Genomic DNA, 57,314 nt, shown 5'->3' with positions numbered 1-57,314 from the left:
AAAAGAAAAAACACGCATGCACAATAGTTTTAGTAATGACTATTGTAATGAACTATAATTTTATATTACTTATTACTAAGTTTTAACATAATAGAATCATATTAAAAATTAAATTTAAAATTTTAAGTATATTTACAAATTTATAAAAATTAAAATATACATTTAGATCGGATCGAATATCCATAATATTTCAATTCATTGTCAGATTCTCACCGTAATTATCAATTTTACTTATTCAATATTATCCACTTATCTAATCCAACTTAATCCTATGTTCAAAATTTACTTCTAATTAGATCACATTCGGTCGGATATGCATTTTTTTTTCCTCAACCTCAACTCACCTAATTTCTTTTTTACTTATTTTCTGTCACCATGCAATAATAATGAAGATAAATATAACACTTGCAATCACATTTCTTTAATCGCACTAAAAGCATCTCTGTTAACCAAAACAGTTTTTTTTCCACCATTAACAATAAATAAGGGAGTAGAGTAGTATATAAATATAAAAATTCATAAATTTATTATTTTAAAATTTTAAATTAAAATAATATCAATGTCTTATGTGATTGGATTCAGATTTTATTGATGTTTGTTCTTTTCAATGGAAAAACTCTCTGAACCTTCTCCTTCAAGAATATTTCTTCCGAACAAAATAAAACATCACAGTTTGAATAGAAAAGTACGAAGAAAAAATTTACTGAGGTTGAAAGCGAAAGTCTTACTTTTAACAACCTAATCATGATTTAATTTACTAATTTTGAGACCCAGAAGGCCCTAGGCCATAGCTGACTAATATACGACCACGGTGATGATAAGGTAGTTGGTGTTTCTAAACTTATACCACAATTGCACCAATCACAGAATAGAGCCACAAAACTAATAACACCTCCTCCAAAAGTTAATTTTTTATTTCAATCTCATTCCCACAGTGAAATATTCTAAGAAAAATTAAACAAGTCACAGGGCAATGTAGAAGGGGACCTAAAAATTTTCACAAGATTGGAGTGGTTGTATCATGAAGAAAATGAAATATATTAACATTAATGTATTTATTTGGCATGAGAGTGAGTGAGAGAAAAAGTATAAAAAAGACAAATTGCAGTGTTTTCATGGAGTTAAGGATGAAGACGTGCAGGACTCAAAGTGGTGGACTTTTTTTTGAGGGGATTTATCATGTGACATAAATGTAAACACCACATGGTACAAATGAGATGGTGTATTGTATTTTTGGACAAAATAAGAAAAAGAAGATCAATGCTCTCATGTCATGCCATTACAGCTTAACAACGGAATTCATATCATGGAATCAGGAATGGATCAATTCATAAATTCAAATGAATGAAACAATAAATGATCACAGATACAGACAAGCCTTCATGTTTCACTAAGGATAAGATTTTCACCATTTTTTAACCAATTAAAATACATTCAATTTATTATATTTTCTATTTTTATTTAAATAAGACAATTTAAATTTACTAAATTTTATTTTTTATTTAAATAAAATACATCAATTATTTTCAAGTACACAAGTTTATTTTGATAGTAAACTTCGAAAGTTTTAGTCAATGATATTTTTTTTATCAAGTACAAAATCTTTTGCAACATTTCTCAAGATTTTTTCATTTTTTTTTTTGCAAAAAAAAATTATTAATTTACATTGGTTGAGGTTACTTTTAAGTAATATTTTACAAAATTATTTTTATAATTGTTGATTAGAGTTTTTTTTTTGCCAATTTCTCAATTAATATCAATTAAAAAAATTCAGTTAACAGAACTCAAGGTTGGTGGAAAAATCTCTATTATACAATATAAAAATTAATCTTAAACCATTCTTTACAAAAAATAAAATAACATAGAAATGTTCTCAAAAACAGTCTTAATAAACATTAACCTAAATATCTATATAGATTACCACAAAAAAATGACTAATATTCTCCGAAAAGTAGTCTTGTCAATATTAGTTGAGAAAATTTAACTAATATCAACTAAAAAATAATTCTAACCTGTATCAACAAAAATAATTTATAATAATATCAATTTTAAAATATTTCTTATCGATACCAACTGAAAGATCTTAATTTACAAGAAAATATTTTCACTAATGTTGATTAAAACACCTTGTTGCCATTGATTGGAAAATAATTTTGTCAATAATATTAACTGACAAATAACACCACAACTTGTATAGATGACAACATAACTTTTAATCAATATCAGCTAAAAAAAATGCAATGGCTGCAAGGAAACCTAATTAATGGCAACAAAAGAAAACTATATTATAATTAACGGTAAAATCATTACTAATTTTAACTAAGAAAATTTTAATTAAAACTTTGGTTGCAAAAATAAAATTAACATTCATTAGAAAAAAAGAAAATGATTACGAAAAAATCCTTATCAACTTTAGCATAAAAGAATCTTAATTAATATAATAAGTCAAAATAATGATAAGGTCTCGATTATCTGAAGTTAAGATGACGAAGGAAATCACACCCGAAAGAGGTTTATTTTTCTTTTTCTCATAGCATACAAAAATATGTGTCCAAGAATCAAAGTTATATAAATATAGCTTAGTGGAATACAATTTGATTGAAAAAATTAGAACAATAACCAAAATTATATATATTAGCCCATATGACATTTTCTTCTTAACTTTATACTTTGATTTTTTTATTGCAGTCGCCATGCCATTGGTCATGCATGGATTATGTTACGTGTTGGAGGATGCACTGGCACAAAGAATTTGTTCTCAACTTACTTGTTCATTCTCTACAAACTAAACCCATCAAATTTACTATTCTGAAACGCTTTCTTAGGAATTAAACTTAATTTTTGAGAAACTGTGCAGGATGAATATCAGTTGTTTGTTCTCGTCCTTCTTATTAACAATATAGAAAAAGACGGGAACGATTTTGGTGAATCGTGAACACCGCCACTAAAGTGATGTGCTAAGATGTTTAGGTAAAACGTTTGAATTTTTGCATTTGACAATGAATCATGGTGTCTTGTCATTAACACACACGCACGTAAACAGAAAGAGAAAGAGGAGTTGAGAGTCATGATTTGCACAGTGAGGTTTGGAGTAGGTAAATGCAGATAAGTTTGTTAACATTTGTCTATGTCAAAGTATGCTCGTGCACGTGTGTCCAAATAGAGAGATAGAGAATTCAGGATTTTCTTTGGTAACCGTACATCCCCACATTTTAAAACTAAACTATATATTATTATTGAATTCAAACATTAACCGAACGAAGCTCTTGGTCTTGGTCCTGGTCTCAGTATTAGCTGGACTATACCGATCCAAACCAGAAAGGCAAGATCAACAAGATACGCCACACAATCATTATTTTTAGATCTTAATCCAACAGTCTCATTCCATCATCATTTTCAATCCATGCTAATGCAAATGCTGATACCAGCCAGCCACAAAGCCTTAAGTGTCTAAATACAAAACCACCCTAAATAATTTCACAACATTTCTTACACTTATCATATACGTTTCAATACATGTTTTTCGATAAAATCTATACAGAGTAACAACAGCATCAACCCCATCCCAGCCTCTTCTTGTTCCTATTCCTTTTAGATCAAAAGTAGGGTTAATTTCACTTTTCCTTCTATTTGATGATAACTTTTAGTAATTCCACAAACCATCGAGATCCACCGGGGCAACAGAAACAGATGGATGATTGTGATTGTCGAAGTGCCTCCTACCCATATCAAAATTTGAAGAGGTTTCAGGGTTGATATCAGTGGTAAGACCCGTTTCCTGTGAGACACTGATCATGTCCCTCTCTGCCTTGTAACCATTACCATTGTTTTCACACATGGCTCTCAGAATGGTGTGGTCCTGCAGAGAGTAAACAGAACCGGGAAACGTCAAATTAGGCACAGCCTGAACACCTTGAGATGAGTAGAAGGAGGCAGAAGGTGGCATTCTGGGGAGAAAGTCCAAGGGATTTGAAGAAACCCCGTAAATAGAGTTATTGAGGGAATCAAAGACCCCTTCTTGGTTTCTTTGAACATTAATTGGATTGGAGAAGCAGGGCACGTAAGCCGATTCATTCAGCGGTTTAGTGTTGCCAATAGAAGGTGAAGAATCCGAAAGGGGTGGCAGAGCGGAAGAACCCAATTCATTGGCAAAAGAGTCCAACCTCATTATCCCCGAAATATGAGTTTTCTTCCCGGCTGAACTTTTCTGAAACACCCTGCAGATCACCCACTCGTTCTGCCACAAAAAAACAACAACCTCAATCACAGAGAAACCAAAACAAATCCAACCAGAAAAACAAAGGATGGGAAAAAGAAGATACCTTTGCGGTTTTGGGAAGGTTGTGAACAGAGAATTTCCCCTCGAGTCTGTACTCGTGCATGACCCAGTTGCTTTTCTCTCCTTTGGGTGCTCGACCTCGGTAGAAAACAAGAGTCTTTTTCATTCCGACCAAAGATTTTCCTCTGAAAATCTCTTTGTCTTTCCCCGTGGCTTTCCAGTAACCGGCTTCGGTGGCCCTGTTGGTTCTCAATCCAGTGGGGTACTTTCTGTCTCTGACACAGAAAAAGTACCACTCCTTCTCCCCCATTTTGGCTTTCCCTGCAAAAGCTGGAAGGTTTAATTTTACAGAAAAGTGAAGATGAAGATAAAAAGGGATTGATTTGTTTGTTTAGACTGACATGGCAAATCCCAAGGCTCAGACTTGTTGAGGTCGACTTCTCCAATGGCCCGAGCGCAGAAGTTGGTGTGAATGACCTTGTTGTAGAGGTAATGGGTTATAAGCTCTTCATCTGTGGGGTGGAAGCGAAATCCCGGAGGCAAATCCATGTGATCGTCTTGTTTAGAAAGCAGCGAAAGGTTTTCCATGTGAAGAAAAAGGATTTAGAAGAAGATGATAAAGGGAAGGTGTGAGGGGAAAGGAAAGATAGGAAAAGAGGGTCATAAATACTGGTGTTTGGGAAGGGAGGAAGAAACGTGGAATGTAAGGTAACCTCCTTTGGTTGTTTATAGCCTAAGCCCACTTCTCTCTTCCAACTTTTCTCACATAACATTTTCTTCTCACTCATCACCCTCCTTCCTTAAATTCCATACATCATCATGCTAAGGTAGTTACTACTTACCTACTTTTTCTTATCTTTACTCTCTCTACTTTATCTACATCTCCACTGCATATTCACCAAACACTCAAATCTCACTCCCATTAACCCTCTTCCAATAATTAAATGCTTTTCATAAACTACAAAACTATACTTTTATTTAACCCTAAATTTAATTACACACCTACTCTACTCTTATCTAATGCACATAAATCTCCTTCTAAACCATATATATATTTTAGGAATTAGGATAAAGATACCATCACTCTCATTTTTTTACTCCCATCGTCTGTTCTCTAACGTGATTTAATATATATCATTGATTAATTACCATCATTATTATTTTTTTGAATGAATCAATGATTCATACTAAATCACGTCAGGAAGTAAAAAATGAAAGTTAACAAATAAGAATTATAATATAATTTTTCTATATTTTATCATGATAATTTTGGTTAAAATAAATGGTTCAATTTAAACGTTTTACGTGTGTTTAGGTAATTAATGGGGAGATTTAAGTGGTAAAGGGGCCAAAAAGAAATGTTTTATGCAAATGGTGAATATTATATTAAGTTTTTCCTTTCACAATCAGAAGAGGAAAGAACGATTAGAATGAAGCGAGTAGATAATGTATGTTTTTCCACCGAGAACTTTGAGACTTTCACATAGTTCTTTTTAAAAAAAGATTCTGTACTTTTTTTTTGAAAAAAAGAAAAAACTCGTTTTATATACACATACATGCCATAAAATAAAAGGAAGAGTATCTGCGAAGCTATAATATTCCCAGCTGTATTAATGCAATCAATAATAGATCATACCAGCTCGCGTTCTGCATCTTTCTTTTGAAAATCAGTTATCACTTTTTTTTCTAATGAAATTACAAATATGGTCTTCAAGATTTATTGTGGACAGACAAGAAACAATAAGATAAATAGTTTCCGAGGTAGATATGATTTTTAAGAATTAAAAAAAGAAATCCACAATTGCAAAACCACTTTATTTTTTTAAAGTTGAATCTTAGGTTATGCGTTCAATGTTGAATTTGAAAATTAGTAATACACAACCTTGAATTAAGAGACATACAAACTGTGGGAAAGACAAACGAAAAAGCTGTACTTGAATCTTGGATCATCAAAAAACTAGTGTCGTTATAACGCCGTCTTTGGCCAAATCAGAAACAGTGATGCATGGAACTCAACTCCAACAAACATTATTCTTTTCGAATTGATTTTATGATGCTTATGATAATATTACATCTTCAGATGAGAGAAAAATATATATTCATTGTTAACTTTACTGTATATTTCAATTTTAATAATTTATCATACATGAATAATAAAGAATAAATACTTGGTAATTTAAGTGTTATTATCAACAATTCTGTCTTAACGAAAGTATCAAAGGTAACGTATTATCAACATAATAGATAAAGTTCGAACATGTATTATAAATACTAGTGTAAAGGTGCTGTGTGTAAACATTTTTTAAATATGTGTGTTATTAAGTTGATATATAAAATAAAGTTATATTTATTAAAAATTAAAAATAAAGTGAAATATATCAGAAAAGATAAGAGAATAACTGTTCATACATAGGAAAAGAAAAAGAAGCAGATATAAACGGTTTTATAAAAAAGTTTGTAAAAGTAACAGACAATTTTCAAAAATTTAATAAATAATTATATTTTAAAGGATAAAATTGAAATTTTGAAATATAGACACAAGGGAATCCTCGTATAAAATTAAAATTTTAATTACAATGTCTTAAAGTCTATATATATATATATATATATATATATATATATAATTAGAATGTCGTGTACAATAATAATGTTTATTTTTACAATAAATGTTTAGATTAAGATTTATTTAAAGCATTATTTATGTAATTTTTACATTAACGGGGCATGAAAACCAAACCTTATAAATGAAAAGAAAATGTTAGTGAAAGAGTCTATTTGCATTAGGGTTGGAATATGGTATGAGAGGAGAATAAATTAAAACATTTCCTAATTACGAGTGTGTTTGTTTTACAAACTAAAAATATATTTTTGTATATGTAAATTTAGAAATGTAATATTTTAATTTTTCTATGCTGTTATAAGCTTTGGAAAATCATTTTAATATTATTTTTCAATTTTAGGAAAGCGGGCATAACGTGATTGTTTTACTTACTTTTTGCCGAAATGATGGATGAGGAAATTATATTCTAAAATTATTTTCTAAACACATAATTTTTCACTATAATTCTTATTGATTATCTTATACTAATTAACTTTAATAATTAAAACTTACTTTTTTATGAATGTCAGTTTAGAGTTTTTGAGCTCACATGAAGAACGAACCAAAATGTGTTGTTTGTTATTTGAGAAGGTGTTATTTCCGCAATTAATAGTGTGCAAATGTTTTAAGAAAAAAAAAATAGAGAGAGGAAGAGATGAAAGTAACAGATAATATAATGAAAGAAAAAAAAGATATAAAACGACAATCACCATTATAATCACAAAAGGACACGAATAAATTAGTATTTTACGTTTTATTATACAGGACAAATATATATATTTATATATCGTTATGATTTATAATAAGTGAATATTTTCAAATATAAAAAATATATTTTAAATATATAATAAACAGTTATAATTATCATGTTATTATTTTTATATTAAATAGACATTTATAATCTCTTTTTTGTTAGACATGGTCACATGATAATACAAAAAAGAATGTTCTTAGTTGAAAATCTTAAAAATTAGATTAATTCTCTAAATTGGAGATTTTGGTTTGTAGCATAGAAGTAAATAAGGAGAATAAGAAGACGTTTTTATTTTAATAGTTTATTCATCACCACACCAACTATAATAAAAGAAATATTAATTTGAATCTGATTCTCAGCATCATTAAGTATCATTTATTAGAAATCGAAATATTTTAACTACAAATCTTTTTTATTGTCAATAATTGGAAAGAACATTTTAATTAATAAAGTATTTTGATTACATATTTACATAAATTCAATATGTAAATGATGATATAGGGAATCAATGTGTGAGATATTATTGACAAGGGTGGTTGCAGAATGACAGGTGAATTCATTGGTCTTTCATAAGCAAATTTGTCTAATATATAATGCATAACCACTTGACCAACTTTTCATATTAAAAAGTTACCATTTCATTGTTTCCATATTGTAATAAAGTCAAAATTAGGTTCTATGTCGTGAGATGGAAAATGAAAATTACTATTTTAATTCGTTAACAATGTAAAATGTATTAAAAGTTTCCGTTTTTTGATACGTTTAAATTCATCTTATATATTTTATAATATATTACCTCAAATAAGATTATAAACAATTATGAGTATTTTAATAATTTAAATGGAGATATGATATGGAGGGAAGGGGACGAGTATGAGACAGATATGTACATTTTCATCTTCATTCTTATACTTGAAAAAGTCTCCATACTCATGCTAGAGTCATCAAAGTGGGTCAGAACTCATGGACCAACCCGGCATACTCATACTCAGGTTGGATTGATTTTTTTTTTTTTTACAAATGTCAACTTTTGACCTGGCCCACCAAGAACCTAGCTCATCCAGATTGAACCCGTGGTGAGCCGGGTTGGCCCACCAACCTGTATGGTCACATACATTATGTTGGACTTTGCAATGTTGGGTTGTTTTTTTAACCAAACACATTAGTGGATTGACAAATGGAAACCTAGCTTCAACTCCAAATACGTAGGGATAAAGAAGATGCTTCAAGAGATAAAAATGGTGTGGGATTTATCCATTCAAGACTCTAATATTAGAGTTGGATAAGTGACAAGAATGCTTTGATCTTAAATAGTAATTTATTTATTTTTAGTTTTGGTTTGTATTGGAGTTTAACATCATTTTGGATTATATTTAAATTGTATTGAAGTTTATTTAAATTTTAATACAAATTATAATTTATGACTTAAGAAAAAAATTATATTTTATTTTAATTAAGTGGACTAGTGAGCAAATCCGTTTAACCCACCAACCCGTGGTGGGTCGGGTCGGGTTCGAAATTTTGTTGGCTCGCTTATAAGTGAGTCGGGTTGGGTTGACCCACTAAATGACCAACTCGTTGTGGATTGGATCGGGTCAGGCCGGACGACCCATTTAACAGCTCTAACTCATACCCATATCAGTCAATGCGGAGATTTTTCGTCAAAACAGGAACGAGTTCTGCAATATCTACGGGGTTAAATTTATTTGTCATCTCTTATTGCATTTAGTTAAATAAGAGATGCAATTAGATAAAAGTTAGAAAAACAAAATAGAATGTAAGCGAGAGGGAAAAATAAAGAAAAGGAAAATTAAGAGTTAAAGATAAGGGATAATTATATTATGCAAATTTTATTATTCAGTTTTAAATTCTATAATCTTTATTCTATGAATTTTAAAACCATACAATTATATTTTTTTTTCATTAATTGACTACCAAATTGATAATTGTGTACTATAATTGTAACTAAGGTGACTTTCACCTCTTAGTGAGACATTGTTTTTTAGATAACTAGTTTATTATTGTAAATAGTTAAATAAACAGTTTTACGATAAAAAATGATTTGAAAAGATATAATTAAATTATTTTAATCTAAAACAACGTTTGTTAAAAAAATAATAATAATGATCATGTTTATTTTGTAAAAAAATATTTATTATTTGGTAATTATTAGCTAATGGTAGTATTCAATCTACTCATTTAGATATTCGAGTCACAGTCACAAGAGTTTAATTCCTAATAAAATATCATCAAAGGCTACTGAATTAATTACCAAAGAAAATAGGGTTGCATATTACATCAATTTGATAAACACTCAAAACTCTAACCCAGAAATTATGGAGTGAATTGGGTTGCTTAAAAATAATGACTATGACTAGTGCAATTTATTGTTTTAGATATTTTAATAAATTAGTTACTTAAATGTTTTTTTATTAAATATTAGAAAATGAACTTTGAACATAATTTAATATTAAAATTAAAATTTTAATATAATATTTACACTCGTTTATATATTATAATTTAGTATTTTTTAATAATATAAAATATCTACGTGTGTTTCATATATTTTTTATCTTTTGTGCATTAAGTTAAAATCATTATATATCAATCGATCTCTGTGATGAATTAACGTAAGCTAAGTTAGTAAATTATTGTTATTATTATTTATGACATTATATATATTATTATATTATTTAGTTTTTCATTTAATAGGTGAAGTTGTTAGTAATATATAGTTTTTATATTTTCAAATTTTTGAGAAGTCAACACAACTTAATCTGCAGAGTTTTATTGCCTTACTACAAAAACTCAGAAAAGTCTAAACAATGGAAATCTATGACTCAGAATTACTACTAAATGTCAACATGTTACTTATTAAATATCTCAGAATTAAGTGTGTGATGCTTACCACTTTGTCACTAGGTAACTAAAAGAATGATGAATATACAGTTAACATATTTGAGTTGAAAAAATTATCATTTGAGAAGGTTTAACCACCATGTTTATTTATTATTAAGACAGCCACTGATTTATTCCAAGCTACTAAAAACTAGTGAATCGTAAAGCAACCAAGATTGTTAACATTAATTAATAATTACTGAGTTTAGTTACTAACATAAAATCATAGTGAAGATTGATATCCAAAAGTAAAAGAGAAGAATAGAGAATAAGTTTTGTAAATAATAAAGAGTGAAATGATTTATATGTAAATTTGAAAAAAGAAATAAGATAAAATGATTGAGTGGGTGATGTTTCTCCTGTTCCGACATGAGGATGTGGAAGAAAGGCATTGCTCCAAAATGTGAATCAGAAATGATGATTAAATTTATAAATAGATTGTTAAGTTAGGCAAATGTCATTCAGATTTGATTGATGACTGTGTTATGTGGAAACCCTTCCTTGCCTCCTTCTTCTTTCAAACCATTCAACTAATTATTTGACTCTTTCATTGCCCTGCCTAACTTTTTCAGCTTTTATCTATGGCTTTATCCCAATTTCATTATATAAATCTTAATATGTAATCACACCTATTTACTACTCTATTCAATAAATATTCATTTTTTCGGCTGTTGACTTTCTATAAGGCTGCTTAAGGACAAGATGTGTGTTACGTGTTACAAAATATGTTTTTAGATTTTATATAATTTAATTTTTAAATTTTATAAATTAATAGATATATTTCTTTTAATTTAATTATGTTAAATTTTTTTTAACAAGTTGTAAACTCCTTTAATAAGGTTTGAGTCCGGTCTTCTTAGAGGGTCCAGGGTCAGCCCACTTAGTACCCCAAGACTCCTTCCAGCTACTTACCTTTTCATTCTGCTTACTTTTTCGCAAGACAGCTCTCCTTCCTTACTTTCTTTTTTTTTCTCCAACAGAAGTTCTGCTAGGGCTTGAACAAGTTTCATTCCCAAGCTAGCATAATGTCATTCCTCCATGGAAGTTGCATAAAACCTCTATCTCCTTTCCATTTGTTTTTGTTCCTAAACTCTAATCTCACATAATTAACCATTGTCAAGGTCTTATTTTTTGTACTCGTGCGTTTGTTTTTAGCTTTTTAGGCTGTTGTTGTACTGTGGTGAACTTCTGTTAGAGCTCTCCTCCACTGTGGTTCTCTTTTTCAGGTAAGGGAAGCTAGAGTTTGCATGTTCTTTTTTTTTATCTTGCTTGTTTTAGTTTGGTTTCGTGTTTGTGATGCTTGGATGATGCGTGTGCTTGTTTGAGAATATGTTGTATGTGTTTCTGGATGGATTCCTATTGTTGCATGCAGGAGTAGGAGAGAATATGTTATTCTCACCCAGGCAAGAACCCTCTAACCTAAGCGAGAATAGTAGAGAACTTCCCTTGGCCCCTGCACGAGTTATCGCTTAAGCGAGGCATTTCGCCCAAGCGATAACAAGCGAGATGGTCTAGCTTAAGCGAGAACTCGTGATGTTGTCATATGTTTTCTGTACGAGTTCTCGCCCAGGCGAGGAGTGTCTAGCTTAAGCGAGGGGATCCTATCGCTTGGGCGAGACCTCTTAGCTTGAGCGAGTATGAGACAGATTGGTTTCATACTCTGTGACTTCAATTGTGGATTTATTTAATTACTTTTAAAAGCATGATTTCATGATTATGCATGTTTCATGTGATATTAGCATGCTTGGAATGAAATGAAATACGAATTGGTTGGTTGGTTTGACATTGGTATGAGATATAATGTTTGAGATGACATGTGGAATGTTGTGCATCAAAGAGTTTCAAGGGAAACTCTTAGTGATGGTGTGGCTAGTGTATACCTTGATATAGGAGATGTCTGAACTCTAATAATTATTCACACTCATATAGAGTAGAATGATTTAAGTGGTGAGAGTGGTAGGAGGTTCTAATCTTTGGCAGGATAATGGCCTTAGATGATCACAGGATTAACCCTGGGGTGTGGTTGGGTGATAACCCCTTATGTCTAGACTCTGTAGAGTTTAGAAACCAGTACAGGCGCATACTTCCTTTAGAATTCTATATCAAGAGTATAATCTGGATAATTGAGTTAGAGGTCTTGCATTTGTTTGCTATCGCATGATTTGGGTACGTGCTTTGTATGTTTATAATCTGATTTAATATTTACTTGCTCAATAACATGAAAAGAAATATTTGACTCTAGCGTACCCTTTCTCTTTGGTGTTTGTTCCTCTGTTTAGCTCTTTCCTTTTTACAATGATCACCAAATCATTGATGTGAGCAGATGTGAAAACTCCTGCTGGTCGTCAGGATGATGGAGATGTCGCCGTGTAGTTTGGAACTTGTGTTTGGATGTGGCTCACTGTTGAGCTCTCTTTTGAAGAACTCTTATTTATTTATAGTTTCCTTGCTCTGTGAGCAATCTTTTGAAACTTGATTATTTTTTAAATATATATTTCAAAAGAACTTGGTTATTATTTATTTTTCTTCTTTGAAATTTAAAATACATCTCCATTGTTTAAATATTGTTTTAGTAATCTCATTCAGGTTATACTTTTACAATTGAGAAAAAAAAAATATATATATATATATATGAATTATGTTTTAAAAGGATTATAATAATTTTTTGTTGAGTCTAAAAATATTTAGACAGAAGCCTGTCGTAGGTTATTAACTGGTTTCTATTTCATAAAACAAAGCCAACAAGAGGGCATGCCCACCTAATTAGTCATGAGATGTGTCTAGACCTACGTGCTAATATTAAGATAGCAATAGTTAGAAAAATGTAAATTGGGATGCCAAAAAACCTTTCAAAAATAAGGAACTATGTACTAAGGTTTATTTTCAGAAAATAAAAATTAAAAAGATTTTGGTGTTCAAAAGTCAAATTACGAGTAAAGAAGATATTGACATCCACGTATACGTATTTGTTTCAAGACGTTAATGTATGAAATTGTGATATTTTTAAAATAATGCAGCATCGCATTTGAATGAGAGTAAACAAAGTATAAAACTTTATTTTATATCAATAAGAAAAATTAATCTGATTCGTGTTATTCATCATTAGAAGGTAAAATGTATTGAAGAAGTGATAGTGTTTGAATAGTTAGTTTTTGTGTTTTGATTCATCTTAGAAGTGGAAAAAATGTAAAGAAAAAAGGGTTAGGCCATGAAAAAGTTATATCAGAAAATTGAAGACTTCCTCTGTCAATAAAAAAAGAGGAAAGCAAAAGGCTAACAACTTCTACATTATTGCTTTGTTTCTTTTCGTAATTTTACTTTATATGTGTCAATGGAAATGCCACAATTTACATTATACGTGTGACTTTGGTTTTATTAAAAATGAGTATTTTGAGAGACTAGTTTTCGATAAATTTTTATGGATTACACTCACGTCACACTCATAAATAAATTAAAAAATACAAAATACTTTTAAAATATTATCTAAGATAATTTTGACTGTTAAAAAACTCATAACAAATTTTTCACTTTTATCAAATTATATATATAAATATAATTTTTCACTCATTTCCCAATTATTTTACTAATATGAATAACATTGATTTTGACTTTTTTTTTTAATTTGTTTAGCTTCCTTAGTCGGATTTAAACATAAATTAAAAGACGAGAAAAGTGAAAAACTATGAATAAGATCGTACAAGTTTCAATATCCATGATTTGATATTTTTTTATTAAACATTATTTCAATCAAACCCAAAAATATGTGATGCTGATCGATTTATTTTTTTTTGGATTATTTTGTTTATCCATATAAAACTATTAAACATTATGTATCAATATAAAACTTACAACCATTAAGTTTTGTAATAAATGTATTAGACACAATAAGAAACAATTCGATCGATCAAAATATTAAAAATTAAATTTTAAAGTTTTTTCGAGAATCGTTTAGAATTGATTACTTTTTATATATTGTAAATAAAGAAATTATATACTTTAGAATAGATTTGAACAATTTAAAATGTATAAAGATATTTTTTGTTTTTTTATGTAATGTTAAAAAATTAAAATCACTAGATTGTACATTTTTACAAGAAAATTACTTAAACCTTGAAAAATCTTTAAAACATAATAATTTGTTGGATAGTGATGGATTTTATTTATTTTCATCATTAAAAATCTTAAGATAAACTATAGGTTTGGAAAATGATAAATGAATTGACATTCTTAATTATATAAAAAATATATATTCTTTTCCAAATGCATATATAACTTATAGAATAATGTTAACATTTTCGGTCTCAACCATATCTCAAGAAAGATTAAATGGATTAGCCTTATTATATATTGAAATATAAAGGTTAAATGAAATTAATTATGACAATTTAATAAATAATTTTGCATGAAAAAAGTTCAAAAAATAAATTTTAAACAAAAGACTTCCATTTTTAAGTTTGTTTTGGGTCTCTCCATCTCTTCCGTCGTCACTGTATATATAATTTTTCACTCATGTCCCAATTCTTTTTACTAATATGAATAACATTTTTCCACTTTCTTTATTCTTTGTTGAATTTGTTTAGCTTCCTTAATCGGATTCAAACGTAAACTAAAAGACGAGGAAAATGAAAAACTATAAAAAAGATCACACAAGCTTCAATCGCCTTGATTTGATTTTTTTATTAAACATTAATTGAATCAAACAAAAAAATATGAGATTCAATTTGATTTATTTTATATTATTATAAAGTGCAAATCAAATAAATAAATATTTTCAATTTTATTTGGATTCATTTTTTTTATCCATATGAAACTATTAAATGTGAGAACCCCAAATGGTATCCATCTTCTCTCAGACAAACCCTTATTCTCTCTAATTCTGTTTTCTCTTCAAAAATCTTTTTTTCCTACCATACAATTCTGATTCAATTCTAATCCTTTTGAAGATTCATTACGGCCAGAGTAATCTACACGAAGAGCTCTACCAAAATTCCCATTTAATTTTTCTTAACGGTGAATTCAAAATTTTTTCTAGTCTTTAGCCTACTCTTTACATGTAACAAACTATTTTCTCCTACATGGAAGTTCCTTTTTTCTTTGCATGTTGCTTCCATTTGTTCTTAATGAAATTTTCTTTGGTTGAGACCCTATTATTGTGTCTTAATCGTCATTTGGGCATTTTGTTGTATAGATAGAGTATTTTAATGTGTGGAGCTGTTTATGGAGAAAAGAATAATGCTAGGTCAAGATTATATATATGGTAAGGGAAGCTATTTTTCTTTGCAAGATTAATGCTTTACTGTTGAAGTATAAATATGGGTTTGATTTTGGTGTGTGAATGTTGATATAACTTGAAAATTTTTTCAAGAGAAACAAAATTATAATGAATGATGTTTGCAGTGGTGGTGATTTTCTTTTTGTGTAGAGAAAGTTAAGACTACTGTAAGAGGAAGAGAATTTGGTTTGTGATTTGTAATTATTAAGTGTGGGTGAAACTACTGGATGAGAGAAATTAATTTGTAGTTGCTACTATTGGTGTTATGAAATTTGTAAAACAAATGTTGAAAAAGTGGTTATAGTAGAAATTTTGGTAAATGAGTATGAATTTTTTGAATTTTATGATTCAATGGTTCATGTGGGTCTGTTTGCTTGAATGACTTTGACGCAATAAGGTATTTTACTTATGACATTTATTTTATCTGACGGTAAAAGTGACATAGGAGCTATAATGGATAAAAATAAATGATTATGATAGAATTTATTATATAGAGGATGAATTGTAGCTTTGAAAAAAAAATATTAAGTTCCTGATTTATATTTTAAAGTAATTATGAATTTATTTTTTAATGTAAAAAATGTAAATGTTAATTTATTTTAAAATACCTTATTATTAATACTGCATAAACGTATGATAATTAATAATCACTAAAAGTTTTTTTTTTTTAATGTTTGGATTGTTTTAATGCAATGCAAATTTTTCAAATAAAAATATACGTTATCGAAAATTTTATATGTTTGTTGTCTTATTCATATTTATTAATTATTTTCATATTCGTAAATAAATTACGTAAACTTATAGTTAGAAACTAAAATACAAACTTGTTATTAAATATAACTTTAATAAGTACAGCACAATTAAAAAGTAAACAATTTTTCAATAATCATAGTTGTCATATTTATTATTTGTGAATTAAATAAAGTTAAGGGATATGATAAGATATTTATATTTTAATGGTAGTCAAAGTCAAAAAGACGAAAATATTGGGGAAGAGTCATCAAAATCTTGTAAACTAAAAATTACAGATGAGAGTAACTAATTATCAACCTAAAATGTAACATTCAACTTATTGTGAGAAGTTATTAGATAAAATATTTATATATATACTTCAATGGTTAGATTATCAAACAGGTTAAATTGATGACAAATATTAGCATTAAAGTTTAAACTTAATTTTAGTTTTTCAGAAAATATATAATTCTTACTTTTACAAGGTAAGCGCTTGATATGATATTTAATATACACGTACACATAAAATTACCATATATTAACTATATTATGCACTAAATTGAAATATAAACTTACTTTTAGTTCGTTGATACATTTTCTAATTCTTCATTAGTTATATTTTAATTCAACAATAAATAGTTATCTATGTCCACATTTTTTTTTCAAAATTTAACCTTTAAATAAAATTATTTTAAATTAAAATAATTATTTTATCAATTTCATCTATATTTAACTATTTTTTATTAAAAAATAATCTACAAAATAAATAAATAAAATTTTTTAAAAATTATAAAGATTAATAATATTTAATTTTATAATTATAATATTAACAACAGTAACAATTTTATTATTTTTAACATTATAAAAAAAATAACAAACATGCGTATGAACGTAACGCATACTTATATATATATATATATATATATATATATATATATATATATATATATATATATATATATATATATATATATATATATATATATATATATATATAAAAAGGTGTAACACCCCAATTTAATTAAGCACGAGAAATTCAAGAAATGTTATGGGAAAGATAACATCAAAGCGCGGTCTGTGAGTTTTAAATTCAACTCCATACATCCCATGGCACACCACGATGCTCAAAAGAAAACTAGAGGAAAAGATTACCAAAGTACATAAATCTAAGGACGAACAGATATATGGGTCGCAACCCTAAATAAACTCATACGAAAATATAAACTGGTCCACGCGGACTAGGCAGCGAAATCTCCACCCCCTGTTGTCTACGGGTGTTCCTCGCATCTGCTCACACCAACAAGTTGATGATCATTGCAAAAGAGAGTACCACACAGCAGATCACACAACAAAGAAAGTAGGGTAAGCTAGAGCCCAAAAATCATTACATCAATGGAGTTAGATACATATTCACAATCCATCATACATACATCACACCAGCATGTTACGACCTTCCAAACAATACACTACGACTCGACTCGACCCATCTGGATACGTATAACTTGGTCGGATTCAGCGGACACTTGCACTTGTGGTGGATACCTCTGCTCACCCCCGAGCTGCTCACCCCTGAGCTATGTGTTACAAGTGTTATAATGGATCAATATTCCCTCACCACAAGGTTAGCCCTTAATGAATTTCGGACCTCCTGCTACTCTCACCACAGGAGTCAGTCCGCTCTAAGTGAGACTAACTGACCCCTTAGAGTGTCAGGATGCGACCTTACCTTGAATCCTTACCTAGTTATACAGATGGGGCACCACCATGGACACCCACTACCAGGGGCCATGGGATTACGTCCCGATCACTGAAGCGCAACCCCAGAGGTCTCACCTAGAGGCCCCAAGGAATTACACGCTGACACAGACCAACATTCATAAATCAGCATACAGATTCCTCATGCATACACACAATTATATACATACACTTTCTCATGATTCATCACTTTCGTATCCTCAACCAAGCCATCCCAACTCTTTATTCTAGAGTCCAGAAGATGGAACTTCATCTCATCTCATTACTATGCCACATTAATAACAACCCTTTCATGTCTCATGTTGAATTCATACCAACCCATCATTTCAATTTCATGAATCATCTCATACAATTCTCATGTTAAAATCGTACCAACCCATGATTCGCAAATCATGATTTACCCCACACATGCATACTCATTTATCTCATACTCTCATCATAATACTTAAAGTCAAGCCATACATTCACCAACCAAGTCAAGAAAATAATCACACAGCGTCCTGCCTCGCCCAGCACCTCGCTCAGGCCGAAGGATCTCGCTCATGCGAGACATGCTCGCTCAGGCGAGTCCCCTTCGCCTAGGCGAGGGCTCGAAAGGGGGATCAGGAAAACCACGCGGGATCTCGCTTAGGCGAGACCCCTCTTGCCTGGGCGAGACACTCGCTCGCTCAAAATACACTGAGCAGCTCGCCTGGGCGGACTTTCGTGAATTAGGGTTTGGGTGAGTCCCTGCTCGTCTCGCCTAGGCGAGAATGGCTCACCTGGGCGAGATTAGCAAGTCTCGCCACTGTTTTTCTGCAACAGTCCCTCGTACCAACTCAACAATAGATACAACAACAGATTCACAACAGATTCATGTATTCAAACCAGCATAGCATCATACCAACCATCCAACTCGAAAAGACAACCAAACCACGAAGAAAACAGGACATATGAGCAAGGTTTCAGCTTCCCTACCTGGAAATGGGTTTGTACGGGACTTCGACACTGAATCAAGGAGCACAGCAGCTCTAGAACCCGACTCGCAAACTAGAACAGTGGGTTAAACGAGTTAGTACAAAGTTTCCCACTGTGGCTACAAAACTATACTAGACATAGGCGATAAGGTGAAAGAGTACTTACGTGAGCAGAACAATGGCCAAGCTAAACGTGAATCTGAAAAACGTTGGAACCCTAGCAGAAGTAAAAGGTGGTTGCGGCTCAAGGCAAGGACAACAATTTTTCTGAAAATGGGAAGAAATGTTAGGTTTAGGGCAGACCTAATGACTTTATCTGTTGGGCCGACCTTAGGCCCACTTACAAGGGCAACCTACTAACTTTAGGGCAGAAAGTATTTTTAGCCAATTTTTAATGGGCCTTACAAAAAGACTTTCTTTTCTTTTCCACATTTACTTTCAATTTTATTCTTAACAAAAATTAATTTAATTTAAAATAATTATTTTATCAATCTTTCTGTAATCTTAATCGTTTTTTTATTTGACAATTTTTTTATACTCAAACTTTTTTATTACAAAAATATATACAGGACAAATAAATAATAAAATATTATTTATATTTAATTTTAAAATTATAATAATAACAAGAGTTAAATATGTTTTTTGTCCTTTAACTTTTAGTGAATTTTAGAATTAGTCCATTTTTAAACTTTTGATCAATTTAGTCTTTCATCTTTCGAAATACGTCATTTAGACAATTTAATAAAATTTTGTTAAGTTTATTTGATGTTTCGTACGTATTTCAAAATTGTATTTGAGTTGTTTATACTATTTGAGTTGTTTATACTATTTGAAACATTTTTATTTTGATGTTAGGTCAAATACTATTATGAAACGCGATTGAAATGTCAAATAAACTTAACAAAATTTAATTAAAATAATTGAATCCAGGTATTTCGAAAGATGAATGACTAAATTAGTCCAAAGTTTCAAAATGAACTAATTTCAAATTAACTTAAAGTTAAAGAACCAAAACATATTTAACTCTAATAACAATAATTAGTATTTTATAATTTTTTTATGAAAAAAGTATCACTTACATGTATCGAGTCTCTTTTCACTTGTAAGTAATGAAGTTAGAAAAAATTTGTAATTTTTATAAATTTATACATAGGTATTATGTTTATTTTTTCTCTCTCTATTTATTATAACTTTTTTTTAATTTACTAGTAAAAAAATTAATTATTCACCATAACTACAAATATTTAATTTTTTTCAAATTAATGATACTGAACTTCTCCGTTATTTATAAATTTTTTTAAATTACATTTTACAGCTATTGAACTTTCCTTTATTTAATCTTCTCACACCATGTAAGATTGAAGGGGAACAAATTTCTTTTTAAAAGGCTAAAATATATTAATTGTATTTTATCAGTTTACATATTTTTTTTAATTTGTTCCTCAGATTGTATTTAGTCGCTTAGGTTGTTAAAGTAATTAAAATAGTTATATGCTAAAACTAAACTCAATATAGTTAATATTCAACATCAATCTCACATGGCACCCTCATCAATTTAGTTTGTTTATATATATATATATATATATATATATATATATATATATATATATATATATATATATATATATATATAAGATTTAGTAATTTAGTTTTTATATTTAGGTTCATAGTTCATTTTTTATCTTTATATTTCTTTTTTACTGAACTAAGTTCAATATTTATTAAATTAAATAATTTAGTTGTTTCCCTTATGTTAATTTTAAGGTTATTTGAAAATGTTACATCATAAGAGTTTTAAGATATAAGAGGTTTAAGATAAACAAAGATTAAAATTTAAAAACGTGATAATTTTTAAATAGTGTCAACGTTAATTTAATTTAATGGAATAAACCTTATTATTAATTTTATTCAAAATGTATTGAAATTTAGTCAACTAAAAAATATACAAAAAATCAAAGTAAAACATATGACTCCAAATAAAATAAAAGTTTCACATTCAATTTTGAATTAGAGACGTTAAATCAAAATAATGAATTAATGTCCACTATTATACTTAACTTTTGAAGTTAACAATGTACTTTTATTCTTGCGTTTCATTTTTATTTTATTCTATTTAAATTTATCTTTTTTCCCAGAATTCTTAAAGAAAAAAAAACTAAATTATTAATTAAGCTAATATGTGTAATGTTCCTTAGTCTTCTTTCAATAGAGTCAACATTTACTTTTTTTCCCTCCCCTTCCTCCATTTACATCCATATTCAATCCTTTATTGGTAATATATATTCATACCAAGAACACATATAATAAAAAGAAACCCTCATTTTTCTCAAACAAAATAAAAAAACTCTTTTTTTCGTACTTTATTTTAATCTTTAGAAAATAATATGTCTGATACGATAAATCTCAATCTTTAAATTAGTACACAAAATTTAGACTTGAACCTGAAGACTATGTCTGTCCAAGATAGTGTGAATTTCGATCTTTAGATAAGTGCAAAATGTTAATAATATTTGATTTTAGATATTGGGCTTAGAGTCCATTTGAAACGTTAATCTTTAATGACAATATTGTTAAAAATTCAAGTGTGAGTCTAGATCCCACATTAACCAGAAATGAGAAGGTAAAACACTATATAATAATAAAGACTCATAAACTCATTGCCTTAAGGTTTTGAGTTGAGAGTGGTGTCAATTTCTTATGTAGTTAGGCTCGGGTCTCATTGGTGTTATATCTCCCCAGTGAAACTCCCTCTGTAATAGTCTTTATGGCAAGGGTGTGATTCTACATTTAACACACTTTCATAAAAAAGAAGAAGAATTGAGTGAAAGAATAATGAAAAGGAAAAGGAAGAAGAAGAAGGTTTGTGTGTATGAGGACATAAGTTGGTGGAGGAGATTGAGGGCAAAAGGAAGTACAAGTTGGGAAGGGAAACAAACCATATCATTAATCCACTTTAAAAAAACAAAGAATCGAATCAAATTATTTAAAATTTAAGAAATGAAACTAAAAAGTAAAAAATAATTAATCTTTTAAAAATGGTAGCAAAGAAAGGTAATGTATTTTGAGAAAAAGTGCCGAATTGGGAAGAAGAGGGAATATTCGTATTTGATCCGATTAAATGGCATTGACTAAATGGCATTGTGGAATATTTATTTAATGAGAATTGTAGCGTATCTTTGCTTCGCAGCCATTAAATAATGTTTCTATCACCAATAATATCATTCATTATATGACTTTTAACACTTATATATGTACCTTTGAGGTTATCCAAGGACACAAATTTTAGTCACTAACACCAAACCAACCCTACAAAATGGGAATATTTGATGACAAAAAAAACAGTTTAATTATGGAATTATCATTCATAAATATATATAACTTATAATTATATTACGAGTGTCTTGTGATTTTTGTTAATGCTTATTTTAAAATTTTATATTTTTGAGTAATAAGTTGTATTGACTTAGTAAATTGGTGATGATTTTTGAAATTGCTTATTTCATAAACACTTGTTAAATTTATTTAACTTGGTCCATTATCGTGGTCTCATCCAATAGAACTTGACGATATCTCAGCATCTGAAAATGGAATCACACTACAACTTTTCACTAAACTTGAAACTGCTCAAAAGTCAATATGTAGAGAATCGTACATATAGTTTATTGGAACAAGTATTTCCATAAATACTTTTAGAAGAAGAAGAATAAAATAAAATTTTAGATAAACTTTACAAAACAACTTATGCTTAAGTTTTTATTTAGGTTATGGATAAAAAGCAATTGTATTTACATTTTTAGACCAATTTTCATAAAAAAAAATAAAATTGTCTAAACAAATTCAAAATTATTATTTCAACAACGAAAATTTGTAATATATTACAATTAATTAAGAGGCAAAATATGCAATTAAATCCGAATATTACTTTACACAAAACCAACTGACACCAACAACACTGGGTAAAGTCAAACATTTATCCTATAATTAACGCAAAATTCGGCTATATGTGGAGTTTGAAATTTTTGATATTTTCATGATTTGTCACAAGCTTCCCAGATAATGGGGATTTATTATTATGTATTGTGGTTTTCATTAGTGTTCTAAAGGCATTTTTTAAGAGATCATCAAATAATTTGAACATTTTCATTGCATTTTGGCCCAAACCATAAAAGAAAAAGAAAAAAATCTTTGGTATATTAATTTTTTTTCTCTAAAGAAAAAGTAGGATGCTAATTTGTTGGTTTTGATGAAGCAGCTTACATAAATATCGAAATAACCAATGGTGTGACGAAATGAAGAGGGTTAGGTGTTGAAAATAAGAATAAGTCCAAAGTGAATCATAAAACAAACATAAAATCACACTTGATTTGAACAGCGAAGCAGATCATTGAAATAGAAAATGCATTTTTCTTTTCCTTTGTCATTTTCATTACCTTTTATAGGCTTGGTGGGTTAGGCAAACTTATGAACATGCTACTTTTATAATCTTTTTATGTTTTTGTTCTGGAAAATTTTTTGGATGACTCATGGCAAAACCTAAATGATTATAAATTTGTGTTAGCTTTTTTAACACCTGGTTTAGATAACTTGTAGATTAAAGGCAACATTCCCTAATAATTGGTAAGGGAAAAATTGTGAGAGTTGTAAACAAGAAAGTGACTAATACCTAATGGAGTTGCATAGAAACCACTAATGTTGGGATTTTAATATAGAGATTGGTGGCAATTACTTGGTTAAGTTTTTATGTTTTTGCCATTTCTTGAAATTTTGGGTGGAAAGAGTAGATGGTCCAACATTGAATACCACAGTTTGTATAATTGAAGGAGGAGTCTATGAATAGTGTCGCATAATGTTTCAAAAGTAGAAACTAAAAAGATAATATAGTTTATTTAGGACATTGTCATTACATATAAAGAGGTTAACACCCTAAATGTCTTAACCTACTACTAACCTCAAAAAATGTTGTCACAAATAAGTTGCCTAAACCCAAGTAAATTATAATAAAAAAATTTGTCTTTAAAGGTTAAACTACAGGATTCAATATATGTTTAATCTCTTATTTGTTTATTTTACTACTATGACGTATTATTTTGTAACTAGTCAAATATTCATAGAGTGGAAAATTGGAAACACCAACTACACCGTGAGTGAGATCAAGTTTATTACTAAAAATATTGATATTGGTTTGTACTTTGTTACAGAATGTAATGTGTAATACATTTTCTATTTAGATTTATTTTTTTGATGATATTAGTTTGATTGAAATTAAATTTTATGACACTTGAAATTGGATGTGTGTTTAGCAATAGACACAATATTGTACTAATATTTTATCTATAAATGCATATAGCATCATAATATAAAACATACGCACACGTAAACCAGGTCGTAGTAAAGAAAATATTCATGAGTCATTTTTTTTTCTGAATGTCCTTATAAATAAATACGTTACAAACATCAAAAAGAGGTAAATAATTTATTTTTATTTTTATTATTTGAGATAACTTTAATTATATGCGAATTTTAAACATAAATTATTTATCTGACTTAGTTTTATTTTTCACGGCTATTTTAAGGTTTTTGATAATTTTTATTATTAAAACAATGTGAGAATTACTTCAGTGTCTAAGGATATTTTTTTATTTTTTTACGTTTTACTTAGAAAAACAATACATGTAAATAATATTATGCCTTATTTCTAATATATTTAAGTAAAATATTTTGGGATATAAAATGGATCACACTAATTATGGCTTTGTAAACATAAATAACAAAATCAGATTTTTATGATAATTTTTACTGTTAAAAATTTGTGAAAATTAATTCAGTGTTTAAGGATAGTTTATTTTTAAATTTTTACAAAGGAAAAAAAAATACATGTAAATAATATTATGCTTTATTTTCTATATATTTAAGTAAAATACTTGGGGATAAAAAATGGATCACACCAATGATGGCTTTGTAAACATAAATGACAAAATCAAAATTTGAGACTCTTTTTAAGACCTTAGATATAGTTGACTCAGTAAGTTTCGAGCGTGCAACGTTCGCGTTAATAACGCGACCTTCAAACCAGATGAACCAGTTGGCCAACACCAATTAATACAGAACCATAATTTAAATTTAATAATAAATTATAAAATTGGGTTTAAAAAATTACAAAATTTTATGGCCCATGCAGGTCTCGAACCTGCGACCTTCGCGTTATTAGCACGACGCTCTAACCAACTGAGCTAATAGGCCAGTTGAAGTTAAACTAGCAGAATAAGGAAAAAACAATTGGAAAAATTTGGTGCCTTATTATTTAAATTCAGTGTGACGAGAAATAGGTTGAGGTATTTTTGGCATTGGGCTTAACTGTTCCGTGAATTCATTGTCGATTGGTGCGTTTATTTAATCAACGAAATGTTAAACCATTTGACATTTATTTTTACAATTATATAAAATGAATTTCACTTTTTCAAATGCTGTTGCAATTTTATAGAGTGACAATTGCTGATCAAGAATTGAACCTTTAATAATTTCATCATTCATTTATTATTTGATAATATTCAATCGTTGATTGATTCAATAGTTCTCATGCTGCATTTTTTTTTTCAAGTCTTAAAATACAAAATGGTATAATTCATGCTTTTTTTTAATCAACTAAAAAGATATATATAAATAACATAGTACTCCAACCCCTATTCAAATCTATATAAGATAATATATATATATATATATATATATATATATATATATATATATATATATATATATATATATATATATATACTTAGTGTGTTGTTCCAATTTCATTCTTTTGCACAGAATAATACAGCAGAGATCCCTATTCCTACATTTTATTTCCAGTTAGGCGTCAAAGATCTCTCTTGTTTAATTCATGTTAATAAAGTTCGAAGTTCTTTATTATTTAATTAAAATAATGTCTCTATTGCAGTTATTACTATATGTTACCATTGCTAAACCTAAAAAAACTGTTCCCATTTTTTCACCAACACATAGCTTTCAATTTTGACACAATTAATGAGTTCTAAAAGATAAAAGATTAATGAAATAATGGCGTGTTAGATAAATACAAAAACAATGTTTTTGTTAGTATTTTAACTCTTGACAAAACAAAAAAGTTTATCGATGCTAACGATTAATTTCACTGATGTATGTTTAAAAAAAGAGAGATAAAATAAATTAGTGATTAACTCGAGTATTTGATTAACAATGAATTTTGTTAAATAACAATGTTGTGAAAAACATGGCATGTTAAAAAAAATAACATGGTTTAAATTAAGTAATTTAAAATAATGTATCAAAAACTTAAGTGAATAAAATTTGAGATGAAAATTTATGAAAGTTATAGAATAATGTAATAGATTTCATAGATTAAAAAATATTTTAATGTACAAAATTAAATGAGTACCATCATAAAAGTAATTTAAAATAAAATTTAATTAATATAAATTGTGCTAAAATAAAATACGAGTTAATATTTTAAATAAAATATGAAATTAAGGAAATTATGTTAAAATAAAATGGAATTGAAAAAAAAATAATTTGTGTTAAGTAATAATTTATATATTATTATGTATATTGTTTTTAAATATTATGTATATTATTTAAAATATTTATATTACTAATATTATTTAAACCATAATATAGAATAAATTCATTTTGTCCGATTCTTATTTCAATTGTTGAAAGATTGTTCCATTAAATTTATTTTGTGACGTTACTGTGGTGTCTGCGTGAGAGTTGTAGTGGAGGATCTACACGTAGTTTTTTGGGGTTGAGAGAGACATGACAATAGGAAGGGAAGTACATGGCATTATAGCCTCCATGAAGTGAGAGAGGAGAATCAAGAAGACGAACAAGAACCATGTATGTGCAAAGGTAAGGACATTTTCGTCAATTCAAATTGACCTAGCTTACTTTTCTCTGCTAACCTCACCCCGTAAATCATCACTTGAATTTCATTGCATATTAATTGTTTCAAACACCATAGAAACTCTCAAATCCATCTTCCTCGGTACTCGGTGCCAGATCATGACCAATAATTATTGGAAAGCCAAATTAAGACAAAATAGGCCTTTCCCCATTATCACGATTGCTTTCAGGGAAAAGCAAAATTCAAATATTTCATAGGTTAGAACTCATCATGAGAAATTCGCTAAGACATTCTGCACCAGAAAATTGGTTAGTCTATATAAAAACATGTCATAAAGCATACACCACACAAATTCAAAGGAATTAAACTTAAAATTACATAACAAATCAAAAGTCATTTAGATTTAAAAAACACTAACTCCAAATATTCAAAATGATATTCCAAAAGCACAACAACAAAATGTGCGGTATAGATTTTCATTTAAGATAACCATTTGCCTTACATAATAAGAGCTTAACATAGATTACAAGCCTTCATTAACACCAATATAAACATTCTATTTCTTAAGATGCTTTTGGAGTCCGAATTTAATCTAACTTCAACAGAAGCATCTTCAAATCTCCGTTCTTAGTGGCAATCATCAGGCTTGTAAAATACATACAACAAAACCTAATTTACAGGCCAAGGAAGCTTTTATTTTGGCGCAAACAAGCTTTTCAATTACAAACAATATTAAGAGAGCAAAAAGATGCGGTCAATAACATGAACCACCGAGTCAGAGGTCATTTCATAACCCCAGCTCAAAAATCCATTGAAACAATACCAAGGGGGTCGGTAAATTGTCTACTAGGCAGTCATCAAAATGATTTAATTTTTAAGCGAAATCGCTAAATAGACCGTAAAAAGAGATTAAAACACAAAGCAACAAGATATAAGTTATCAAATTAACCAACTACAAACAAAATCAATATTTAAAACATAATCCATTCGTATCCAATCAAAAAGTGGTGTTAAAATCAGAATGACATGAAAACCAAACAAAAAGATGGCCTCAGAGGTAGTGACAATTAAGATATCATCACACACACATCTGATAATACGTAAAAATGAGTACATCATTGGCCAAATTAATACTAGATTAATTATTCAACATATTAGTACACATTACATACCAACAGACAATATTTAGAAGACGCTACTCTAGGATCGGGTTACAGCAAATATAATTTGAGTAAACACATTCCTCGTCAGTTCAGTTAAAGTGAAAAATACCGCTTATAGAATACATTAGATAATCAGAACATCATCTATAGATATGTTTCTTTTCAACCATATGTGACTTAGTTAACACAATCCACATTATCATGAAAATTCATTGTGCATCGGAGAGATTCCCAAAGACAAATCACCATCCTTAGCATAAGTACTGATGTCCCTGTCTAAGTTATCGTCACTTGCAAATGTTACAATGGTTCTAAAAACAACACATTGAAATACTAACTTAAAAACATTACACAAAAACAAAGAAAAAACACAATAACGCATCAGAGAGATTCCCATTAGACGAAGTCAACATTCTCCTTTGGAGTACTGATGTCCCTGTCTATTTTGTCGTCATCTGCGTATGACTACAACCATTTACAGTCACTGACTACAGACTTTAAACATTATCACAAGAAAACATAAGCTAGATCATAAGCCATACAAGGGCACGCAGTAACTTAGGGCAAAAACATTACAATTGCAATCCAAATATAATAACAAATATATATACAAAAAAAATAAAAACAGAAGCTTTATCTCCGCGAGCAGTTACCAAAATCATTAAAACATTTCACTGTATGAATCATCGAGGAAGATAAAGCTAGTGCCTCAGATCGAAGTTTATATCATAGAAATAAATCTCGGAGTATATTTAACACCATCATAGGCACACAGCATTTGAAAGCAAGTGAATTGAAACGAAAAAAAATTAATGAGAAAAAACAAGCAAGAGATGGACAGAGAAGAAACCCTGACGAATATCGCTGCCGCTGCGGATGTTAGGGCTTTAGGCGAATGGCTTCGTATATATAGAGAGAAAGAGAGGCGGTAGTATAAATTAGGGTATAGGTGACACAGCCAGTTTGTTCCTTTTCCTCTCATTAAATCCTGACCGTTGGATGAATGCGTTTTATTAACCTACAAATTCACTATTAAAATTTAAGAAAAAAAATGTAATTGTAGTTTTTATCATTCATTATTACTTTTTAAAATATTTATTTGTATGAATTGTTAGCTTTAGTAGGTTTAGTTTTAATACATACAAAACTATTTTTATACTTTTTACTCAAATCAAAACTCTTTCGATATTAATTTCATTTAAATATTAATAATGAATTGTGAAAATTTTAGTGCATATAATTTAAAATGGTATCTTAATCAAAATTGAAAAATGTTATAAAATTACACTCTTGAAAGAAGTTTAGAGAGCTCTTTTACTTTAGTTCAAATTTAACATTTTGATAGATTATCGTGATTAAAAAATATTTAGAAAAAACGAAAACAAAAAAAAATGGTGAATTTACTCTGTTTTAAAACTTAAAGTTTAAATAACATTTCACATTATAATGTAATATTCTTTTTTATAATATTTAATCATTTTATTTTAAGTTGATTATTTAATAAATTAAATATTTTGTTTAAGTTATTTAATATTTTTTTCTAAATATAAATACATGACATATCATGTCCGTATAAAAAAATGAAAGATGCTTGGTATTCATAATTGTTTAAAATTAAAAAAATTTCCAAAATTATGTCACACTTGACACAACTTACGGAGGAATGGACACTTGAATTGAGCATATAACATAATTTACAGGTATTATTCAACACTCAATTGAAAACATAATTTTAATGGGTATTCAAAATATATATATATATATATATATATATATATATATATATATATATTAAAAATAAAAAACATAATTAACTAAAAAAGAAGCATGAGAAGCAAAAGCCACATTTTTGGCGTAATTAAAAAGTTGAAGAAATGGGGTTAAATTAGAGATGTCAAAATGGGTTTCACACCGTTAGAATCCCATTTGGTCTTAAATAACCATTTACAACCAATGGGTTTCACACCTTCTGGTAATGGGACAAGTTCCCAAATCTTATTGTCTTGCATGGATTTATACTCTTCCCTCATTGCTTTAATCCATTTTTCTGAAATAGGATCCTGTATGGCTTGACGGACGGTGATTGGATCATCTTCCATCACACCATTGTTAGGATCTTCATTTTCTTGGAGAAATACAACATAATCATCTGAAATGGCACTTCTCCTTTCTCTCATGGATCTCTGCAAAGGTGTGACTCATGAAGCATAGGTTATTGAGGATCTTGAGTTTGTTCTTCACGAACAACCAAACCATCTTGAGTATGGGGTTCATCAGCAATGTTTTGTGGAGGTTTCGAACTTACTTCATCAAAAGTAATTGTTTGAATCGGTTCTAGAATTATTACCGATTCTTCCTCCAAAACAAATTTTCTAATCTGATTCTTCCCCCCAAACTCAATATCCTCAAAGAATGTAGCAGTCCCTGTCTCAAAAATTGTCTTTAATATGGGATCATAAAATTTATATCCCCTAAATCTCTCAGAATAACCAATAAAGTAACTACTTACTGTTCGCGAGTCCAATTTCTTTTCATTTGGCTTATAAGGCCTTGCCTCAGCTGGACAACCCCACACATGGAAATGCTTTAGACTAGGCTTTCGCCCAATCCAAAGCTCATAAGGTGTTTTAGTAGCTGCTTTAGTTGGTACTCTGTTTAGAATATAAGTTGTCGTCTTTAATGCCTCTCCCCATAGTGACTCTGGTAAGGTGGAATGACAAATCATACTCCTTACTATATCCTTATCATCTCAGCTACACCATTCATACTGGGTGAGCCCAGCATGGTGTACTGTGGGACAATTCCACACTCCTCTAGGTACTTGGCAAAAGGTCCTGGACGCTGTTCACCTGATCCATCATACCTGCCATAGTACTCACCACCACGGTCAGATCTAACAGACTTAATTCTTTTGTTGAGTTGATTTTCAACTTCAACTTTAAAAGATTTGAACACATCCAAAGACTGTGACTTTTCATGTATAAGAAATAAGTATGCATATCTTAAGTAATCGTCTATGAATGATATAAAATATTGTTGACCATTCCAATAAGGTGTAGGAAATGGCCCACAAATATCCGTATGAATCAACTCTAAGACGTCTGAAGCTCTATATGCACCTAATCTCTTCGCTTTGGTCTGTTTGCCCTTAATGCATTCAACACAAACATCAAAGTTTGTGAAGTCAATGGACTCTAAGATTTCATTTGACACAAGTTATGACTCCCTGTGTGCTCTCAGAAGGGGATCACGACCATTTATAAACTGAATTACTTAAGTTTTAGTATTTCTAATTTGGCCCCTCATCAAATTAGAAATTATTAACTAGTCTCACACAATATTTATTTTCATGACATATGCCTTTAGCCAAATCTTTAATTTAGTCATATCACTTTATTATTTGGCTTTATAAATAATGGCCCTAACACATTTAATTATGTATCATATATATGCATGACCCAAAATTACTAACAAAAAGTTCAAATGAAACTAAATTTAAACCTATGAATGATCTTAATTTTAAAATATTGATTTGTATAAGAAAGTACTGTTGGAGAATATTTAAAGTATTATTTCAAGCTTAAAAAACTTACCTATCTACTCCATCCAAAATAGTTGAATACTTAGTATGATATACTTGAATTCTAATATATTTGAAGAAATCCAATATATTTAGAGTAAGACCACAAGATATTCACATATAGTAATATTATTAAAGATAATGTTATTACCGAGACAACTTAAAAATATGTTCATATGAAACAATAAGTAAAAATCTTATAAGTAACATATTTTGTTCGTGTAAATCAAGTTAGTAAATATACAACACATTATCATATGAAGTATTTAGTCAATTCTCTCATTCGTCACTATACTCATATTTTGTAATCTCTTTAAACTCGTGTCGACTTGAGTGCTATATAGTGTTTTGCAAATGAATTTCCTTTGTTTCTCTTTAAAATTTGAAGTTTTCTCACAAAAGCTCTTGAAAACCTTGTTATCGACCTTAAAAACATTTCATCTAAATTTGATCAAACAAATAATATAAAAGTAGGATGAAATGATAATAAGATAAAACAAATATTGGTGTTATTATATGTTTGATATACTGATAAGTCATTATTTCTCCCTATTTTCTTATCTTTTTCTATCCACCTTGAGGAATGTTTGGTCTTTATTGTTCACTATTAGTGCATTTTCATTTATTAACCTCATTGGGTCAATAATACGAATTTTTAACTAAGTTGGGTTTACTTGGTCTAATTTTCATTTCTTAATTAATTTTAGATTTTGTTGTGAAGTACTTTTGGACTTGTATTTTTATTTTTGTGAAGAGAATAGTCCCATGTCGTTTGTGCCATATCAGCCTTTGTTCCCAGCAACATCTGAGCCCATAGTGACAGTCTTGTAATTATGTGAACCAAAATGACATTTTTGTAGATCTGCATATGTTTTTGGTTTGTTAACTTTTAGTGAAAATTGAAATTAGTGCTTATTGGAAACCTTAAACCAATTTAGTTTCTCATCTTTACAAATGTGTAAATTTAGTCATTTAAACCAAAAATTTTAAGTTTATTTGACGTTGTAAACGCGTTTCTCAACTGACATTGAAGAGAAAATATGTCAAACCTTGTAAATAAATAAAAATACTATAATGAAATATATTTGAAATATCAAATAAACTTAATAAAAATTGGTTAAAGGACTAAATTTATGCATTTACAAAGTTGAGGGACTAAATTAGTTTAAGGTTTCAAAGAAGAAGTAATTTTAATTTTCACTCAAAATAAAAGGACCAAAAATATATTTAACCAGATCTACATATGTGTGGTGATATGACCACGAGTTTTTTAGGGTTTTAGGGTTCAAAACATGACATTCTCGTTTTTGCACTTGGATTTTACGTTTTTTGAGCCTCCTCAGAGACCTATTGAAGGAATCACCGTTTGTTCACGTTTTTCTTCATATTGGAGCATAACCTAGCCTATGGTTTGATATTTTGACTTGATTATTCTTGTTTTTTACTTTGTTTATGACTTTCCATAGAGTATTTTTGTTATGCATTGCTTTGTAACTCCATTTCTATGGCTTGCTAATTTATGTGTATTGACTTCTTGAAGATAAAGTAGTGAGGCTTTGAGGTTTTCGTTTCTATAATTGTTATTTTTGTTTTTGTTTTATCTTCACCATTGAATATGTGTTTTGATGATTTGTTTGTTTTGTTTATGCTCAATACTCATATTGAGTGTATGTGGTATGAGTTGATTGTGTTCATGCTTAATGAATGTAGATGAGTTGTCACAGATTAATGGGTGTATGCGCGACTTAATTGCGTATTGAATTTGGTTGTAATATTCACTTAGTAAGTTATGTTCAAGTGGATTGAGATTTTAAGAAAATGAATTATTTTTGTGGCCTATGATAGTGGATTGTATTTGATTCAAGAAGTCAATGCATTTTTCATATACTAAGTTTCTAAATGTGAAGTTGTTTTTAAATCTGTCAACTACCCCCCTCCCCCATTTTTTAGGTGTTGTGTTTGTAATTGGAACCTTTAATTGAATGCATTGGTCACTAGGAGACGACTTTAGAATCACTTTCTAAATACTACATTTATTATTTGATTCGATACGACTAAGGATGTTAATGGGGGCAGGTAGGGTACGAGTAATAGCTCCCTCGTACCCTATTCGCGAGACAAAAATTCATCCCGTACCCGTCCTCATATCTGTGCGAATACCTGCATATTTTTTTAATATCCACAAGTATTTACAATTATTTTTAAAAAATATTTAAGAAATTAAATATAATACATAACATTCATAAATTTCAAATAAAGTTCAAATAACCCAATTAAATAGTGTTAATGTTGAATGACAATTTAAAAAGAAAATGATATTGCATTTCAAAACCAATTGATAAAAAACAACCCATGAGTATCCATTTTCCATATCAATTTTCTATCCATTGTAAGTTTTATATGCTGATATCCGCATATGCATATTTTTTTGACATCCCTATATACTACCTCCATCATATACTCATATAATATATTAATAAACTTTGATAATTATTGTAATGATAATAAATTATGATCGTCATGACCATCGTGATAACATTAATAGTGGTGATGATTATCATATTTTTGAAAATTTTTATATAAATTTATAATAAATAATAATAATAATAATAATAAATGCGAGTGAAAATAATGTTGAAAATTATGGTAGCATTAAACATACGGAAGATGAATTATCATTTTAAAGTATTTTCTAATTCCATTTATTTGAAAACAATTACAGATAAAAAAACAATTTTATCAGAAATAAACAATTAATTAATTAATTTCAGTAAAATAAATATACCTATCTTGTTTTATTCTATCACACTTGATAATAAAATAAATAATTCTTAAAATAATATTTGTTTTCTATCAAGTAAACTTTTTAGTTGTGTCCAAGTTTTTTTTATTCATATCTAAATTAAATTTCAGCAATCTAGAAAATTATCAATAATTAAAAATAACTTCATATTGTAATTTAACTTGTCTATTATAAATACAGAGTACAATTTACACATTTAAACATAATTATTATAAGTACTAATTATATAAAAATAACACAGTATAATCTGGGCGATATTTTTTTTATTGGTAATTCTTGTGGTGTTATGTTTAGAATATTTAAAGCTTATGTGTGAGAAAAATGTAATGGGGATGTAGCTCAGATGGTAGAGCGCTCGCTTAGCATGCGAGAGGTACGGGGATCGATACCCCGCATCTCCATTTTTTCATATATGTTTTCCAAAATTGAACTTTTTTTTTTTTCAATGAATGTTTTTCTACCGTGTTATAACCTTGATTTTGTGATGAGAGGATACATGTTTGGGTTGAAACTTTACACAGAATAAATTATTGATGGCTTAATTAAAGTTTAAGCTTGTTATAAATTTAAATATTTTGAATTATTTTTATTTTTCAATTGAATATTATCATTTAGTTTTTTCGTTTAATAGATGACGTGTTTGTTATATTATTTTTTCATTTTATTTTATTTCATTTACGTGTAAAAATTATAAGGTTTCGTAATTAATAAAATATATTGTGGTCGATCTACATACTTGAGTCGTAAAATAATAATTTGTATTGTTTTAATATTATTTTATGTTATACATTTCTTTAATCTATAAAAATAAGAAAACAAGATGAAAAGATAATAATCCGGTTAAAGAAAAATTAAACAATAAAGACACGAAGCACTTAAAACTTAATTGAATTATTATTTTTATAAACAATTTAAAATGTTTGGTATTTGAATTATTTATCATTTAAAATTTTCAAAATTTAGTTGAAAGTAAGAATTTTAAAATTTTAACATTTTCAAATTTGGAATTTTTTCGTTTGATTCCGATCGAAACATTGCTAGTTTGACTAAAACTTAAATATGTTGGTATCTTTACTTGTTAATCAATGTTGACCAGACTTTTTTTTATTAATATTGATAGAAGTTATTATAATTGTTGTATACCACTATAATTTTTCATTTAATATAAGTTAGATTTTTCTGTCTGAATGCTATTTTTCTGGTGAATATGGATTGAATTTTTTCAATTAACGATGATGTGGTTATATTCATATATATATATATATATATATATATATTTGTAAATTACCTCTACTGAACTATTTTCCACCATCGTCTAATGTTATAATTTATCAACGTGAATCAAAATGTTTATTTTCTTTGCATCTTCATCTAAAACCTATGTTAGTAATAAATTAAAATTCCAAATGTAGTCGCACTGTGATTATGGAAATGCCCAGACTGAAAAAATTTAGAAGTTGGCTGGTTTAAAACTTTTCTTTTATCTTAAAAGTGCAAAATAAGACGACTAGTCTTGATTGAGAAGTTTAACTCACTATCTTTAATATTTTGTTCGTTTCTAATATTTTTTACTCGACTTCAAACATGAAATCTCAATAAAAATATTAAAGCACAGTTCTTCATATACCATTACAATATTAGTGAGTGATTTGGAACTTTGATTTCTGAATAGTATGCTCTTAGATAAAAGATTGTATGTGTGCTGAGGGAACCAGGAACAAGTAAACTTTCACTTTGTGAAACTATTTATAAGACCATTTAAAGTAACTTTTGTACAAAATTCAAATTTACAGCTTGGATCAATCAGTTCCAAAAATCTACTGGTAAAAGAGTTAGTGAATTTAATACTGGTGTGTGAGCAAACTGCATCCTACAAGTCTTACAATATATACAACTAATATTGTCCACTCTTACGAACCCTGTTGACCTCATAGGTGGAGAGACAATCTAATCTGGTTTTTGAAGACATAATTTGCAACCATTTTGTCATCACTTTATCGACTGATACCTCGTCACTCCAAAAAGGCTAGCATGAATAGTTGAGTCAGTGATTTACTGCAGAACATATAGGACATTAGAAACAACCTAAACTCAAATTGTCTAAAAGAAAAGTAGAGAGTAAATCCAACATAAAGAATTGAAACACAATAAATATTATGTTTTGTTTGAGTTGTCTTAATGCCCATTTGAGCGATTTAAGCAAATTCAAAATCTACCAGAAACATATGAATCATTGAAACATAAAAGGATTGCTCACTCTGTGGTAGCCGTTCTCATTATACATGGCAATACCACAAGACCCCGAAGCAGAATTCCAAAATTGATGTCCATTTTCAAATAGTGAACCGGAAAGATCAAAGTTGTTAACTTGGTAATCCACGGTGTTTGATTTGTTGTTTAATGTTGGTAAATGTTTTGCTTCCTCAATATCTTGTGGAGGAGGAAACGCAAATTGGTCACAACGTTGTACATTTAAGTATGTGGTTCCATTTAACTCGTTCATTGCACCACCTCCTTGACCCAAAGTAGTCACTTGGGGAGAGCTACCAACTTCAAGTTTGTTGTTTCCGATATAACTTGAATAGCTTGGAAGTGAAATGTCAGTGGAACACTCGGCTTCTCTATTGGTATTATCACTGTATGTTACACAATAAAACCAGTAACCACATTGAAAGATGAATCACAAGGTGCTATAAGTCAATCTTAGGAAGAAAATCTGATAAACCATGATTTAACCCACCTAAATGGTAGAAATTTTGGTTCACTTGGTAACAACAATTGATGATTATCATTATTCAAAAGCCAAGACAGCGGTTGAGATTCTTGTAGACTTGCCATCATCAAGGGTAATGTCATCCCTTCCTGTAACTACAAAGCAGCAATATACCAAATAAATATATTGAAAAGTAGAAGAAGAAATATTAACAAAGAGAAAATACAGCATTTACTACCTGGTTAGCACATTCAAGTGAAATGAGTTGGTGCTTCCCTAAATTTTCCTGTTAATTTCAGAAAGCATGTTGACATTAGTTATTTATGGATTGGTGTAGTGGTCATTTCAAGATGACATGACAATATGGCTATTCTACATGAAACAAAGTCCTACCTTCTGCAGGCCCACTCGATTGATTGATTCTCGTATTGACTCTTCCATTTGCCTCAGATGCTCTAAATTGTTGATCTTCTCTACATTATTCCAATAGCTAAAATGTTGAAAATTTAAACACAATATTAATGATTATTACTCTTTCATGACCCATAACTCATGTATGACAACATCAATTTCATGCAGTATCATGTTCGTATTATGATAGTGTTAATGTTATCACAGAAAAAATCAAGTAGAAGTTCGATGAATGTTAATGTATAAGAATTGCTCAAATCCAACTACTACAATTTCTATAACCATGGAAATCTAGATATTTAAGAAAGGTGAACGAGTATAATGGTTTCACTTATTTGACCTAAACAAAGTACATGTTATGAACAAAATGGTTAAGGAGTTGTTTTTCATACTCAGAACTGGTAGAAAATCATACAAAATGTGAAATTTGATTGGATTTTCTTACCCATTGCCAAAATACAAATGATGCATAATATATAAAATAGTATTAACTACTATTGCCTTCGTTTTGTAATACTATTTACCAACTTATAACATTCTAGTAACGAATCAAATATTAATAGAACTCAACATCATAACTATGCTAGTGTTTTGTTTAAGGTAAGGGGATAGAACAGTGTTTTCAATTATAATTTGTTATATTTGATCTCTCGATGTTATAACAAATCATTTTATATACAGAAAACTCAAATCTCAAATAGATTTAAAAACATCAAAAAGTTACAACATCATCTCTAATAATTTTGACAAGTGAACGTGAGTATGAACATAAAGAAACATGTCAAAGTTCAAATGCACAAGAAAATGATATATAAGGCATAAAAGTAACCAATTAATTGTAAAACACTAAACCTGAAGAGGTCAAATGAATAATATTTCAACAAGAGAGCTTATAAAACCAAAAAGAAAAAGAAATACTTTAACAACCAAAAGCTCCAAAGTTGCACCTCAGTCTCTGATGTACTTCTGTGAGCTGAGCTTGTAAAACCCTCACTTGATGAGATAATTCCTACACACAGATCATGACATTTTGGTTGCTCAACTACTAACTAAAGATTCTGACATTATTATTAAACATTGCGTTGTCTATGAAGAAATTGTACCTCCACTGTTTGGGTGCTGCAAGGTAGAAAAGATAAAACTGAGAAACTATAGAAAGCTTTATGTAAAAGGCATTGACAAATTGATGAGCATAGAAACTTACCTTGAACCTAAGAAATCCTGTATTTTTACGTCATGATCCAATTTCTTGAAGGTTTTCTTTAAAGCCTACAAAACCAAATCAGAATTCTAAACATTACAAAATGTACAGACAACACGAAATATAAATTTGACACAACAAAAACAATGTATGTAGAAGACATGTTTGAGAAAAACAGGGTATTCTTACTTCAAGGCTTTCCATTTTCCTGTTCAATAAAACAAGAAAGTACATTAGCTTCCTTATCACTAACAAATAAAAAATAAGAAACGATTAAACTTCACAAAAACGGTTGACAAACCTTTTGGCCCTTTCTTGTGGGCTAAGTTGAGCAAATTTTGCAACAACCTCCTCAATATTACTGAAATTAAATAACCAATATTCAATATTGTTAAAGATCATAATGAATTTACTATTTTACATTTGAAGTCCTGAAACGTGCATTTTTTTATTAGTAATATTCCATGCATCTAGTCTCTTTCACGTTGTGAAAAAAATTAACATTAACTATTTGGACATGGTTCTAGCTTGAAAAGAAATAAATCATAAACTTGAACAGTAAATACAAAAATATGGGCGTTAACAAGGACTCGCTAGTCAACAATACTATGGTTCTGTCTCTTTATACCATTTGGAATATTAAACTGTATTATATACATAAATATATCTCATATAATACTTGAGTTGCTGGATGAAGTCAGGTTAGAGGAAAACGGTTTTAGGACCCTTGAAAACCAACATAATACTCATCAAATATATTGAACATAAATCTTAGTATAATTAGACTTTTGTTGTTATTATTATGGTGTTGGAGTTGTTGAGTTGTTTTTTTTCTTTTCAGCTGTTCAATTATTTCATCTACATTTGACATTATTTTAATTTACTGTTTTAAGTTAAGGATTGACTAGGAACTAGTTATACTTGAAACACTTGCAACTAGATTAGAATCCTTTTTTTCTAAGTTGCACGAAACCAACCAATCTAATAGTTTTAAGTAGAGAATGTCATGCTTATAAATAAATGTTACAAAAACTATAAAAAAAATAACTTACAAATTTACACACTCATGTTTTGATATACAGCTTTCAATTTAACAAGACCTCTGGAGCAAATGGAAAGAATTCTAATCATACTGAGAAAAGTTGGACTCCAGTTCTTTTATCCAATAAACAATTACAGTCCAAAGAATATAATACTAAATGATTTCAAATTTCAAGTACGAAAGTAATCTCTTATTAAAGATCATATACAGTATTAAATTGCCCTCTCCATAAAACTAACAATATCTCATTATCCTCCTAGAAGATTATTTGCACCTACAACAGATAGTGTGTTTTTATATACAACATAGTTTTAACATACAAAAAAACCATTGAAGTTGGGTGTTATATGTCATACAATGTTTGTTATAGCAAGCAGGGTTTTTTCCTCATAGAAAGGCACAAATATCATAACAAGGTTCTTGGTTAGTTGTTCTATTCAGACATACATGTTCAACGCACTCACAACAATAATCATTCAGCATTCTCAACACCACTTAAATATTTTTCATTATTATTACCTGCGCTCTCCTTGTAGTAATGTCGGCTTTCCTGTGGGAGAAAACATGAGAAGGAGAATGTCTATATCGCACAGTATTGACAATTCCTTTGCTTTCTTTAAAATTCCACTTTTACGCTTTGAATAAGTCACATGCCGATTGCTTATGCTCTCTAGTTTCTTTATCTTCAATTTAACCCTACCCATCCTGCAAATTTAGAATTAAGAGTGAACACATTTAGCCTTATATATATATACCCTCGCCCCAAATATTGGCACAATCATTAATTGAACCAAATTTTGACAATACATGTTTCGATGTAACAACATACTAATTGATTTTAAATACCCCATCTGGTAAAAAAAGTTTCGAAGCCATTAAAAAAAGCAAGCAGGTTGAGGATGCAACAGAGAAAGAAAAACTTAGCCGAAATATGAAGAGAAAGAATTAAAGTTGAAGAGCAAGGGGCAATGCTATATTTGAAGGAAATCCAAATTGTGATAGAGTTAAAAAAAAAAAAAACGAACCTTATTGAGAGAGTGAAGAGAGCGTGTATGAAAAGAATCGAGGGAAGTGAATGGAAATGTTAAAAAAAAGAGGTGAAGGTGTGAGGTAACTAAAGAATGAGAGCAACATTTGTTTATGAGAGATGGCGAGTAGAGAGAAAGAAGGAAAGCTGGATATGAAATCTAGGAGCTAACAAATTGTTGGAAGATGAAAGGTATAGCTGTGATTTCGGTGGGTAGAGTTTGGGAAACCAACCAAGCTCATAACATGAATATGAAGGGTGAGATTTGGGACACCCCAATCGTTGGCACTATGCAACAAACACCTCCTCTACCAACAAAACCAACACATTTTCCTCTTTCTCTTCAACCTTTATGTCTCCACGTCTTCCTCCTCATGCACTTCCAAAATAGACCACGTTTTAAAACAAACTCGTTTCTTTGTTTTTTTTTTTTTTTTTTCCCTATTTCCTTAGTTTTAAGCAAGACTTAAACAGAGGAACGTGAAAAGGAACATCTTTTTGAAAAATACAAGGGTCCCAAATTTAATTTATCATAAAAAAAAAAACCTAACCACTAATTTTTATTGAAAAACTTAAGTAGCTCTCAAATATATTTGCAGATAAGATGGACTGTTTCCTTTTAATCTCTAAAGTAAGACATTTATTTTTTTTATAAGAAAATTAAATTTAGGCGTTGGCATCGTAATAAAAATATTAGATCATCTTTTAAGCATATTCTGTTATTATTGTAATAAATTAGCAAAATTCTACGACAACTATCTTAGAAGTAAAAGTTGTAAAGTTACCACTTAAAAATGTGTCATAATTTATTTTTTAACAAGTGGTTTGTAAGTTTTTTCTTTCTATAAACGATGGCAAAAAATATTATTTTCTGCAAAAAAAATAAATTATTTATTTTTAAAAAAGTAAAAAAAAAAGACTCGGTTGCTTTTTCTTTTTTTTAATGATAAGTGTATATTTATTTGTAAGTTATCCTAAAAAGAGTTATGTATATGATTTTTAAGAGAACCCTAACTTATAAATTGTGATAGTGGATAAGGAAGAAAAAGGGGCTAAGAGAGATGAAGGGTAGTTATGCTACTGATTCGAGTAGCAGAGAAGAAAAAAGAAGAAGGGCGAGGTCTTCGTCACCACTGAAGGACCGATCCAGAACCTCTTCGTCTAAGTTATCTTCTTCTTCATCCAAACGAAGTACATCACCCTCTGCCACTCTCCTCGACGTCGATGATGACGTCATCTCTCTCTCACACGATTATCCTAACCCTAACCCTCGGAGCTTCCCTCACAGCGTTAAGCAGAAATGCTGGGAAAAGGCAGACAAGGTCAAAGGACGAGACCCCGACCGCTGGCGCAGGGACGCCCTCGGCAATACTGTCTTTCGCAAGCTCGTAGGTTGCCCTGGTTGTCTCTGTCATGACTACGACCACATTGTCCCTTACTCTAAGGTCTTACCCTTTATTTTCACTTCTTAATTCAATTTCTATTGTTTTTCGTCTCAACAATTGGATTTCTTTGAATTCTTGTATGCCTACGTGGTATTGTACCAAAGTGTCTGAGGAGAAGACCCTACTCTGCACTTTTATTTGCACTGCATAATTTAGGTATTACATATTCCCATGTCGATTGAGGAAAAGCAACTCCAATGGAAATTACCGTTACGGGTTGTCCTTTTTAAGTCTTTGCTGCGTTTCTTCTAGACTTGATTTTTCTGAATATGTCACTGGATTTTAATTAGTGTCATGGTGGGGAAAGAAAGAACAATAACAAAGTGAAAAAGAAATTTTGAGTTTAACCATAAACTTTATTAGTGAGTTTTATGCGATCCTCCAAATATGAGGACCATAGTTAAGTTGTTTTCCAATACATCTTGGTTTTAATTTTCATTTTGCTCATTCTTCATTTGGGTGTTTTTGTGAAAATATAGGGAGGAGAGAGCACTCTGGAAAACTGTCAAGTATTACAGGTAAGATTTTTATTTTTATTTTTTTCCCATTTCTTTGTCCCTTATTGAAGGGAAGTGAGAACCAGGCTAGAGGCTTTGAAAGTTTCCCTTGATTCACTTAAAAATTTATATCCATGACTTTCAGGCAACAGTTAATCGTTCAAAGGGTAACCGAACAGATATCTCCAAAGCTGAACTTATTCAAAAGAGTTCTTATTGCAGGGTTTCAGGTACAACTATAATAATTGTATTAACTTTTGTAGTTATTCAAAATCTATTAACTAGTCTAAATGATGCATTTCACAGATCGTGATATGGATCTTCTTGAACTGTCTGCCTATGGCAATGTCCGGCGTGGACCCGATTCTGGGGGATGTAGAATCCAATGAACATTTTTCTCCATATTAATTTATTATGTGATTGATTTCTATTCATCCTGACAAGATCTTGGGGCTTCATTTGTGTACAGACAAGTTAAAACTGCAAAGAAAGTGATGGCATTTTTCATTATTCTCTCTTCTTCCACAACACTTAATGGTTTTCTCTTGAGAAGCATGATTTATGAGGCAAGTGGCACTCGCATAGCTACTACCCTTTATTATATTAATGTTGTTCGAAAGTATATTTTGATTGCAATGAATCTCGTATAGTAGGAAATTGTCATTAACATACTTTTTATTATATTCTTTTGAATACACTTTCTTCTGCCGACTGAAATTAATTGATATTTTGTTGTAATGAGTCGTGTCATTTGTGTAATTTGTTGTACTTATAAGCTGTGTAGCCATTATTACTTTTTTCTTTAATGTTTCAAATTAAATTTAGGGACAAATATGATTTTGGTCTCTGAACCTTATTTTGAAAATGGAAACTTTGTCTCTTCGTCTAAATCATAGTTTTTGATTCCTATGTCTGGACAACCTTAAAATTAGTAAATGGTGTGTCATGTGATATTTATTAGAATTATTATGTTTCAAAAAAAAATGAATTATTAAAATAAGAAGTAACGTCTCTTGAATAACTTGATATATCTTTTATTAGGGATGGTAATGCTGATTGATCCGACCCGTTTAGACTTGTTCTCCACTTGGTCTACCTATTCTGCACTTGGTATGCAAAATGTGGATTGGGCTGGCTCGTTTCGCATAAGTGCAGGCTAACCCGTTTTTATTTTTAAATTTTTATGATAAAGCTTTCAATGTTCTCAACAAATTAGAAAATTTTAATCAGTTTACAAATTTAAGCAAAGACTTTGGAGAGTTAGATGATAAATTTATAATTTAATATTTTTATCATATTCGTATTTTGACATACATGATGTATTATTCAAATTTTAGAACATTCAAAATATATAACATTTGTTTTTTTCATTCATATAAGAATTTGGAACATTTATATGGAAGGAAAGTAACAAATATATATATAAGTAAGTTAATTTTTTTCCCTTTTTATGTGGGTTACAAGCCGGTTTACATGGACTACGGGTTATGCGAACTGAGCTTATGTGAGTCAACAGAGCTTATGTGAGTCAGCAGGCTTAATATCTTGATTCATTCTTTTTATAGGCCTATTGATTTGTCGAGCCAAGTTTACATTATCACTCTTTTGTCAAGCCAAGTTTACATTATCACTCTTATCTATATATATTTGGAATTGATTTCCAATATTTGACGACTTTTATGATTGATATCGAAAACTGAGTACAAATCTTGAAATGAGCGTACTCAAATATAAAAGAATGTAAGAAAAAAAAATGAGGAGTTTGAATGCTTGGGAATGTAAATATTAAGAAAAAGATTGTGCCACCACTTATTGTTTCTATCATCTCAACCATTGTTTTCTTCACTACACAAAGGCTCCGCCTCCGTTGATCACAATTTCGTGTTAGTAGTTTCTTGATATTTTTCAATTGCATTAAATTTTAATATTTATAGATTATGTAGTTTGGATATGTCGGCTTAAAAGTTATTAATTTATATAGACTTAAGAATTCAAGTTTATGTATGTTACAAAATTAGATTCCCTAGATTGACTTGTTTATAGTTGTTAGTTTTAAAAAATGTATTTACAAATGTGTATATGTTATTATTTATATTGTTTAGTATTTTTTTAATACTTTGTTAGTACGTAAAATGTTTTAGTATCAAGTTTAAAAACGTCTAATCCTTGATAGGTTTATTTAATTGATAGTTATTAGCCATTGTTTCTCGAGGATTTATTATTGATCGTTAGTTTATCAATACTACTTAAACTAAATCAATTCAATGTGAGTTTTTTTTTTTCACAAAAAAAAAATGTTTGTTTTTCAATCTAACTATGGTGTTTTACTTTAAACTTCTACATATAATGTTAATTTGATGTAAAAATTACTTATGTTGTGGATTAATCTCACCAAACACTTAATGAATTGAATCAATTTTTAACTTAAGTTTTGGTTAAGATTTTGTGCATGATCTGCTAAGACAATCCTCTTTTTGTTCATTTTTTAGATGTTTTATAATAATGAAAAGGGAATGAAGACATAAAGAATGAAATATGAATTAAGATGGTGGTGAATCAAAGAATGATGTGCATGTAGGTGACAACAAATGGATTACACTAATGGCAATGAAATGTAAATAACACCAAATAGATTGTAAAAATAAAATTATCAAAGAAAGTAAAGGAATTTGTAAAGTAAATTAACGAGAGTGGTGACCCAAATTGCACCAACCAACATTAGATTAACCATTTTTCCTATTATGGACACTTCTCATAATGTATGTATTGTTTCCACAATTTGTCATCTTTGCAAAATACAAAATCAACCTATTTATATTTTCTAAACTCTCATTTGATAGTTATACAAAGTAAATTTAAAATTTAAACAAGTTACAAGCCAAACTATCGTATAATTGTCCTTGAAAAACTTTCTTTGGTGACTAACAGTTAAATAATGACACGTGTCTTCAAAAATTAAAATTCATTACACATATAGTGGTTGTTGTTTTGTAATTCTTTTTTATTTGCTTTAATCCTTTTGTTTTTATTATTCTTTCTTAATCGATGTTAGCTATATTATATCCTCTCTTTGCTTAACATGGGTAAATAGTCATGTTCTATCTCTTCCAATCATCTATTAGGGGTAAATAGTCGACTTCTAACGAGTTAATTGTCTATCTTATACATATGTACATCATTCCTATAAAATATTATGCAACTCGACCTCTTTGATCTCACCAATTTTTAAAACTTGACATTGCTTAAACTTCGATAGATTGTGCAAAGTACCTTTCTACTAACTTTTGACACTATATAATAACCCTAGTGTTTTGAACAATTTTTTCTCACTTCTTGATGTCGTTGATATTTATATATTTGCATGATCTATGATGTTGTTTCTTTTGCAATATATATATATATATATATATATATATATATATATATATATATATATATATATATATATATATATATATATATATATATATATATATATATATATTACCTTACTCATGGTCGTATTTTATTTTAAAGAATGTATTTATGTTTTAAGTTATTATTCCGACAATAACATATTGAGTGAAAGACAAAGTACAATATCATAAAAATTATATGAATATAACTATAATTATTTTGTATTGTTTGTTTCCTTTTATATGTCAATTAATTAACTTAATTATGTTCAAATTTAGTTTTTTTTGTAATAAATAAACAATTGTTTTTACTTTGATTATTGTACAGATTATAATTGATAGAAGTTGAGAACATTTTTATTATGCTTTTAGTAAGTTACATATTGATTCAACATGTTTTTTTTACTTCAATTATAGTTTTAGTAAACTATATTATGATGACTAAAAATGGTGTTAAACAATCATTTTATAGTTATGCTAATGATGTGATGAGAACTGCAATAAAACTTAATTATATTTGTCAATCTATCTGATATTTTGTTTAAAGTAAACTTAAAGAGAGTCATAAAGCACAACCAACACTAAAAACAATGCACATATTAATATAGATAGAAGTACTTGGTTATTTATAACCTTTGATATTTGATAATAATTTTGATAACTTCCATTGTTAGACATTCTGTTTTTTAAAATTTTGAGGATAAGAAGTTGGTTGTTAAGAGAATTATTATTGTAACAACGACAATTATGATTATAACAAGTAAGATATTTCTTTTAATGAAATTGATATGATATTGAGGAGGTCAATTTAATTTTGTCTTCTTCTTTTTTATGTAAATTTTATTATACTTTTAATTAAGATCTTGAATAGTCATATGAAAATATAAGTCTATAAGAAGGGAATCATTCCATGTTCTTATGGTGAGAAATGATGATGTATTTAGTAGGAATTAAAGGTACTACTAGTGGATATTAAAAACTATTTAGTGAGAATTTATGTGAAATTTAAAGAGATTGACATAAATTTGTCTATACAAATTATGTACTTGCAATTAGAAATGACAAACAAATTCATTTCCGTGGTTATTGTCCGAACTTGTCCTCGTTTTGATGGGAAATCCCCGCATTGATTAGATATGGGCATGGGTACGGAGAATCTCCGACTTTTTCAATTGGATATGGGAATGTACATATTCCCGCCGTAATACACGTCCTATTAAAATATTTACAATTAATTAAGTAACCATATATATACATATATATATATATATATATATATATATATATATATATATTATTTTTTATTTCTTCTAATTATTTAGTTTGTCATGAAACTCATTCGCATCTCAATTATATTTTTCATCTTATCATAACGTTTATGTAATCATGTTAAAAAGATGTTTGTCAATTAAAAAAATTTATGTCTCACATTTGAATATTTCTATTATTTTTTAATATTTTTATTTATTGTATATTTTCATTTCACATTAAAATGATTAATACTCTCAATTTAATTATTTAATAGCACAAACATTTCGTTTAATAGGTAATATAAAAAAAATCTTTTACTTATTATTATTAGTTTTTGTTTCATCTAAAGAACTCTTTTGTTTTACTAAAATATTATTTAGTTTGTCATGAAACTCATTCGCATCTCAATTATATTTTTCATCTTATCATAACGTTTATATAATCATGTTAAAAAGATGTTTGTCAATTAAAAAAAATTTATGTCTCACATTTGAATATTTCTATTATTTTTTAATATTTTTATTTATTGTATATTTTCATTTCACATTAAAATGATTAATACTCTCAATTTAATTATTTAATAGCACAAACATTTCGTTTAATAGGTAATATAAAAAAATCTTTTACTTATTATTATTAGTTTTTGTTTCATCTAAAGAACTCTTTTGTTTTACTAAAATATTTTTTGTTATTTCTCAACCATTGAGTATATATGTTGATATTTGAAAAGTTTTTTTAGATCTCTAAGATATTTTTCAACTTATTTTTTAATATTTTTATTTGTTTTTAATATTAATTTTTTAATATTTTTAATATTAATATTAATTTTTTTATATTTTTATTTGTTGTTTATTTTCATTATATAGAATACTATTTGGATATATTTTATCTAATTATTTTTTATTTTCTAACTCATTATCAATCATACTGTAATTTTTTCACTATAATTGTATAAATAATTTTTATTTACTACAATATAAAAATTTAATGTAATTGTCATGAATATTTTTTTATCACCATCCAACATAATTGAAATTCAAAATATACAAGATCTATGTTAAAATTTTATTATTATGATTATTATTTGTTCTTTGTATTATTTTTGATCAAGTAATGATTATAACTTTTATTAGTGTATAAAAAAGAGATTCATTAGAATTTAAAATATTGAAGTAAACAAACATTTAAATTATATTTTAATTTGAATATCTTTTTTCCTTTTATATTTTTAAAAAATATTTTTTAATTTTATCAACTAGGTTTCATTAATGTTTACAAATTTAACAAATGTGTTGGTTCTCATGAAATTTTATTTGATATTATAATCTAAAATGTAAACAATTATAATTTATTTTAAACTTTTATTGTGATTATTATTTGTTCTTTGTATCATTTTGATCAAATGATGTATTATAACTTTTATTAGTGTATAAAAAAAAGATTTATTAGAATTTAAAAGATTGAAGTAAACAAACATTTAAAATATATTTTAATTTGAATATTTGTTTTCCTTTTATATTTTTTAAAAAATATTTTTAAATTTTATCAACTATGTTTCATTAATATTTGCAAATTTAATAATTGTTTTCGTTCTCATGAAATCTTATTTGGTATTATAATCTAAAATGTAAACAATTATAATTTATTTTAAAGTATTTGATATCGAAGAAACAACCATCCTTCTAATATTGAATATTTGATAATATTATGTTTCCTTTACCATAATTTTTTATTATTTTATAAAATTAATTAAAATTAATATTAAAGTAGTAAGAAAATTGATATAGGTATGGGTACAAGATTATACCCGTTATCCGATGGGGATGAGGATGAGACAAAAGTTTGATACCAGTTGAGTTTGGGTATGGGGATGAGGATAATTTTTTTTTTACGGAAATGAGTATGAAATAGCGAAACTCGTGTCCATCTCGTCCTGTTGACATCTCTGCTTGCAATGCAATGCAATAAGACATGTCAATTTTGATAAAAAAAAAGTTACATCTTCTCTTTTGTGATATTTTATTTGATTTCATTTTTTTATAAAAATTCAATTTTGATTTCGTGAAGTGACATGTAAGGATTAATACAATGACTTTTTATTTACATTTTCATCTTTATTAGATATGACGTCGATATTATTATCCAAACTGAATATCAAAATGTTAACTTGTGATTTCTCATCAATTATAAACATTCTCACTGCCATTTTGCTGAGTTAGGCAAGAAAAAATTTCAATGATTGTTCTTGCTATTGTTTGATGTTAAAAAGGTGAGTTGTAATGGAGTGATTTTTTTTGTTTACATCAAATTGGGCTATTGTGTTACAAACATTGAAAGATAGGTGAGAGATGTTGAAAAACATTTTATAACATCCCATGTGGAATTCTAAAATATTACAATAGGAAATAACTCAAACAAAAACATTTAAGACATGAACATTTTAGCGAAGAAAGAAAAGTCTATCTTATCTTCTAGCCTAGTTAGGTATTTATTCACTTTTTCTATTTTGAAAGTTATTGATTTAAATATATCACATCAAATTAATACATTTGATAATATAATTGAGTAGAGATTCAATGTAATAACATAACTCATGCGTATTTTGGCACTTTCTTCTTATTCGTTCATAAAAAAATGAAAATAAAAAAAATGCAAAACATGCATTTCATGCTCAATAAGTCCGTTAAATAATAACATATAGTCCTCAAGAACTATTCTAAAATAAAATGAAAAAAAATCATAGGAAAAAATGTAATTATTATAATTTTTTTGGTGAAACTAAAAAGAAAAACTTTTAGAAAGTGAAAATAATTATAAAAAATGTAGTTATTGAAAAGCCATGGTTAGTTGGAAGGAAGAAAGAAGTGTATTTATTGTGTTTGGGTTTGAGTTGATGATTGAAATTTGGCAGTGACAACGTATGGAGGAAAAGAAAAGAGGCATTGCTTTCTTGGTGTTGCAGAGGGAAAGGGTAAAAGGGAATTAAAAAGAGAAAAAGTCAAAAAAAGTTGGCTGCCAACAACAAAAGGATCTCAACTCAAGGTTTCATGCTTTTAGTATTAGGTAAGGAAGGGTATCACAACTCATCTTCATCATCTCAAAACTATTTTCTATTTTTTATTTTAAATTTTAAGTTTAACATAGGAAAATAATTTTTTAACATCTAAATTTTGACAATTTTCTATTAGAATCTGAGGTGATATTTTCTAATTGACTTTCCATTTTTTTTTATTTTCTAATTTTCTATTTTTTAATTTTTTAATTTTTTAATTTTATTTTTCTCAACGCAATCTCAAATCAACTGCTTAATCTTCTTTTTATTCAAAGTAAGGTGATGTATTTACGAATACAACGAGTCATTTCAGGAAAATTGTTTCAAAGTTATTAATCTTATTACTGTTCTTCATAGGTGTAATAGGTGGGAACTCTATTCGTGGAATGGGGGGTAGTGTTAACTTTGATAGTAAATTAGCTTCTAGTATTGACTTCAAAATTTAGAAAAGTTTAAAAGACCAAGCAAAAGAATTTTAGATAAATCATTCTTGTGGTTCAGCATTAATGTTACTTGGAGATCCTTTTAGTGTCCAAGAGAATTATTTATTACAGTCCAACACAATTATTTAATATTTTTCTTGCAGGAACAAATTTACAGAGTATAAACAAGTATAAGAATGAAGATCATTTTATCTTATAACATGACAGATTATTATCAGTGTAAAAGCTACTTTTTTCTTTTCTGGAACATTTTGTTGTGATATTAGTCATTTTTTAATGATTTAAAATATATGTCAGCATGGTGATTATTTTGACAGCATATGAAGGTACTTGACATGTATAATGCAGGAGTATAGTATGACAAGACAATGAAGAGTGTCCTATCCATTACTTTTATCATCGTATTGCCTGTGCTTATCTTCCTAGTTCTGTAGTTTTTGGTCCCCAATTTACGGATAACAAATATCTGTCTTTGTTCGTTCAGACAGTGGAATACTCCGAAAGTCATTAACTTTTCTACTGAGTACCGAAACATGTACAATATCTGGATTTTTATACATCGTGAAAGATCTTTTCCATCTCTGGGCTAAAAGATCAGTACTTCACATATATTTTTATACATGCACATGAACTCAAACTCATCAAACTAACCACATTAAAAAGAACCTATATATATATATATATATATATATATATAAATTCTATTCATAATGTCAAATAAAATAAAGACAAAATTAGTCCTCGCCGTCCATTTATGTTTGCTGAGGAAATCAGAGAGTTCCACCCTTTCGGTTCTTCTGTACAAGGTCAACGAAGCAAGTCAATAATCCTTCACTCAAAGATGATCACCGTCTCTGCTGGATACACAAGAAGTGACTAACCTTGCAAAAAGGACTTCTAACAGGTGCCATTGATTCATGAGTTCTCATGAAAATTGAGGGATCTAGATAAAGCTGCAGGGTTAGCCATCAACACAGGAGAGGCTTCAACGCGACTCTTTTCGTCCTTCTTTGATTGGAATGCCTTAAACATACCTCCCCCATTCACTGACTCATTCTTAATTCCTAGAGTTGCCCATATAGAACTCTTTGCAGCTTCATTTGGATCATCAATTCTCAACGTTTTGGGAACCAAAACACCCCCGTTTCTTGGCTTTGAAGCTTCTTCTTTCTGCAAAGTGTCTTGCTTAATCATGTCTCCGTCCCGCGAGTGCTTCCCCAAAGTCGGAGAGTTTGGAGCGGAGCCCGGAGAGTTTGGGTTTGAAGCAGATGACAGTGAAGAAAACCATGGAACATTCCAATTCCCTGGCATTCCACAGTTCCAGAATGTAGCAGGAGGATAGAATGGTAAGGCATATCCGGAAGGACACAAGGCAGGTGGGGGAACGGGAGAATTCCATGTATAGGGCCAAGGAACACACGGAAGCTGAGGAAGGAAACCATGATGTTGGAGCACCGGTTGTGGTTGGAAGGTGCTTTTGCTACTTTCTCCCATGGAATTTGAAACTGTAATGGAAGATGTAGTCGAAGAGTCATCACCATTTTCCCCACTTTTGCGAGGAATTGGGAGTCTTTGATCCTCAAAGCCATGATGAAACCCGTTTTTTGTGCCATCGGGAACCTTTTTCTCTCCAAGATTGAGGACAGATGCCATGGAATCACAAATGGGTGCATGTGCATCTAATCCAAAGCTGAGAACTCTACCATTGCCTTTCAAAGTTGAAAGATGAGTTCCATTAGGCGAATCAATTCTGGCTGCTTGAAGGGCCTCAGAGATACTGATGTGGCGATAATGCGAGGCAGAGTTCTTGTTCTTCCGCCGCCCTGCCCCCACAGGAACATTCCGCATGGTGCCACCTGCAGTCCAGTATCTTTGACAAGCTTTGCAGAAATAACGTGGCTGGTTGACATTGTAGTTGTTGTAGTAACAAAACTTAGTGTCCATACTTTTGCAGCGGGGGCATGGTAGCACTTTATCTGGTTTCTTCAGAGTTTTCTCTTGTGAGTTAGCCGCATCGCCTTGCTCCTTCTCTGATTTGTCAGCTTTTGATGTTGCTGTTTCTTCTTCTATGGAGGGTGTTTTGGGGTTCACAATAGCCTCGGGGGATGTAACTGAATCTTTAGTCTCTCCTGCACTCGGGGAAAGATCAGCTTCTGGCTCTTCCTCAGTAATATTTTCAACTCCAGCATCCTAATAATATGAAAAATGTTTTGCTCACTAAAATTAATGCTTCTGAATTGCATAAACAAAACCAAGATATACATGTTCACAATTTTTTTAGTTGAAATGACATCCATAACAGGAAAAACAAAAGTATAAGGAAGTGGTCTTTTTGAAGAAACATTGCATAAAAGAAAACCAAAGTTTGAAAAACTCTGACCATACTCAGAAGATATGTTTAATTTTTCAGTGGAAAAACCTTAAAAAGCCGATCTTGTAGTAAGTAAGTATCTGTGCAATTTTATAGTGTAAAAATATAAGCAAGATCAATGAAAAATTCTAGTCGAACCATTCTTACTATGCAGCATAAAGTTCCGTGTTCTTACATTCCAGAATACACAACACAACAATTCCACGGGCTAAGAAAATACTTGATGCAGGAACTCAAGGAACTATGTAGATAATTTAGCTGTGAGGTGTTAGCTGAATGTTCCAAGCGAAAAAACATCAATTTTGCGTCGCAAAGAAAGGTACAGAAAGGAAAACGAGAACCTTACAGCCATATAACGGATTACTAGCACAGATTTGGGTGGGAGTGGGACTGTACCCACAGAAAACACTGGTTTTAAGCAGGACAATGAAGTAAACATGCACACAGAGTTGAAACAATAAAACAAGTCGATGTGAAAAAGAAACAGTGATGTTCCTGTTCCACGGACAGAGTTGACTGAAATTATTAGGTAGATTGTTCAGATCACCACTCAAACCTCAAAATGTTCCACAAAAACAACGTAACAAAATTAATCACAATCAACAAAATCAGAACACGAGAAAAGTTTGCTGTCTACGAATTTTACTTCAATTCTTAGCAAGGTCACTAAACCTATTAGTTTGTACAGAAATAAGCCAATTTTGGAATTGAAAATTAAAAAAAAAAAATTCTTTTAACATCCGACCAATTTACTTCCAGAACATTGAATTGAAACTACCTAATTAGCAATAAATTTCGCAAATTGGGAACTTTCATTAAATCAATTTCTAATTGGAGTTGAGAAAAATTAACAGAAGGGTACAAGTTTTCCATTGAAAAACAACAGGGGGAGTAAAAATTCAGGTAGAAATGAAAACTTTGAAAAAGCAGAGGAGTAGGGAGGTAGGTTGTTGTGATGTGTGCAAATAAAGGAAAAACGAAGAGACAAAACGGACCCATGAGAGGTTTTAGCATTAGAAGGAAAGGGTGTTGTGTGTACGTTACAAAAAAACGTTGCTTTGATTCTGAAAACAATTTTCCGAGACACACTACAAACCATACCTTATCCTCTTCTTTCTCTTCCTCTTTTCCATCACCACTCTCATCTTCTTCCTCTTCTTCTTCTATGTCGACATCTTCAGGGAAGGGGATCTTCTGGCCGAAGAGCCTAATTGCAGGATCTCTAATTTCGTGCATTTTTTGGGGGGATCGAATCGAAAAGTGGGAGATGGCAGCGAGTTGGTTACTTGGTTTGGGTTGTGATTGTGTTGCGAAGTGTCAGTGGAAACACGACGAATAGGATTTTGATCCGATTAAAGCAGAATGAGATGCCACGTCAGAACTAGGTTTCAATTCTTGGCCACGAATTCTTGTGGCTTCTATTAGATTTTCTTTTGGCCATGTTCGATTCTGGTAGCACACTCCTTGCGTGCACCCTCTCTTTTCCTATGTCAGCACTTTTGCCTAAAAAATCTTCATGACGTGGCTTTATGTCATTGGAAGCACCCTCGCTAAATGGACGGACCACTTTCCTTTCTTCTTTTCCTTTCTTACATTCTCCATTCAGTATCATATTTTAATACAATTTTCCAAAACAACTTTTTTTATAGTCAAAATTATTTTAAAATTATGTTTTGAAAAATATTGAACCACACACACATTTAGATATGATATTTTTTAATAGATTGAAGATATAAAAGCGTTAGATATTATGCCTTGTAGAAAAAGGTCCCAATTTAATATTCTACCATGTATAAATACGCCCTTGAAAAATTATTGAAATAACTTTAAAAAATATTAAGAACGTATTATGGTGATTTGTATTATATATTGGTATGTTTTAAAAATATTATTATTTTTTGTTGTTTGCGAAAATTTGTTATTCAATCATAAATTATATTTTTATATTTTGACTATATAATTCTAATTTTTAAGTAGATGAATAGTTTTTTAAATATAGATTAGACCAAACCAAACGATCTAACCCTTAACCAATTGTCTTGATCGGATAATTCATGAGTCTATTTAAAAGTAGGTATCTAATATTTGACTTTCTATATTAATTTTTTACCTTAATTTTATGGATATTGTGCATTGTTGTGTTATTAGAACAACATAATTTGGATAGTACACGTTGTGTTGAATGTCATAATAATTACAAATATTATTTTTTGTGTTAGATTATTGGGTCGGCAGATCCACCAATATCAATTGGGTCGGTAAATCTGATATCAATTGAGTAGATATGTCAAAATGGATAGTTTTATCCATTTTAGTTCGTTCCGTTTTTTGTGCATCAAAAATGAATTGGATCGAATGGGTCTGTCATAACAAAATGGATTGAATACTGATCCCATTTTAAGGTGGACCGAAGGGTGGCCCGCAACTTTGTTTTGTTTTTTTAAATTTTTGTTTATAAATTATATATATATATATATATATAATATATAAATTTTATTTATTTTTAATTTTTAAATATAAAAAGAGATTGGCAAGCCAAGACGGGTTAGACAAGTCAAACTATGGTGGGTTAACGGATTGAAATTCTAACCTAATTTACCATTTGTTTGACGGATTAACGGGCCGACCGATAAATCTGATATGTTTTAATATGCCTATAATTGGATTAATATTTTAAAATAAAATATTTTTAACTTTAAGTCATGTGATGTTAATACTAAGAAAATTGTGTGGTGTTAGGTTTAATATCTACAAAATTAGTAGCCTAACACCTATTGGAGTAGCAAAATTTAATGTTAATTACTTCAATAATTTTTACGGCAATGTTATGATGGAAGTTGAAAAGACGTGGTGAAGAAGAGACATTTAAAATAAAACATTGAAATTAATTGAAATATTTTTAGAATATAGAAATTTAAGGAATCGCCGTGGTTTATCTAATTGGAATTATTACCCTTTTGGCTATAACTTTAATGAATAACTAAGCATCTAAAATAAAATTAGATTGACTTCCTCGATTTAAGAATATACTAAATCGAAATATATAAAATCATACCTCATATAATAAATACCTAAAAGACCATGCTGATGTAATTATTTCCTGAGAGTATAATATTAAATTTTAATTAGTAACAAAATTAATATTGAAAAAAGTTATGTAGATTCATAGTTGCTAAAATAGTCTAATTTAATATTTGAGGAAATGCTTTTAAATGTTTTCACTTTTTTAATTTGACAACTTTTCATCAAGTTGGCAAAAGCAGACAAAGAGAAGCGGTAGTCTATAAAATGATGGAAATAATGAAAAAGACGTTTCTTTTGGCATCTTTTTCCTTTTTCTTTTCTTTTTTCATGTACTTACTTCCATGCCAATCAAATATAGAAGCTTAATCTGATTTTTCAATGTTAGGAAGATTCTTACCGTTCATTGCAAAAATTGTTCAAACACTATAGTAAAAGTATTATATATTTTCAGAAAAACAATCCATTAATAGCTATATTTGTTCTGATTAATTATTTACCTTTTATCTGTTAAAAAGGTTGATATTATTGTCACCAAAAAGTTGGTATTACAAATTCATTTATACACATACCTGCTTTGTTTGTGTTAAAAAGTAAAAAATAAAATAATGGAAAACGTGATTTTTGGATTAATGAAAAAAGTGAAAAAAAAATACTGATGATTAGATCATGTAATTAGGATGAAAATAAAATCGTGTGAATAGAATATAAATAATACAATATTTTCAATAGGTATAAAGTGAAAGATGAATATGTATATATTTATTTTTGGTTT

The 57,314-nt window shown here is 29.1% G+C and overlaps 4 protein-coding genes, 2 long non-coding RNA genes and 6 other non-coding genes across 13 annotated transcripts; 2 read left to right on the top strand and 10 right to left on the bottom strand.

The window, feature by feature from the left end:
• Window positions 1-3,331: 3,331 nt before the first annotated feature.
• LOC114174921 (NAC domain-containing protein 100-like) lies at window positions 3,332-5,040 on the bottom strand. The gene is made up of 3 exons (XM_028059653.1): window positions 4,681-5,040; window positions 4,323-4,600; window positions 3,332-4,237 (listed from the first exon to the last, which is right to left on the bottom strand). Exons 1-3 carry the CDS (start codon window positions 4,865-4,867, stop codon window positions 3,644-3,646), a joined length of 1,059 nt encoding a protein of 352 aa, XP_027915454.1. The 5' UTR covers window positions 4,868-5,040; the 3' UTR covers window positions 3,332-3,643.
• A 12,615-nt stretch (window positions 5,041-17,655) lies between these two features.
• Window positions 17,656-19,499, bottom strand: LOC114177340. Its single transcript, XR_003603125.1, has 3 exons — window positions 19,412-19,499; window positions 19,247-19,318; window positions 17,656-17,821 (listed from the first exon to the last, which is right to left on the bottom strand). It is a non-coding gene; the product is annotated as an uncharacterized LOC114177340 (long non-coding RNA).
• Window positions 19,500-25,411: 5,912 nt separating this feature from the next.
• TRNAI-AAU lies at window positions 25,412-25,485 on the bottom strand. Its single transcript has one exon. It is a non-coding gene; the product is annotated as a tRNA-Ile (tRNA).
• A 1,558-nt stretch (window positions 25,486-27,043) lies between these two features.
• On the bottom strand, window positions 27,044-29,215 carry LOC114179626. The gene is made up of 2 exons (XR_003603492.1): window positions 29,138-29,215; window positions 27,044-28,752 (listed from the first exon to the last, which is right to left on the bottom strand). It is a non-coding gene; the product is annotated as an uncharacterized LOC114179626 (long non-coding RNA).
• On the bottom strand, window positions 28,172-28,248 carry LOC114180012. The gene has a single exon (XR_003603590.1). It is a non-coding gene; the product is annotated as a small nucleolar RNA snoR122 (small nucleolar RNA).
• LOC114179982 lies at window positions 28,501-28,585 on the bottom strand. The gene has a single exon (XR_003603562.1). It is a non-coding gene; the product is annotated as a small nucleolar RNA R44/J54/Z268 family (small nucleolar RNA).
• On the bottom strand, window positions 28,663-28,749 carry LOC114179981. Its single transcript, XR_003603561.1, has one exon. It is a non-coding gene; the product is annotated as a small nucleolar RNA R44/J54/Z268 family (small nucleolar RNA).
• LOC114180065 lies at window positions 28,989-29,061 on the bottom strand. The gene has a single exon (XR_003603639.1). It is a non-coding gene; the product is annotated as a small nucleolar RNA Z267 (small nucleolar RNA).
• A 5,783-nt stretch (window positions 29,216-34,998) lies between the features above and the next one.
• Window positions 34,999-35,071, top strand: TRNAA-AGC. Its single transcript has one exon. It is a non-coding gene; the product is annotated as a tRNA-Ala (tRNA).
• A 1,968-nt stretch (window positions 35,072-37,039) lies between these two features.
• Window positions 37,040-40,741, bottom strand: LOC114175117 (agamous-like MADS-box protein AGL65). Its single transcript, XM_028059874.1, is given in 11 exon segments — window positions 37,040-37,215; window positions 37,218-37,306; window positions 37,411-37,538; window positions 37,622-37,669; window positions 37,777-37,873; window positions 38,742-38,803; window positions 38,898-38,913; window positions 38,999-39,063; window positions 39,185-39,203; window positions 39,297-39,356; window positions 40,557-40,741. Coding segments are annotated over 11 exon segments (858 nt in total). The 3' UTR covers window positions 37,040-37,126.
• A 1,339-nt stretch (window positions 40,742-42,080) lies between these two features.
• Window positions 42,081-43,744, top strand: LOC114176854. The gene is made up of 4 exons (XM_028062032.1): window positions 42,081-42,509; window positions 42,989-43,027; window positions 43,152-43,236; window positions 43,313-43,744. Exons 1-4 carry the CDS (start codon window positions 42,126-42,128, stop codon window positions 43,393-43,395), a joined length of 591 nt encoding a protein of 196 aa, XP_027917833.1. The 5' UTR covers window positions 42,081-42,125; the 3' UTR covers window positions 43,396-43,744.
• A 7,896-nt stretch (window positions 43,745-51,640) lies between these two features.
• Window positions 51,641-54,916, bottom strand: LOC114178657 (cyclic dof factor 3-like). Of its 2 annotated transcripts, XM_028064683.1 has the most exons (3): window positions 54,620-54,916; window positions 52,029-53,337; window positions 51,641-51,944 (listed from the first exon to the last, which is right to left on the bottom strand). In XM_028064683.1, the coding sequence occupies exons 1-2, from the start codon at window positions 54,752-54,754 to the stop codon at window positions 52,063-52,065; spliced, it is 1,410 nt and encodes a 469-aa protein (XP_027920484.1). In that variant the 5' UTR covers window positions 54,755-54,916; the 3' UTR covers window positions 51,641-51,944; window positions 52,029-52,062. The 2 variants fall into 2 exon arrangements, with proteins under 2 accessions (XP_027920484.1, XP_027920483.1); XM_028064682.1 differs by having other exon boundaries at window positions 51,641-53,337; window positions 54,620-54,915.
• Window positions 54,917-57,314: the final 2,398 nt, after the last annotated feature.

Source organism: Vigna unguiculata, chromosome 3 (assembly GCF_004118075.2).
Source record: "Vigna unguiculata cultivar IT97K-499-35 chromosome 3, ASM411807v1, whole genome shotgun sequence".
NCBI classification, from domain to species: Eukaryota; Viridiplantae; Streptophyta; class Magnoliopsida; order Fabales; family Fabaceae; genus Vigna; species Vigna unguiculata.
The sequence above is the reverse complement of the archived record's forward strand: the minus strand, read 5'-3'. Positions and strand labels throughout refer to the sequence as shown.

Coding starts and splice junctions, on each gene's coding strand:
- LOC114174921 (XM_028059653.1), bottom strand. CDS start 4,867: ATGGAAAACCTTTCGCTGCTTTCTAAACAAGACGATCACATGGATTTG. Junction 4,601..4,680: donor TGAGCCTTGGGATTTGCCAT/GTCAGTCTAAAC, acceptor CAGCTTTTGCAG/GGAAAGCCAAAATGGGGGAG. Junction 4,238..4,322: donor ACCTTCCCAAAACCGCAAAG/GTATCTTCTTTT, acceptor TTTTTGTGGCAG/AACGAGTGGGTGATCTGCAG.
- LOC114176854 (XM_028062032.1), top strand. CDS start 42,126: ATGAAGGGTAGTTATGCTACTGATTCGAGTAGCAGAGAAGAAAAAAGA. Junction 42,510..42,988: donor ACATTGTCCCTTACTCTAAG/GTCTTACCCTTT, acceptor GTGAAAATATAG/GGAGGAGAGAGCACTCTGGA. Junction 43,237..43,312: donor TTCTTATTGCAGGGTTTCAG/GTACAACTATAA, acceptor TGCATTTCACAG/ATCGTGATATGGATCTTCTT.
- LOC114178657 (XM_028064683.1), bottom strand. CDS start 54,754: ATGCACGAAATTAGAGATCCTGCAATTAGGCTCTTCGGCCAGAAGATC. Junction 53,338..54,619: donor AAGAGAAAGAAGAGGATAAG/GTATGGTTTGTA, acceptor TCATATTATTAG/GATGCTGGAGTTGAAAATAT.